The sequence below is a fragment of the Nelumbo lutea genome, chromosome 6 (genome assembly GCF_056320005.1).
Source record: "Nelumbo lutea isolate HS-2025 chromosome 6, American lotus-T2T, whole genome shotgun sequence".
Taxonomy (NCBI): domain Eukaryota; kingdom Viridiplantae; phylum Streptophyta; class Magnoliopsida; order Proteales; family Nelumbonaceae; genus Nelumbo; species Nelumbo lutea.
The window spans coordinates 60796362-60857309 of NC_142689.1; the positions used below are offsets into that span (position 1 = coordinate 60796362).

The 60948-nt window shown below is 37.9% G+C and overlaps 1 protein-coding gene and 3 non-coding genes across 4 annotated transcripts; 1 reads left to right on the forward strand and 3 right to left on the reverse strand.

The window, feature by feature from the left end:
- The first annotated feature begins 37802 nt into the window (after window positions 1-37802).
- LOC148849144 (aldehyde dehydrogenase family 3 member F1-like) lies at window positions 37803-45396 on the forward strand. The gene is made up of 10 exons (XM_088952462.1): window positions 37803-38178; window positions 40561-40629; window positions 40896-40992; window positions 42171-42377; window positions 42602-42726; window positions 43163-43267; window positions 43377-43549; window positions 44119-44209; window positions 44310-44459; window positions 45028-45396. The coding sequence occupies exons 1-10, from the start codon at window positions 37969-37971 to the stop codon at window positions 45262-45264; spliced, it is 1464 nt and encodes a 487-aa protein (XP_088808588.1). The 5' UTR covers window positions 37803-37968; the 3' UTR covers window positions 45265-45396.
- On the reverse strand, window positions 38543-38624 carry TRNAS-AGA (transfer RNA serine (anticodon AGA)). The gene has a single exon. It is a non-coding gene; the product is annotated as a tRNA-Ser (tRNA).
- TRNAS-AGA (transfer RNA serine (anticodon AGA)) lies at window positions 38765-38846 on the reverse strand. The gene has a single exon. It is a non-coding gene; the product is annotated as a tRNA-Ser (tRNA).
- Window positions 38987-39068, reverse strand: TRNAS-AGA (transfer RNA serine (anticodon AGA)). The gene has a single exon. It is a non-coding gene; the product is annotated as a tRNA-Ser (tRNA).
- Window positions 45397-60948: the final 15552 nt, after the last annotated feature.

Here is a 60948-nt window from a genome sequence, read left to right on the forward strand (position 1 = left end):
GGATCTCTGACAGTTGGCAGTTGGCACAAGGTTGGGGAGGTTAAGGTCATGGGAGATGGGCTACGCCCATTGTAACCCTTTGAAAAAAAAACAAAACAAACAACTGTAACGATGGTTGGCATTTGGCAAATACTAAGGCTGGATCCCACAAGGCCACAACTTTTATTCTCAGTTATTTTTCAGAGGAACCTAAAAACGTAAATTTTTTGGTTAAATTTAACAAAAAAAAGAATCACCAAGTAATTCAAAATTTAACAAATTTGAAGATTTTACACTGTACATATTTGTATTCGTACTCCTTCCAAACTGAGCTGACGAAAAAAGGGGGAGGGGTGGGGGGGACTTGCATAAATGAACGATGAAATGGTAGGGATTCCGAGACTTGTCAATGTTCTTATCAATTCCACTCAACTGATCCTTTATAAAAGTACCAATTATTAATTAGGCCAGTTCTCTATCTCCATTATAAAAGGAGAGTGATTTACTTTACATATTTCCACCCCAATTAAGAGGGTGTTCTTAAATGTGAATTGTTTTTCAAAAAAAAAAAGTGTAAAGTGTTCTTGGTTATGTGTATATGCTTTGTTTTCAAAACTGAAACCAAAAGCATATTCATGAATTTTTTAGAGAAGAACATGATTTTGTTTCCATAAACAAATACAACTGCCATGTCAACAAAAACAATACAATTTTACTGATGTGACACTTTGTTTTTGTTTTGGGCAAATTCCGGATTAGTATCCTGTAATTTGGGCCTGGTGCTACTTTGGTCCCCAAACTTGAAAACATGACAATTCAGTACCCAAACTTTCAAATCAAGTCAATTTAGTACCTACTGTTAACCAGCTAGTTAATCAGTTGTTAAGTGGTATTTGAAAAGACACAAATGCCCTTCGAGTGTCTTCTAATTTTCTTTATCAACCATCCAAACATTGATAAGAAATGAACAATCTCAAATCCTTGCCTCTTCTATTCAAGAAAGTTAGGGTCACGTCTCACTGGGCATTCCGGTAATCCTAACTTTCTTGAATAGAAGAGGTAAGGATTTGGCACTGTTCATTTTTTTATCAATGTTTGGATGGTTGATAAAGAAAATTAAATGACGCTCAAAGGGTATTTGTGTCTTTTCAAATACTTAACAATTGATTAACAGGTTGGTTAACAGCAGGTACTAAATTGGTACGTTTTGAAAGTTCGGGTACTGAATTATTGCATTTTAAAGTTTGGGGACCAAAGTGACACTGAGCTCAAAGTACAGAGTATTAATCAGGAATTTTCTCTTTTGTTTTCAAAAACAAAATCAATTATCTTGTGGAACACCCTCTTAATTCATAAAACCCTCTTAATTTATAAACCATCACTTTTATGGTTTCAAAAACATGTATTATTTTTATTTTTGAAATAAATTCAATTTCTTTTTTAAAACAGAAAATGCGGTACATAACATGTTCTTGCTTTTTGCTGATGTGGCAATTTTAAAAACTAATAAAAACAAAGATATTCATGAACACCCACAGACTCGGTACATAATTTTATTGGTGGTTGGTTTGTGTATCGAATGAAAGGGAGGATTCGATCCCATGTCTCCACTACAACCACATAGAGATCTTACCACTAATCCAATGGCTCTATTACACTATATATGTTTTCTCATAATTAATATAGGTGTAAGGTGGGCAGCATTTTTTTTATGAAAAAACACTTTTTTTAATAGATAATCAAACTTGATTCGTTACCACAAGATCATGCTGAAAGATAATAGAGAAATTGAAATTGTTCCAATGCATAGGAAAGCCTAGAGATTATTAGCTGATCGAGCACAGTGGTGGAAACTGATCTCTCCAAAATTTTGGGCAAGGGAGGTGATATCCTTGATGATGTGGCCAAATAGAGACATTGGGTAGAACTTTGCTTGAAGGATCCTATGAATCACATTTACTGCATCCACTTCTACGACAAGCTTTTGGATTCCCATTTGAGTAGCTAGTTGGAGGCCCATTCTCACTGCAATGATCTCTACAGCATGAGCTGAAAAACACCAAGATTGGGTTCCATGGAATCTTACTATAGCACCTATAGATGATCTTAGGACTGCTCCTAGCCTAGCTTTTAGAGAAGAGGCTATGAAGGATGCATCGGTATTCAACTTATACCAATCGAGGGGAGGGGGATTCCACCTTTGAGGAGTTCTATGACTTGTTTGCATGGTTGGTTGAGATTGTGAGATTTGATCCCACCAATAGAACTCCTTCCTAATCTTGCAAAGTATTTGGCCTGGCGATTAATTTTCATTAGAGAATATGAATATGTTCCTAATTGTCCAGATGTTCCAAAAAATTGTTGCCATCAATCATTGAGTTTGCTTTTTTAGATTCATCCTCTTCTATTTTAGTCCACTGCAATAACCAACCTAATAATGTTTCCCCCTGGCTTGCCTTTGTGCTAAGTGTAGAACCAAACCACACTGCCCTACTAAAGTCATAGTGAATGAAAAGGTGGCCTATGGTTTCCTCACTTCTTTTACAACAAGGACATAAATCCTCCAAAATAATCTTCCTTTTCTTCAACTCTGATCTTATCAGTAGGGCCCCATGATTCACTCTCCAGAGATAATTTTTTATTTTCAGCAAGACGTTAAGACTCCATATACCTTTCCAGTATGATTTGGATCGAGGGGGCATGTAGCTCACAGTCTAAGATTTCTCTTCTATCATTTCTTTTGCAACATAATAAGCCCTTTTCATTGTGCATTCTCCTAAATTGTGAAAATTCTAGATTACGGTATCCTCTTGGTTCCCCAACTGATAGGGATGCTTTGGATGGCATTGGCTTCTTGGGGATGGAAGCATTGGCGAACAGTCTCCATATTCCACCTTCTAAAATGTTGGGTTAGCAAGTCCTGTACTCGTTAAAGAGGGCAATTCTCCCTATTTTGGTCATAAGTCTAGCAATTGCCTTGATTTGAGATCCACTTGTCCTCCCATGTTATCACTAAACTCCCATTCCCTATACGCCATATATATCCTTTTTTAAGAACATCTCTCCCCTACAGTAGGCTTCACCAGGTCCATGATGCTTTATGACCTATTGTAGCCTTCCGAAAAGTAGAATAAGGGAAGTATCTCCCCTTGATCAGTTTACTCCATAAGGAATCTAGGTTTTTGATAAGTCTCCAAGCCATCTGGCAAAAAGAGCCCAATTAAACACCTAAATATGCTTGTAATCCATTCCTCCACTTTTCGAGTTATACAATTTTCACCCGCTTAGTGAATGAATTCTTCGTTCATGTTGTTTTTGTCCCCAAAAGAAACTCACCACCCTTTGATTTATCATTTTACAGATCCATTCTTCCACGGCTTTTAGGAGCACCTCTTTCCCCGCCTGAGAAAGGAGCCTCCTCTTCCATTCAGCAGTCTTCTTCTCAACCTTTTCACACATCTCTAGGAAGAGGGTTCTTTTATTTCTATCCATCCCTGTTGGAAGGCCTAAATATTTCCTTGTGCCCGCAATTGGTATATGGAGCAACATAGAAATCTATCTTCGGATTCTAGGAGGGGTGTTAGAGCTAAAAAAGATACTTGATTTGTGAAAGTTAATTTTCTGACTTGATAGCTCACAGAAACTCTGAAGAAGAATATGGACACCTATGCAATTTCCAGTATCTACTTTTGAAAAGACCATACAGTTGTCTACAAAAAGTAGGTGAGATTACAAGGTGCTGATCTGGCTATCTTCACCCCCCAAAAGTCTCTATTCTCATTAACTTGTTTGTAGTAGGAAGAAAAACTTTGCATGATTAGGAGCATATATGGGGAAAGTGGGTCTAACTAGCGGATACCTCTAGTAGGTTGGATTCTGCCCGTTGGGGTCTCATTGATCGAGATGCTGTAAGAAACTAACTGGGTGCATTTGGCAATTTACTTTATCCACCTATTGTCAAATCCCATTCTCGCCATGATTGCATTCAGGAAATCCCAACTAACATGATCATAAGCTTGTTTGGGATTCAGTTTGATTCTCATTTCCATTAGTCTTCCCTTTCTTTGATTCTATTGGTGATGAAACAGTTCATGAGCCATGAAGATGCTTTCTGAGATCATTCTATTGAGGATGAAGGCATTTTGCTTTGGATCAATAAGCCCTTGAATAAGGGGCTTCATGCGATTTGTCAATACCTTGGAGAAGATTTAATATATTACATTATAGAGAGATGTTGGTCTATAGTCAGTTATTTTGCAAGGATTTTTAACTTTAGGGACAAGGCAAATGAATTTATGATTTAGGTCGGATGGGATTACCTCAGAGTTGTAGATTTACTAGATCAGGGAGGTGATATCAGCATTGATGTCACTCTAGAAGTGTTGGTATACTCTCACCTAGATGCCATCTGGGCCAAGGGCTTTGTAGGCACCCATTTAGAAAAGAGCCATATGAACTTCCTCATCTAATATGGGCCTAAAGAGCGCTTCATTTTGGTTGTCTAAGATTCTAGTAAAGTGAGGTGTCTTAAATCAATGGTTTGGTCTTGAGTGCTTGACTTACTAAATAAATTTTGGAAATGCCACACTATTAGATGATCTAGCTCCTCCTTCTCTTCAACCCATCTTCCTTCTCCATCCTTCAATCTCTCAATATTATTCACCCGTCTCGTTTAAAAAGTTACCTGGTGGGAATATCTTGTGTTTTTATCCCCTAACTATAGCCAGTTAACCCTGAATTTTTGAAACCAAAGAGTTGAAGGAATCAAAGATCCATCATATAGATGGCCGAATCCTACAAATAGGTTGGGCGAAATTTCAAAAATTTCCTCTCCCCTCATCTGGGAATTACATTTCCTATTTAAGAAAATCAGCATTTTCAATGATCAATCTTGAACCATAAACCGAATCATATCTGAAACCAGAAGCAGGAGAGGGATATACCTAATACGGAGAAACAATATCTCCCAACGAAGGTGCTCACGCCCAAAGAAAGACTCCAAAGACTGCTCCCACTGAAGATGACACAGTGAATATTGGAGCAGAATTAATAGTGTTCATCCAACGAACCGAACCCTTTGCAAGAATTCGCTAGAGGCTGTGAGCACAACTTCAAATCAGCCTTTCCCCAAAGGTTAATATCAAGATCTGATCTTGATCGCTCCTGCTTGAAGAGGAGATCGAACTAGCAGTTATGGCAGCGGCAGGAAGGAGGCAACAAAGAGAATATAGCGCAGTCTCACTGGATGCTATGTTCTCATGTCTGTAACTCTTGCTCTTAGATTGAGGATGTGTGTAAAGGCTGCTGCCCCCTCCTTTTATAATTTCAAAGGGATCAACTCCTAATTCCATTAGGGGTTACTGATCCAAATCTTATTTAGATCTGAATTCCCTTTAAGTGATAAAGGTAGACCCTTATCTTATCTACAGATTAGATCAGCCCTCTCCTAATCTTATTAGGAGGTTTCTAGATCTAAATCTCATTTAGATCTAGACTCTCTAAGTTGATAGGGTTAAGACCCTATCCTATCTGCTAATCTAATCTCAGATCCACCCCTTAATTTAACTGATCAAATCAGCCCAGTTCAAAATGGTCTTTAGGCCCATGAAGCCTTACTGCTCAGTATGCTTCCAAACTGCTGCCCAGTTGGGCTTCTTTGTATGGCGTGGGACCCAAACATTGATATACACATCAGCCACATGGGTTCAGCCCAGCCTTTGTTACAAGGCTTGGCCAAATACACTGTTATGGACAGTGCACCCCTTGAGCCCATCACATGGACTCCTAATGGGACCAACACTTACACTAAGTGGTCCCTGGGCCAAGCCACCTTATAAAAACCCAAGGCCTATGGGCAGATGCAAGATTAGCCCATCAGGTATTACCCTTAATAGTCTTACACTTAACCTCTCAGCCCATAATGATCAAACACGACCCGACAAGAGAGGACCTCTCCCTCGGCTGCAAGGAACAGTGCTGCACTCTCTACTCACATGGATCCTGGGAATTAAAACATTTTGCAAACAATTTGAAACCATAACATATATGTATATCCGTATATAAATATATTTTGCAAAACAAATTTCAACGGTTGAAATCAACTACCGGCAGTTTGGTTTCCATCAGAGAGAGTGCATCCCCAATCATTACCTTTGTCCGACAAAGGGGCTGATCCTGTCACTATGATCATTCACTCACATGAATTCTCAGACTGTCCCAACATACCCAGGTTTTGACCCCCTCTAAGGATCTCACTGATTGACATATCAAAGACAGCCCAATTCGACACCTACTGCAGTATCACACTCGAGTCTAGGGGTCAGGTGTAACTTTACAGTTTTGCCCATCAATCTCCAAGGTCCAGGGCAATACTGGAAATCTGGTCCGGTTCAGGGTTTCAAGTAAACCTACACTGCATGTGCCTTGGGTCTCACCCTGGTGGCTGAGACAGGCCACCCCAACATTTGGCAGCACACCAGTGTCAGCCTTGGTAGGATAAATCTCCCCAGACTTATCCAATGGCTGTGAACATTCTAAACTAGTACGAGTTTCATCAGTGTCCAGTTTAAGGGTATTACACAGAAACACACTACAAGAATATGAATCAAATATGTACTTTTACAATAAATGTCATAATGTACATGATTCTGATTGGAGCTAAGGGCATACAACTGTCTAACAAGAGTTTCTTCATTTAGAAGAATTTCTTAAAGTTTTTTTTTTCTTCTGCATTAATTCATTGTTATCTGAGCTCCATCTCTTGGCTTGAAGCAAAACTAATTTGTGATCTGATTTGCTTCTTCTTCTCAAAAATATTTCTAAAAACTCTCTAATTCCAGTCCTTCGTTTCCTAAACTAACTCCTTTGTTTTGTTGTTTAAAAACTTATGCAAAGAGCGGCTTGTCCCCTTTCCTCCATGTCTGGTTAAAAATTTGGCTACACTCTGGGTGGTTTAACCACATCATCTCAAATCTGAAAGGTTCTTTCTTTGGGGGGGAGTAAGGTGGGCAGTGTTAGGAAAACACAGAATGATTTTGTCATGCTACCCACATTGTACTAGGTTGTGCCAGCATAGTCTGAATGACCAGGGAAGAGCCCAACATACATCCACACGCCATGGGCCTAAGCCTATTTTGGGCCATTCCCTAGTCTATTAGGATGTGCTAGCATGACCTACTATAGTGCGGGTGGCATGACAAAACCATTCTGTGCCAACCTAGCACTCCCACCTTACACCTATATTAATTACTAGAAGAAGCCCGTGCGATGCACGGGATGGGGCATCTCTCCTTGTCCCTCACCCTCGTAAGTCAAGGCAATCAACTCCATTCCTACCTTAACTCTAGTGGCGGGGTGGGTTTGGGGCGAGGCACCCATTCCCCATCGGGGACAAGGAATCCCCAAATTTTCCTCACATTGAGGCAATCACCTAAAGAAATCTAAATTATGGATATTTTAAAAATAGGATTATGGGAATTTGGGGGTATTTTAGGAATTGGACTATGACAATTTAAGGGTACTTTATAAATGAAATTATGGGATCCTATTATAAGAATATGAGGAAAACTTAAAGATATTTTAAAATTCAATATTAAATCAATGGATATTTTACTAATTTACCATAGAGTTTGGGGAATTATATGCAAACCCCATCTCTAATTTGGGACAAATATTTTCCCTATCCCCCACCCCATCCCCATTTAAGATTTAAGAAAACTTGTCCTGTTTGGGGTGGGGCAGGGTAGGGCCCCAATTTGATAGGTAAAATTGCCATCCCTATAATTCTAATAAATTTTTATAACTAATTAACTAACAATAAATTAAATAACAATAGATTACAATATTTTATGATAATTTCCAAAAAAAATATTGAAATTGCTATTGATTAGTAGTAATGTATAGTAAATTAATTATTTTCAATAACAATAAATTAATGTAAATTATTTACTTTTTAAGCCTAAATTGTTTACTATTTAATCAAAGTAAATGTAATTATAATAAATTTATGTAATTATTGTATATCACATTATTTTTAATTAAAAGTAAACCATTTGTTGTTAATTAATGTACAACCAGGTATGATCTAAGTCAACCAAGTGGTCTAGATTGGTGTGGATAGGCTTAATAATTTTCCTAAGTTATTTAATAATTATTTATTGAAATAATAGTAATATTGGATTGTTATTTAAATAATTATAGGACAATTTCTAATCAATTAATTTCCTAAATATTTTAATAATTTTTTTTGAATAATAATAATTGATCATTATTTAAATAGTTTTGGAGAATATTTTTCTGGATTAATTTCTTAATTTTTAATTACCTATTTAAAAAATAATTATGAATTATTAGTTAAAGAGTTCCCCTAAATTATTTGATAATTGTTAACTATAATTGTTGATTTTATAGAAATTATTAAATTATGCTAATTAGTAATATCTTTTATCAATAAATTACTATTGTAAAAATTTAATGAATTTTTATTAAATTACAATGGTTAATGTAAATTATGCTAAACGTTGAAATTTTGAACATTTATTAATAACCAAAAATTATTAAATAGTGGATTGTTTACTAATTTTTTGTATATTACTAAATTATTTAATATTTGTTAAATAATGGATTCTTTAACAATAGTGGAAGATGCCATGAATATATAATTAGAAACATCGAATTCCCCTATTTCTCTCTCTTTGTTTGAAATCATGTCTATAGATATAAATATTGTTTGAATTGGAAAACCAAATATTAATAAATTATGGCCCTATTTTTATGGGAAAGTAGAAAGAATAGAGTGGAATTAGAGATAAAAGTGAAGGAGAGGATAAAACATGTATTAAGATAATTAAAGAGAGAAGTTAGGTTTTTATAGCAAGTGGGAGACGTGAGTTGTGGGGGGAGAGAGAAAACCCAATGGGAAGGGAGAGGAATGAAGAGAGAGAGAGAGAGAGAGAGAGAGATAGAGAGAGATAGAGAGAGAGAGATTTATAATAAATATTAAAATTACATGAAATTAGTTAGTAAATAGTGTAATCTCAAATAATAGTTTATTCTTTAAAAAAATATTAATTAATAAATTATAAATAAAATACATAATTAATACAAATAAATTTATAACAAAACTACAATAAATTAAATTTAAAAAGTTAAATAGTAGTATTTTAATCTCCAACAATTATTGAAATTTTCTTTTAAATAACATAACAAAAATAAATTTATACATAATTATTGAAAATATGTTTATCACCAAGTTTCAAAGTATCGGAAACACCAAGCGTATCGGAAAGACAATTTTAAGATATGTATCAGGATACGCATGTGTATCGGAGAAAAAAATAAGATATGCATAGATACGCTTGGAAACACTATAAATACTTTAATAAATCATAAAAATACATCAAGAACACTAAATATAAGACCTCAATGAGGTGTATATAAATTAAATTAATATATTTTAATGGTTTTATGAAGAAATATATTATAGCTAATTATAATTTCATTAAAAATCCTATGCTTAACTATAATTTATAAATTATAATTTTTAAGTTTTAATGTTTTATGGGATGAGAAAAACCCAACTCTCCTATCCAACCATAAAAAATGCGTTGGCACAACCTCTATGTGAAAATATAATTATTATTATTCAATCATTGTGATTGAATAATTATTATTATTAATAATTATTAATTATTATTCATTTTCAAAAATTATAAAAATAAATAAACATTATTTAATATATTCAAAAATAGTTATTAAAGAAGAAATTTCAATTGTGGATATGATAGATCATCCATAGAATTATAATATATTCAATCATTGTGATCAAATGATAAAATTTAATTAATTAATTAAATAATTATTTTTTAATTCTCAAAAAATAAAAAATAATTATTAAAAGAAGAAATTTCAATTGGTCTATAGATATGATAGATGATCCATAGAATTATAATATATTCAATTGTTATGATTAAATGATAAAATATAATTAAATATTATTTATTTTTTAAATTCTAACAATATAAAAAATAAAAAAAATAAAGAATAAATTTCAATTGCTCTATGGATATGATAGATAAATCCACAGATCTAAAACATATTTAGTCTTTATAGGCAAAGAAAAAACTTACATTTTCAAATTTTTTGTTAATTTATATTTTCCCCAAATATCTTCATGAAATTTCCATAAATATATTGATAGCACAAAAACTTGTGATTTTGAATGTAAGAAATGTAGATCAACATAAATTTAAGCATTCAAGAAAAAAAAAGAAATCACAAAATATTATAAAAGATTGAAAATGTTACCTATTTTTGCCATATTTTTTCAAATTTTGAAAAACCTTTAAAAAAATTAACAATTCACACTTGTTTCTTACAAAATTTTGCAAATCTAGCACTCTAGGAATGAAGTTTGGAGTTTTAGAGTCATTTGGGGGTGAAAAAAGGCTTATTTCGGGGAAAAGAAGTTTGTTTTCCCCTTTTAATTTTTTTTTCAGTTTTTGGCCATATCTTTTTCATCAATACGCTACCAATACACCCCGATACGCCTCAATAAACCCCCGATATGCCCCGATATGCCCACAATACGCCCTCGATACACATGAAAAAAGATGAGACATCCAATTTCCATGCGTATCCTGTATCAGTTTTTAAAAGATATGATACCAGACACCCCGTATCGGGTGTATCGTATCAAAATTTTAAACCTTGTTTCTCACAAAAAACAATAAATAATTACTAAAAATATAATAAATATTAATTTTAAAATATATAAGTATAAAACAAATATAGATTCACATTTCAAAATTATTATTAATAAATATTAATCTTTTGAAATTTATTTTCTAGAATTATTAATTAATAAAAGTGAAATTAGTTTACAATATTATTTTTTATTTAAATAATATCACTTTTTAAAATATTATTTATTTATTGAATTTAATAATCCATAAAATTATAGTTTATACAATTATTACATAATTTTGTTATTAATTTTGTAAAATAGTATTAAAATATTAATAACTTATTTATGAAATTTATTATAACTATTTTCTACTTTTAAAAATTTTATTAAATTCATTACATAATTTCCTTATTTTAGCTATTTAAAATTTAGTTATGTTAAATATTTTGTAATTTAAAATATTTATTTATTTGAATATTTAATTTTTTTTGTTATTTGATTTTTGTTTATTTTAAAGTTATTACATAATTCTAAATATTTTTTATATAATTATTTAGTTAGTTTAATACGTTGCTATTTAAGATATATAGTTATTAAAATATTTAAATAATATTGTGTTTTTCATGTTAAATTTTTATCATTTGAATAACATTTTGGTAAAATTTTCATTTATATTGTTAGTACATAATTTAGTGATGAAATTTGTAAAAATGAAAATTATTAATTATGTGAATATTATTAAATCTATTATAATTATTTTTGGTGTTTTAAATAAATATTTTAAAGTTATTATATAATTTAATTATAACATTTAAATACATTTTAAATTTGTTAATTCAAAGTTTCTTTAGATATATATATAGATAAAAAGTGGGGAGAGGATAAATAGGAATTAGAGATAATTTAGGGGAAAGTGGGGGATAATGGTGCCACTTGGCAAAGTAGGGGAAAAGATAAATAGGAATTAGAGATAATTTAGGAGAAAGTGGGGGATAATGGTGCCAATTGGCTAAACATGAGAAAATCAAATCCCTCTTTCTTTATCTATTGGTTGTTAGAGATAATTTAGCCTATGTTGTTTTCTTACTGGTTTAATGGGAAATTATGTGGAATTAAAAAAAAAATCAAAGAAAATAAGAAATTAGGAAGGGGGTTTGGAGCAAGAAGAGTCATGATGACATGGACCGTCTTGCTATATATATATATATAGATAGATAGATAGATAGATAGCTGAGAAACATATATTGACAAACTATATGTCCATTGGCTCAATGGAGATAGACAAACTATATGTAACATGGCCTATGCTATGGGCCTCAAACCCTTAGCACAGCCTAGCGTAGGAGTGTGTGCAAGCCGTGCCAAGCACGACCCACATTATTTTGCCAGGCCGATTACACATATAATTTTATATAAAATGTCTAAACTTGTCATTTTGTAGTAAATTAGGGTCTATTTGGTTTCCAGGAATAGGTGCCTAGAATAGGAATTAGAATGGCCCATTCCAATTCATACAGTTTGTTTGACAGGAATGAGATTCCGATTCCCATTCTTGGCGAAATGGGATTCTCATTCCAAAGTCTATCTAGAAGTAAAGAACTCATGACAAAACCCCCAAAACCCAAAAATTAATAAAATAATAAAATATAACAAAATACTAATAAAACAATAATAAAATACTAGTACTATAATAAAATATTCATAAATTAATAATAAAAAAAGATATGAATTATGAACTATAATAATAATAATAATAATAATAAATATTAATATAATATAATTAAAATAATAATAGTAAAATATCAATAAACGATTCATGAAATAATAATAAGACACTAATAGCAATAAAATAAGCATATATTAATAATTAAAATAATAACAAAATATTACTAAAATATTAATAATAGTACTATAAAATATTAATAAATTAATAATAAAAAGCAAACATACTATTTGTTAAATAATAAATAAAAATGATAGAATACTAATAAAATAATAAAAATATTAGTAAAGTAATAATGTATTGATATATTAATAAAATAATCATAATTTAATGATAAATACAAAGATATTAATTAATAAATATTAATAAAATAATAATAACTATGTAATAATAAAAAGAAAAAATATTATTTATTAAATAAGAATAATAATTGATGAAGGAAGATTTGGCCCGACCTCGTAATTACGCAACACGTGGCAAAGGCAACAACTCGGCAAAAACAGTGCGCCTAAGGCAAGTGCACTAAAGGAACTAGGAGCCCGAACCCACTACTGGGAACCCGAATTCTCCCTTAGGCCCCAAGCAAAACCCGAACTGGCCTGCCCTATAGCAGTTTGGGACACACCTCACCAAACTGGCCTGGCTTATAGCAGTTTGGGACACGCCTCATCGAACTGGCCTGCCTTAAAATAGTTTGGGACACACCTCACCAAACTGGCCTGCCCTATGGCAGTTTAGAACGTACCTCTGAACTCGAGACTTCACCTCGCTCACCACTCCAACACTTCGCCTCCAGGACACCAAACTGAACAAACCGTACCATGCCTGACACCGAGGAAGTTCATACCCAGAGGCGGCACACCTGACTGACTTGAGATCTGACGCTTGACGGCCGCACTTCAAACGGCCACCTACCACCACCACCTAACACCGCCATCTCCAGTTATAGAGACGGCTCCGACAAGGAGCAGTGGCTGTTCTGTCCCAGCAGAAAGGGTGGCACCCAAACTGGCAGAAACAGAGATAATCATACCCGACCTTGATAGAGGCCTCGGAGTGAGTGCACGAAGTGATTAAAGAAGGCCCCCTATCCCCAACAACAAGGTATGTGAACTTTGCACCATCTGGTCTTTACTTTGCCTTTGAGAGAATACTAACTTGAGCTTCGGAGTTATCTCCTCGGGTTCCCCCGGAGTTCCCTCATCTTCTCTATTTCAGGCTCCCCATTGCTCTAGTCAGAGGCAAAATCGTTGACAGATAAGACTGGTCGGATTGCGCTCCATCAATTGGCGTCGTCTGTGGGAACGCTTCTAAAAGCCTAAAAGCCTCCCTCTAAATCTCTCTTACCTACTCTTCCAAAAAACTCCAACACCCATGGCTTCCTCCAACAATGCCGGACATGGCATAGAAACGGCCACCACCGGAGAGCAACTCCAAGTTCCCGTGGTGTGCATTGGGCAGTTCACCATCCCTCTTTCAGTGGATGGGATCCAAAGTTTGAATGTGCCACAAGCAGTGGCGCCCCTGAACCTTCCTTCGTTGAACACCCCTCTTCCACTCCCTATTGAAACAAACTTCGCTGAACCAACTGCTGTCCCACTGGCAACCCACCAGAACTAGCTGGACGACCTAATGCAATGCATGCGGGCAATGCAAGCCCAAATGCAACAATTCCAGCAGCACCAACTCCAGCAACACCAGGTACTACACCACCTCTCCCAACACCATTATTAGCAGCAGGTCCCTCAGCTACCACTAAACCAGTCACTGCTTCCCCCCCCAACACCCTGTTTCGAAGCCGGTTAAGGCCTCCCCTCAAGGTGGACGCCCTCACCGAGGAGAAGGTTCCCAACTCCAGAACCCCCTAATAGCTAGGCCTCATCCCGAGGCCGAAAGAAAAGAAAAATTACCCCCGCCTCGCAGCTCGCAGGTGGGTCGGGAACCTCGCCCACAAAGTCACCTCGGTGCTCTATGCCCGAGTTCCCACTCATGGAGGCCAGCAGCGCTAGCACCAGGCCCGCTTAAAGAAGGTGCCGGCGAAGTCGCCTAACTGCTACCTGTGTCCTACCCAAGCTCAGAGGCAAGGAAGAGACGAGCTCAGACGAGGTAAAAACTGTCCCAATTCTCTCAGTTCCTTCCCCCCTTTCATCAGAACTTCTGGCAGTCCCCATGCACAGAGACTTCAAACTTCCATCTCTAGACAAGTATGATGGGTCCTTTGACCCCAACGACCACGTCGACGCTTTCCAGTCACAAATGCACCTCGCTAGGGCCAGTGAGTCATGCATGTGCGTGGCCTTCACCACCACCTTCAGGGGGGTGGCTCGCACCTGGTACTGGAACCTAGCTCCCGGGTCAATAAGAAGTTGGGCCCAGTTCGTGCAGATCTTCACCGCACACTTTGTTACCAGCAAGCGGTGTCCCAGAACCGAGAAAAGTATCTTCGGGGTAATCCAGAGGGAAGGAGAATCCATCCGGAGCTACATCAAGTAGTTTAACGAAGCATGCTTGCAGATACTGCGATTAGACCTCGCGGTACATCTCACAGCGGCCAAAAGAGGGGTAACACACAAGGAGTTCAAATGGCACATGGTGGCCAGCCAGCCAGCAACCGTGCCCGATTTCCTCAAGCTCGCGGATAAGTTCATGAGAACAGAGGAAGAAATCAACCAAAGAACGGAAGGCGGGGTCGAGAAAAGAAAAAGAGAAGGTGAGCCCTCCAACCCAGATGACAGAAGAAGCCAGACCCGAGAGGCGAAGCCAAGCCAGCCGTCCCGAGCTCCCTTAGCAGATTAGACGGATTACACGCCGTTGAACACAAGGTGGACCGAGATCTTAATGACGATCAAGGACGCCCCCTACATAAAGTGGCCACCTCGCCTAAAGAGTAATCAAAATGAAAGAAATAAAAATCTATATTGTAGTTTTCATAAAGATCACGGTCATAGTACCGAACAATGTAATAATCTCCGGGACGAGATAGAGAGACTCATCCATCACGGATAATTGAAAAATTTTGTACATAATGACAATAATAATAAAGCAGGTCAGCAAGGGGAGCACAAAAAAGATGCCCCCAAGTCCAGTAGCAGACTGGCCGAAGCCTTGCAGTGACCTCCCCCAGAAGAGAGGCCAGTTCGGGGAACCATCCACATGATAGTGGGCGGTTCGGTGGTAGCAGGTTGCACTTCGGCAGTAGCACGGACGTCAGTTCGCGAGGCAGCCTGAGAAGAGCAGAACCCTCCAAAGAGGCCGAAGATGGAAGAACCGATCCTTTTCACAGAAGACGATGCGCAAGGTGTTCACTATCCCCACGATGATGCGCTCGTCATAAAACTAAGGATCAGCAACTTCGAAGTCTAGCGCGTACTTGTGGACTCAGGCAGTTCGACGGACATTGTCTTCAAATCGGCATACGACCAACTACAGTTGCAGAGAAGCGAGTTGAAGCCTGGGCACACTCCTCTAGTGGGCTTCAACGGAGAGGAAGTCAGGCCCCTGGGTTAGATAACAGTACATGTGGAAGTCGGCACATGGCCTTGTGCAGTAAGACTCAACCACTATTTCCTAGTGGCCGCGACCCCCTCCCCATACAACGCCATAATAGGACGGCCGATTACGCATATTTTGCGGGCAGTGGTCTCCACCTACTATTTGGCAATGAAGTTCCCCATGGACTTCGGTGTGGGGGTAGCGCGGGGTGACCAGCTTGAGTCCCGCAAATGTTATGTTGCCGCCCTAAAGGGAAAAAACCAAGGTAGCCGACGACCTCGAACTGGAGCAGCCTACGGAGCAGGGTGGCGAACGAGCTTCGCCCACTGAGGAAACGGTCACGATCCCGACCTTGGCTACAGATCCGGCACGAACGCTACAGATTGGTGCTTTCGTCAAGGAGCCTCTACGAACTGAATTGGTGAGTTTCTTACTTCAAAATTTAGATATTTTTGCATGATCCACGGCGGATATGCCCGGTCTTGACCCTGGCCTTATAACTCACAAACTTAACACTGACCCTGTAGTCTGACCCATTAGACAGAAGAAACGCAACTTAGCCCCGGAGCGCTAGAGGGCGGTCGACGAAGAAGTTGAAAAGCTCCTCGCAGCGGACTTCATAAGGGAATTTCATTACCCGAGCTGGGTAGCCAACCCAGTGCTGGTGAAAAAAGCAAACGGCAAGTGGCGCATGTGTGTCGACTACATTGACTTGAACCGAGCTTGCCCAAAATATTGCTTCCCTTGCCCCAAATTGACCGCCTAGTGGATGCGACCTCGGAACATGAGCTGCTAAGCTTCCTGGATGCCTACTCAGGCTACAACCAAATCAAGATGGACCAGTCTGACGAGGAAAAAACCAGCTTCATAACCGAGTTCGGCTTGTACTGTTAAAAGGTCATGCCCTTCGGACTAAAGAATGCTGGGGTAACCCTCCAAAGACTTGTAAATAAGCTTTTTTGGCCCTTAATTGGCATGAAAATAGAATGTTATGTAGACGACATGGTCGTCAAAACACAGTTCTTGCAGGAATTAATAAAAGACTTAGATTCTATCTTCCAAATTCTGCATCAATATAGAATGAGACTGAACCCAAACAAGTGTGTCTTCGGTGTCACCTCGGGTAAGTTTCTAGGGTACATTGTCAACCAGCGTGGTATTGAGGCCAACTCGGACAAGATAAAGGCCATCCTAGATATGAGACCACCCTGAAAAGTAAAAGAGGTTCAGAGGCTAAATGGCCGCATAGCTACTCTGAGCCGCTTCATGTCCAAATCGGCAAACCACTGTCTGCCTTTCTTTAAGGCAATCAAAGGTAAAGGGTTCGAATGGACCCGAGATTGCCAGCTCGCGTTCAACAAGCTAAAGACCTACCTCGCCACTGTGCCAACCTTAGCCAGACCTGAGGAGGGTGAGATCTTAGAACTGTACCTCTCGGCGAGCGACGAGGTAGTCAGATCGGTACTAATAAAGGAAGTAGATCGGGTCCAGCGGCCCGTTTATTATGTTAGTAAAATTCTGCAGGGAGTAGAGATGAGATACCCGCAAATAGAAAAAATAGCGTACACACTAGTGATTTCAGCTCGAAAACTCCGCCCGTATTTCCAAGTTCACACCGTCATCATCTTGACTGACAAACCTCTGAGACAAGTCTTGCTCAAGCCCAAGGTTTCCGGTTGGCTGACGAAGTGGGCCATCGAGATCAGCGAGTATGACCTCCAGTACAAACCACAGACTGCCATTAAGGCCCAAGCCTTGGCAAATTTTATCGCCAAATGCACATTCAGCCTTGAAGCCCCTGAGCAAGTTGAGCCCGAGATCCCAAGTTTGGGTGAACCCGGAGCTCCCAAGCCAATAGAGTCTGAACCCCGTGAAGTAGTAGCCAGTGTGGCATCTCTCTTGGTTAGGCCGAGCGCGAACTGGGATGAGGAGCCCTAGATCCTTCACGTAGATGGATCCTCGAACCAGCAGGGCAGCGGGGCTGGAATAGTCTTATGCGGCCCGGGTGGCACAAAATTGGAATGTGCACTACGCTTTGAGTTCGCGGCATCCAACAACGAGGCAGAGTACGAGGCACTGATAGCTGGGCTGAACCTAGTGCAAAAGGTAAGAGCAAAGCACATAGTCATCTGCAGTGATTCCCAGCTCGTGGTTAACCAGGTTACGGGCGAGTACGAAGCACGCGAGCTCTCCATGATCGCATACTTAGCGAAACTAAAAGAGGCCCTGCTCAACTTCCAGTCACACTTCATCAGGCAAATCCTGAGGTCAGAGAACACTGAGGCCGACGCTCTGTCTCGGTTAGCCAGCACGAGTCACAACACCATGAGAACCGTGTACATAGAAGACTTACCTCGGCCTAGCATTCTCGGTGGGGCAGAGAAGGTCGCTCCCGTCCTTGAAGCAGAGTCGAGCTGGATTGACCCACTCGCGAGCTTCTTGCTAGATGAAACCCTCCCTGCGGACCGCAATGCAGTTAAGAGGGTGCAGCGTCGGGCAGCCAAATACGTCATAATAGACGAACGGTTGTACTGATGGTCCTACACACTCCCCTACTTGTGTTGCCTGTGACCTACCGAAGCCGAGCTCGTACTCCGTGACACTCATGAAGGTCTGTGCGGCGGACACCTGGGGGTAGAGCCCTCGCCCAAAAGGCACTTCGACAAGGATACTACTGGCCAACGATGAAGGCAGAAGCCGTCGAGCTCGTCAGAAAATGCGACAAGTGTCAGAAGCACGCCAATATCCACCATCAGCCTGCTTCCAACCTCAAATACATCACCAGTCCATGGCCCTTTGCGCAATGGGGCATCGGCCTCCTGGGGCCATTACCGCCAGCAACAGGTGGGAAAAAGTTCCTAGTAGTGGCAGTAGATTACTTCACAAAGTGGACAAAAACTGAACCTCTGGCAATAGTTACAGCCCGAAACATACAGAACTTCTTTTGGAAGAACATAGTATGTCGCTTCGGGCTACCTCGGGTACTGATCTCTGACAACGGCAAGCAGTTTGAGGATATCAAGAAGAATGGTGCCAGAATATGGGAATTCGTCAGAACTTCACATCAGTCGCGCACCTACAGGCAAACGGTTAGATAGAAGTAATGAACAGAGCCATCCTACACGGACTGAAAGCACGTCTAGACCGAGCTAAAGGGTTATGGGCGGATGAGCTACCAAGTGTTTTATGGGCTCACCGGACTACAAAAAAAACCGCCATGGGATAGACCCCCTTCAACCTCACCTACGACACTGAAGCGGTAATCCCAACGGAAATCAAAGTACCTACACTGCGACTAGAAATATATGACGATCAGACAAACGGAGACGAGTTACGAACCAACCTCGACCTACTGGACGAGGTAAGAGACCTCACGCACATCCGGCCAGTGGCCTATCAGCAGTAGGTAGCTCGGTACTACAACGCCAGAGTAAAAAAGCGAAGCTTGATGTGTGGCTCATTGTGACACTAGCAAGTGCACTAGCCGTTCAAGTAATAAAGTAGTGAGTGAAGTATCGTTCCCACGAGGATTTAGGAAACAATTACCAATACTAAATTGAACATTTCTTATCTGATCAACAAATAAATCAAAACTCTAATGAAAGCTAAGAAATCCTAAATTAAAATCTATCTAAATCATTGGTCCAATTGCCTTCAATTCAGGTTAGAAGAGTAAGCAGTAAATGTCAATCTCAGAATTCAGCAATCTATCAATTTGGATCATTCGAATGAATCATGATTGAGCCTTGGTTTGATGAAACCCCAAGGTCATGAACAGCCTCTCTCAAGCGCATGTTCATCCTATGCATGAGTGACGGTTCTTCTATCTCTAGCAAGAATCTAATCCCCATGCATGCATTTCTTCAAACACTTCCAAGGCATCAATTCAAATCTGAATTGATCACCAACTGAATTGTGCAAGTTATCTCTAACCTTGCACTCAATTCAGTTCTTGAATAGTAGATCTGAATTCCTAGAGTCTCTCTCAAGCACTCTAGGAATTCCAAGCTGTAGATTAATTCGCCCAATCTGAAATTTGCAGATCTGAATTCTCTTTCAAGCAATTCAGATCTTGCAATCTCAGATCTGAGAATTCAGATCTGAGTTTTGAAGGTTAGTTGGCCGAATTGATCTGCAATCACACCCTTATTCAAGAAACTTCAAGTACAATGCATGATCATTTGAATGAATCAAAAAGAATTAGATTGCTGAACTGAAATTTTACAAGCTGAAATACATCAAGGAAGAATGGAAACAAGGAGAAAGAAGAAAGAACATATAACTAAGAAACTGAATTCAAATCAAAAGAGAATGAAACTACAAATGATTTATTACAAAAAATCTTTGAATCACAATCCCTCAATTCGAACTCACCTTCTTCTTCTAGCTTGCTTGTCTTGAACTTCCTTCAGCCCTTCTTCTTCTTCTTCCTTGCGCCTAGCCTTCTTCTCTTCTCTTCTCTCAAGGTGGCTGAACCTCTAAGAGTGGGAGAGCCTTTCTCTCAAGCAATTGAACAACTTTCTCCCCTCCTAGAGGCCTCCTTATATAGTTTTTCAAGGGGGCTCTTGCCCCTTCTTGAAGCCTCTAGAATGGGGTGTATTACACCCCTCATGAACCTTCTAGAGTGCTCCCTCCTTCTCTTCAAGAAACTCCTAGAAGTTGCCGCCCCTAGCTCCCTTTGGGCTGCTATTTGGGCTACAACTTAGCTTGCTTTTGAGCTCATGTGGGCTACACTCTAGGCTGTTATTTGGGCTAAAAATGGGCCTTCCTTGCTGGGCCGAATTCTCCTCATAGCTAGGCTTTATTTTCTGGGGTTTTCTCAAGGAATTCACTTGCTCTTTTTGGGCCGAAGTGCTCTCTCTTGCTTCCACGACCGGGCTGGACTGAAATTGGTCTTTTTGAACCTTCTTTTCTTGCCTTTTTCCTTCATTCTCTTGGATTGATTATCCCTGAACCTATTCTTAGCATTAAGCTAAATTAAGGCAAAAATTAATAAAACCGGCATAAAAATCCATGCTAAAGTCCTCAAAAATTATAGATAAATTGTAAGTTCATCAAATACCCCCACACTTAAGCTTTTGCTTGTCCTCAAGCAAAGACATCAGCCATAAACTTAACATTCCCCCCTTCTGTTCTCACCATTTACCTGGTGAACTTTTTAAGATAGAAATGCATTGAGTAGTCGGGGAACTTTTGTAAGTGCTCAACTCTTATTCTTGTAAATTACCAATTAAGATATGTATCAGATCCAAGGAAAGGAGAATATGAATTTCATCATAGTCTACCCTTCACTCCTAATTCATATATAAATCAGCTCCTTAATTGTCAAGGTTAATAATCAAATTTCACTAAGTTTCACATCTGTAACTAAATCTCAATGAGAGTTCAACTTTAGAGTGCCCCTTTGAACCTCGGTTGTCACCACAATTACTTATTTCTAAGGGTGAGTGCATTTTATGCTCCATCTCACCTTTTTTTTTCTTTTCGGTGTGAGTGCATTTTATGCTCCATCTCACACTTTTCTCTTTTTTTTTTTTTTTTTTTTTTTTTTTTTTTTTTTTTCGGTGTGAGTGCATCTTATGCTCCATCTCACACTGGTCACTTGTTTGAGGTAGGTAAATAAGACTCATGTTCTAAGCTGCTAGTTTTACTATTTAGCTCAGAATAGCAGAGTCAATTTGGGCTTTTGTCCTTCTTTTGCAATTATTGAACCTCAAGAATCAACATTTCAGATGTGCACTTAGCTTTCTTGACCATTAACAATGAAATCAAGGGCTTCCATACTCATGAAGGAAGTTAGGGCAAGTCATGCTGAAAAGCATATTCAGCTCCCCTTTTCTCATGCATATATCAAATTGGGTCATTCACAAGAATAAAAACTTAACAAGTACATCAGTCTCCCTCAACTCATTGAGTTCCTTCTTAAAAAAAAATCATCAAATAAATAGTAATGAACTTGAGGGGTTCCAATCTTTTTTTTTTTTGTGATGTCATTGCCTGCATATGTGTGTTGGGGTGAATGAGGTGCATGGTTTCAGCCCCCATACCCTAGTCTCAGGCTCACTCCCCCACACTTAAGATGAACATTGTCCTCAATGTTCCTAGTGTTAGGGAGTCACAATAAAACCAACAAGAGAAATTCCAAGTAAAGAGAAGGGTGTATAGAGGACTTCCTGAAGATTAATTTCCAGATATGCAAGAGTTCTTTTGGTGGGAGCCTCTTCTGCTAGAATTTACTTGCAAGAGAGATCAAGAGTTTTGTTCTAACTAAAAATAATTTAAACCAAATAATAAAAAGACTACTATACACAATTCCAAACAATGTAAATAATTTAACCAGTCTATAATACACAACAGAAACTTACAAGGCCAAGAAGTTTGAATTCTATCTAACAAAATAAATAAATAAATAAATTTTAAAAAAAAACAAGATCAAAAGCCAATATAAATATCTCTTGGAATCTGATATGCAAGTGATAAACAAGTGATTTACAAGATTGAAACTAGCCTAGAAGTCTAAGAGTTCTTGAAATCAGCACACTACCAAAGTTATTTGATTTTTTTTTTTTTTTTTTTTTTTTTTTTTTTTTTGGTTAGAACTTGACTTTTGAGAACAGTCACTTACAAAAACTCCAAACCTAATATCAATAAGTAGGTCTAAAATCTGTTGCAGTTAGGTCTGAAATAAGTTTGATCCCAAGAGCTTAAGACTTCTCTTTCAAGTCCCAACTTAAATGTCTTGTATGCCTCAGACCTGAAATCAGATCTGCAATTTTATAATGAAAGCAGCCTTGATTTAGATCTGAATACCATTACATCAAAAATATGAAGCTCTTTTTGGACTTTTCAGGCCTCACAAACATCAGTCCTAATCCAATCCAAACATCAATCCACAGCCAATTCAGATCGGGTGCAAGTGATTTAAAAGATAACAAAACATCAAGTTCACAAAAATTTCAGATCATGTACTTATACTGCCTCAAATTCTCATGCACTTCAGAACTGATTTTACCATTCATGGCTTAAATTTTCATCAATGAGGCAAGTCTGATGCATCAAATTATGAATTGGGTGCTGTCACTACCCAAATTCACATCAAAATAGAGTGGGTTCAGGTCTGAGTTCAGATGAACTCAAATCTGAACCAAGCAGAATGCAGTCCTGCAACCGGCTGAACTCAGATCTGAACTTCAAATCTGAGTTTCAGATTTGAAAACTCACATGCTATTTTTTCATTGTTTTCTTTTTATTTTCTTTATCTTTTTTTTTCTTTTTTTTTTTATAAATCTAAAACAAAATACAGCAATGCAACCAAAATCTTTTTGGATGAGTGCAGGTCTGATTGATGAATGCAATTCAGATCTGAACTCATTTTAAAATTTTTTTTTTTTCGGTTGAGTGCTGCAGTTCTGCTATAGTAGATCTGAGTGCCGAATGCAACTCAGATCTGCAACACTCATGATTTTGTGATTTTTTTTTTTTTTAGAGGGTAATAACTTCAAGATAGAAAGCAAAACAGGTCTCCTTTTATTAAAATTAAACTGAAACAAGGAAAATAAAGTAATCTACTAAAGAGATAAGAAGCATAACTACAGTAATACAGCAGTTGCATTCAAAGCAAAAATGAAAAATTAAGCAAATTAAACCAACTATGAATGCAATGCTGAAGAACTACATCTACCAGCTACACTAAATCAACAATCAAATATGAAGTAGGTCAACAATGGGAAAGAGAGCTAACTAGATCAGCAGTGGAGTTTCATGCTAATTGCTGTACTGTAGCAGCCCTGCTACAGCTCTGAATGCTAGTGGAATGCACTGCTGCTTTTATTGAATATGTGAGGCATCACAATTATTCAATCCAAACACACATCCTCACCAAATTTAGATTGGGTACAAGTGGGTAAAGCCAAGAATTCAGTCCACCCAGAATTCATAGAATGCTCTGTATCAGTTCAGTCCTCACATTATATCAACTGCATTTCAGATTTGAATTTCTCTCATTCCTTGCTATCCATTCACCCTTGAGGCAGGTTGGATGTATCATAGGGTGGATTGGGGTAGTGATGGCACCCAATTCACCTCAAACTTGCATCGGTTCAGATCTGAGTTCAGAGGAATTCAGATCTGAACTGAGCAGATCTGTAACAGCAGAATTCAGATCTGAACTCAAGTCTGAGTTTGGATCTGAATTCTCAATTGCCTTACCTTCAGTTATTGCTACCAAATTGTTTTTGGGGAATAGCAGAAGTGCCCTAGGGTGAATTGGGGTGGTGATGACACCCAATTCCCCTCAAAATTGCATCAGTTCAGGTCTGAGTTCAGAGGAACTCAGATCTGAACTGTTGCAGATCTGCTGTAGCAGAATTCAGATCTGAACTCAGATCTGAGTTCTGATCCGAATTCTCAATTGCTCCTCTTATTGTTCAAAAGATCTCCCCTTTGTTTTTTTTAATTTGTTTTTTTCTTTTTGTAATGAAAGAAAGAAAAAAAAAATAAAGTCTGAAACACAAGCAACTCTTTTCGGCTGAGTGCTGCAGATCTGAAATCTGCTGATCTGAGTGCCGAATGCAACTCAGATCTGCAACACTCATGTTTTTTGTGAAATTTTTTTTCTTTTTTTTTTTTTATTTTTGAAGGGAACAACATCAAGATTGAATAGAAATCAAATATGCCTTTATTAAAATGAAACTGAAACCAGAAAAAGAGAGTAATCTACTTAAGAAAGAAGAAACATAACTACATGAGTACAGCAGTTGCAGTCCAAGCTGAAATGAAAAAGTTAGCAAATTAACCCAACTATGAATGCAATGCTGAATGAGATCAGATTAAGAATGCTCAATGTTTCCTAATATTGCTTCTCTAAATCCTCGGCAACGGCGCCAAAAACTTGATGTGTGGCTCATTGTGACACTAGCAAGTGCACTAGCCGTTCAAGTAATAAAGTAGTGAGTGAAGTATCGTTCCCACGAGGATTTAGGAAACAATTACCAATACTAAATTGAACATTTCTTATCTGATCAACAAATAAATCAAAACTCTAATGAAAGCTAAGAAATCCTAAATTAAAATCTATCTAAATCATTGGTCCAATTGCCTTCAATTCAGGTTAGAAGAGTAAGCAGTAAATGTCAATCTCAGAATTCAGCAATCTATCAATTTGGATCATTCGAATGAATCATGATTGAGCCTTGGTTTGATGAAACCCCAAGGTCATGAACAGCCTCTCTCAAGCGCATGTTCATCCTATGCATGAGTGACGGTTCTTCTATCTCTAGCAAGAATCTAATCCCCATGCATGCATTTCTTCAAACACTTCTAAGGCATCAATTCAAATCTGAATTGATCACCAACTGAATTGTGCAAGTTATCTCTAACCTTGCACTCAATTCAGTTCTTGAATAGTAGATCTGAATTCCTAGAGTCTCTCTCAAGCACTCTAGGAATTCCAAGCTGTAGATTAATTCGCCCAATCTGAAATTTGCAGATCTGAATTCTCTTTCAAGCAATTCAGATCTTGCAATCTCAGATCTGAGAATTCAGATCTGAGTTTTGAAGGTTAGTTGGCCGAATTGATCTGCAATCACACCCTTATTCAAGAAACTTCAAGTACAATGCATGATCATTTGAATGAATCAAAAAGAATTAGATTGCTGAACTGAAATTTTACAAGCTGAAATACATCAAGGAAGAATGGAAACAAGGAGAAAGAAGAAAGAACATATAACTAAGAAACTGAATTCAAATCAAAAGAGAATGAAACTACAAATGATTTATTACAAAAAATCTTTGAATCACAATCCCTCAATTCGAACTCACCTTCTTCTTCTAGCTTGCTTGTCTTGAACTTCCTTCAGCCCTTCTTCTTCTTCTTCCTTGCGCCTAGCCTTCTTCTCTTCTCTTCTCTCAAGGTGGCTGAACCTCTAAGAGTGGGAGAGCCTTTCTCTCAAGCAATTGAACAACTTTCTCCCCTTCTAGAGGCCTCCTTATATAGTTTTTCAAGGGGGCTCTTGCCCCTTCTTGAAGCCTCTAGAATGGGGTGTATTACACCCCTCATGAACCTTCTAGAGTGCTCCCTCCTTCTCTTCACGAAACTCCTAGAAGTTGCCGCCCCTAGCTCCCTTTGGGCTGCTATTTGGGCTACAACTTAGCTTGCTTTTGAGCTCATGTGGGCTACACTCTAGGCTGTTATTTGGGCTAAAAATGGGCCTTCCTTGCTGGGCCGAATTCTCCTCATAGCTAGGCTTTATTTTCTGGGGTTTTCTCAAGGAATTCACTTGCTCTTTTTGGGCCGAAGTGCTCTCTCTTGCTTCCACGACCGGGCTGGACTGAAATTGGTCTTTTTGAACCTTCTTTTCTTGCCTTTTTCCTTCATTCTCTTGGATTGATTATCCCTGAACCTATTCTTAGCATTAAGCTAAATTAAGGCAAAAATTAATAAAACCGGCATAAAAATCCATGCTCCCAAGCAAGAAACAAATTGGGCATATTATCAGTTCGGCAAAATATTAGTTTGAGAAAAAGAACAACACTTAACCAAAAAGATTGTCTATTCCATTGCAAGAAAAGGAAGAGTACATTAAAAAAAAAAAAGAACTTTTTTTTACAAGCCCGGAGCTACTTCTTCCTCATCAGAAGGCACTTCAATGACACTCGAAGGTCCTGCCTCGCCCTCGAAATCCGGCTCACCATCAGCAGCATTGGCCATCTCCTGAGTTATATGCGAAGTGGATATGGCATTAATATCGAGATCGGGGTACGTGTTCTGGATCATCCACCGGCTCAGTTTGAATCCCCTTCTGTAAGAATCCACCATCAAGTTGTCAAAGCGCGGCGAGGCGATGTAGTCATCAACGGCCTTCTTCTTGGCATCTTCGATACCTTGAGAAAAGATCTGCATTTTCTCCCTTATGTCCTCCTGAAGATATTCGACCTGATGCTGCAGGTCCAGCCTCAGATCCGCCATATGCTTCACGACCACCCCCATGGCCTCGGCATCCCTCTAAGACATCGCCTGCCTGGCCATAGCAACGCGAGCAGCCTCTTCGGCAACATGAGCGGCTGCCTCAGCAGCTCGGGTATTCACCTCGACTGCACGAAAAGCCTCTTCAGCAGCTCACGCCTGCCTTGAGCTCCTCTCCACCTGGGCCGCTAAGGCGTGAATAGAAGAGTTCACCTACCAAAAGGAACAAGTGATTAACGACAGCAAGAAATATGAAAACAAAGAGGACCAACAAGAAATTTGACTCACCACCATAGCATGAGTTATAGCACGACAGGCGATCTGGTTCAAGGGAAGATCGGTCCACGCCACGATCTCCTTAGGGAAAGTGTCCTCCCTACTCTTCTGAAGAGCGTAGTTCGGCGACAGCACGCTCCTGAACTCCCCTTGAGCTCCCGAGCCCGAGGGCCCAGCTCGCGTATGAGCGGACCCAGAGTAAGCAGGAGCACTAGAGTAGGCAGGAGCACCCGTGTGAGTGGTCTCGGTGTAAGGGGCCCCTACCACTTCCTGCATTGAAGGAGACACCTCGGGCTCCCTGGGCAGATCCTCTGACGTGTGGTTTGGAACTTGAGGCTCCTCATCCTAGGGCAGCTCGGCACGAGTTCTTGGCGACCCGCTTCCTCCTCTTCATGCCTTGGAACAGGCGCCCCCGCGAGTCCTCTCTGAGTCCATCACACCTGCAAAAAAGAGTTCGGCATCAGAAAAAATGAAGGAACAAAGCGAGCAAGAAACCTCTGAGCAAGGAACCTACCCGAACTCAGGCCGGTTGCAATAAGCTTGGCCTCCGTTAGGTACTGATGGCATTTTAACTCTTGTCGTGCCCATTGCCGGAGGCCCTTCACCGTCTCTTTATGGAGAGTGACACCAGAATCAGGGGCGGCCTCCCCCCACCCGGTCTGAAAAGGCCACCCTTGTGCACTTCGCACCCCGAAGTAGTCCTGCTTCCACGCCGGAACCTTGTTGGAAAGTTCGTGCAGAAGCTTAAAACCTGGGCAAAGAGACAGGTAATATGCCCGCCTACCCCTAGGAAGAGAACCCGCTTGTTTCTTGAGTATTAAAATAGAGGAAAATTTCTCAAAGTCTAAAGGGAAGCCCTATTCGCAAAAAAGGGAGGCTGTCCCCACCAAGTTCCAAATAGAGTTCGGATGAAGCTGGCCAACGGTAACGCCAAAGTGGTTTATGACATCAACGAGAAGAGGGTGGAAAGGCAACCGCAGCCCCGCAGTGAGCTGCTCCTGAAATATCACGATCTCATCAGGACCGTGTTCCCAAGGAAAGCTACCTGAAGGAATGAAATAGGCGTACCCCCCAGGAAAATTGTAAGAGATAATAAGAGATTGGAGCCCCTCGGGCATCATGGTCGAAGGACCAAACCTATCTAGCATCCGACCTCGATGAGAGGTAGACGCCAAATTGCCCGAAGCGGCTCGGCCTACGGGTTCAAAGTCGCCCTCAAGTTTCACCTTAAGATCACTAAGGCCATCGGGGGATGAGACTCGGTTCGTAGAACCTACATCAGACCTACTTGAAGAATCGTATGAGCTATCCAAGCTAGACATCGGGGAGGAAAAGTGAATTCAGGAAAGTACTCACCCGAAAAATATTTTGAAGGCTCCGGAAACTGGAACAAGCAAAAACCTTGAAGGCAAAATAACAAGCCTAGACACGAACTGAAAGGCCTGGACGCGAGCTGAAAAGTTGGACGCAAGCTCAAGAAGCAAATCGCAGAAGTGACAAATCGACTGGGGTCCCCTACTATTTATAGCCACAGTAACCGAGAACCAACAGTGCAGATCAGAGCCAATCCGACGGCCCACATTCGCACTGACCGCACGTCCCCTGAGACCGAGACGTGATTGACGTACGTCTTTCTGAATTTGACAAAATGTCGGTGCACTTCTTTCTAAAACTGACGATGCACCGGTGCACGTCTTTCTGAAACTGACGATGTGTCGCGCATGTCTTTCGGTAACTGACAACTGCCAGCGCACGTCTCCTCACCTTTCAAACAGCAACGATGCACTTTTTTCAAAACTCAAAAGACCCGCTGTCACGTCTCCCAACGGCGTGCTTTTTTGAAATTTGAAATAAGCGTGCGCCGCCACATTTGTTAGCATTTATAAGAAGGTAGGCACACCTCCCACCTTTTGGGACACTCGAGAAAACCGAAGAACCCTGACAACACACCTCACGCTATCAAGATCCGAAGTACGGGACAAATCCACCTCCCACCTTTCAAAACTCCCTGCACCAGGACATGACCCTTGGCACGAGGAGTAGGGGCAATTGATGAAGGAAGATTTGGCCCGACCTCGTAATTATGCAAAACGTGGCAAAGGCAACAGCTCAGCACAAACAGTGCGCCTAAGGCAAGTGCACTAAAGGAACTAGGAGCCCGAACTCACTACTGGGAACCCGAATTCTCCCTTAGGCCCCAAGCAAAACCCGAACTGGCCTACCCTATAGCAGTTCAGGACACACCTCACCGAACTAGCCTGCCTTATAGCAATTCGGGACACGCCTCACCGAACTGGCCTACCTTAAAACAGTTCGGGACACACCTCACCGAACTGGTCTACCCTATGGTAGTTTAGAACATACCTTCGAACTCGAGACTTCACCTCTCTCACCACTCTAGCACTTCGCCTCCAGGACGCCAAACTGAACAAACCGTACCATGCCTGACACCGAGGAAGTTTGTACCCAGAGGCGATGCACCTGACTGACTTGGGATCTGACGCTTGACGGTAGCACTTCAAACGGCCACCTGCCACTGCCACCTGACACCGAATCTCCAATTACAGAGACGGCTCCGACAAGGAGTAGTGGCGGTTCTATCCCAGCAGAAAGGGTGACACCCGAACTGGCAGAAACAGAGATAATCATACCCGACCTTGACAAAGGCCTCTGAGTGAATGCGCGAAGTGATTATAAAAGGCCCCCTATCCCCAACAACAAGGTATACGAACTTTGCGCCATCTGGTCTTTACTTTGCCTTTGAGAGAATACTAACTTGAGCTTCAGAGTTATCTCACCGGGTTCCCCCTGGAGTTCCCTCATCTTCTCCGTTTCAGGCCCCCCGTTGCTCTAGTCAGAGGCAAAATCATTGACAGCTAAGACCGGCTGGATTGCGCTCCATCAATAATAATTAAGTATAAATAAAATTTTATTATAATATAATTAAAGTAATGATAAAATACTAACATATTAATAAACTAATAATAAAATAATAAACTATTAATAGAATATAATAATAAAAATATTATTAAAGCAATAATTAGATAATAATATATTAATAAAATATTAATAAAATATGAATAAATTAATGATTAAATAATAAAAAAAATAATACTAACAAAGTATTAATAGAATAATAATTATATATTCATAAAATATTAATAAAGTAATAATAAAAAGAATAATATAAAATTGAAAATTTTCAGTTGATTCTTATTCCAACTCCAAATGAATGAAACAACAATCAAAATCCAATTATGATTCATGATTCAACCAAACAGGCATCAAAATATAGGTGATTCCAATTCCAATTCCTAGGGATTTCAATTCTGATTCCAATTCCAATTCCAATCCTATCTACGAACCAAACATACCCTTAATGTTTATGATATTTAAAAAAGAGAAAGAATAAGCAAGATAAATAGACAAGTTTATTGTCAAACTACTAGGATAAAGCCTCTTAAATATAGGTGGTAGGCCCCATATAATAAGGGTTAATTCTCGTTGTATTACTTTAACAGTTCAGTGGTACTTTGTATCTATACCACGTAAAGTAGATATTTGCCTTGCAATGGGTTCTGTATAGGTCATAAAAGTTAAATTCAACTACCATATTTCATATAAGGTTAATACTAGTAACATGCATAGAATGCACTCTTACACTAATAGTAAATTGAGACAATTTAGGTACTAAATTCTTCTCATCCCATTCCACGAATTACATTTTATGCTCACTGAAGAATGTATTTATAATTGTTTCAATGGTATGATATCAATATACTAAATTCGTTGTAGGTTGATCTCAAGCAAAAACTGTGGTGGTGTTTGGAATCGATGTCAATTCCTCACCCCTGATTTGTCAATTGTCAGAAATTGGTGAGTATGGAAGCGGTGATTTTCCACCCATAAATTATCGTTCTCGGTATGTTATATGTAATATAGAGTATTGGAATGAATGTTTGCTTAGTTTATTTTCACACTAATTCCAATTAAACTTCAAAAGAAGTGTAAGGTTAGTGGTTTTTTGCTATGATAGTATTAAAAATGGTGTGTCCTAAGAATATCTTCACACAGGTTATTCTTACAAAAAACGTGCCTCATTGTGTAATGTTATTTGTAAAAGAATTTGAATACTTGCTTGCGTTGAACAGTGCAACAAAAAAACAATAGTTTTTAAGCAATATATTGAAGAAAAAGCATTCCACCATCGCTGAATAGGGGAGCCACCAGTGGATGATTTTGAGATCGAAGAAGAAAAGCATACCTTCGGTGCTAGGCTTGATGGTTGAGCTTCCAAACTTGTATCAAATAGAACCGAGGTTTTAAAAGGCTAAAGGCGGAGGCAAGGCGTAAGCCTTGAGGCGGTTTGGCCTCAAACTAAAAACATAAAAGTTATGAAAAAATAAATAATTGAAGTTTTATATAATTATTTGTCACTTAATGTATCATTGGTTTAACAATTGTTGGTTATTCAAATCTTTTCAAGATTACTTGTATGAACTATAAATTAGATCTTTTTAAGATTATTCAACATTTGCTGACTGTTCAAATCTTTTTGAAAGTTTCAGACAAATTTTGAAATGAATTAGACTCATTTCCATGGCTGTCATGATAAAACTTCATTAACGGTTGTGACAAGAGTTGTTCATGGAAGATGACAAAATGGATCCATATTCAATATATATTATGAGTTTATGACAACACGGCAACATGCATCCAAGCATCTCATCAGTTATCGGTTATCACAACACTTACTATCCAAAAGCGAAACTAAAAGAAAGTAGTATGTTGACACCTCTAAGTCTCTAACCTCCCACTGTGAGTGAGGTGGTTAGGCTACATACGGGGGTCTCCTTGAAGGACAAAGGAAAGCCGAGTGCAGAAAGTAGGCTAAAGGCAAGGGCGAATGAAGTGGTAGAATGATTCCCTCATTATGAGCCGGGCCCCCATTTATAGGGAGAGATCTTGGGGTTGCGAAATGAAGGATCCAAAAGTGTTTGATTCCCATTAGGGAAGGGAATCTTGGATTTGGTGTCATTTGTACTTCAAGGAACACTGCTAGGGTTTTGCCACGTGTCTCACAAGATATCTCAAGCACGAACTTTCCTCTCGTTTGAGGAATCTCATAATACATGCGTTACTTTCTTTTGTAACCCTTTTAAACCAATGTGGCGCATGTGATGTCACTATTTAGCTTGTGTGTCCTCATTAGGCCCACGGGGGCATCCTGTCACGTGCGTTATTTAACAATGCACATGCTTCTATTATTTCTTTCTGATCTGCGATGAGTTTGTGCTCGTCGCTGTTCTGCGATGGACTTCAACTCATCGCATGTCCTCATGAGTCCAAAGCTCATCACAGTTTTGCGATGGCTTTAAGCTCATCACAACTCTCCACAGGTCCAAAGCTCATCACAACCTGACTCAGGTGTGAGTTCATCACATATGAACTCATTGCAGGCATTCACATAGTATTAGTTTGACACATCCTGTGTTCTGATGGTTTGAGTGACTATCATGTACCTACACCCACAAATCTGCCACCCCACCTAGATAGTAGTTTGAAACAAAAAGAAAAAGAAAAAAGTGAAAAGGAGGAGGAGGAGAACCAGTATGCAATATTCAAGAAGAAGAAGAAGAAGAAGAAGAAGAAGAAGAAATAAGGAGGAGGAGGACCTGTATGCAGTCGCACGATTTGATTTCATCCAACATTCTTGTCTTCTTGAATCGTGATTTCGGCCTGAGAATTAGAATATAGAAGATAAAATAGAGAATAGTAGAAGAGAAATGACTTCAGTCTTCTTGAGTTTGATTGAAAAACGAAAATAGAGAAATTAGATTTTGGTCACACGAAACCCTACATTTTGGGGTTTTTACTTTTTCTTTTTTCCAAAATTTCCCACACTAAAATCCAATTTCCCCACCCAAAACCCCTTTAACTTAAGGTTATTGCCTCATGTAAATTGAGGCAAAAGGCCAAAGGCTTATGCCTCACTAAAACTGAGGCTTGCGCCCTTGCTTTGAGATTGAGGCTATTGAGGCCAGGTAAAATTTTTCTGCCTCGCGGCGTACACTTTTCGCCTCGCCTCAATCGCCTTTTAAAACCATGAATAGAACAAATAAAACCTACAATAAAAAGAAAAACATTAGATGCCCTCCATCTCTGAAATAGGGGAGCCGCTATCCATGGCGGTGGCGGTTAACCCCTTTTGAAAATGAAAACAATATAGTGTAAATCATAATGTAACCACCTGCCAACGGTCATTTTCAGTGGTGGGTGGTTGCTACTCCATGAGAAAAGAGTCGAGGCGCCAATATACCTCGAGTAGCAGTGTTTCTCTTGTACTTCAAAGCCTCTTTGTAAGAAATCTGCAAATAGGATTCACGATGAGACAGTGAAGCACTGGATCATTTTTTTCCCTTGACCACATCGGATACCACATCATAAGAAAAATAATTGGAACCGATGAGAAATCCAGAAATAGGGCTGCAAGTCAGGCTGGGTTAGGTCGGGTTGAGACCAACCCAAAGTTCTAAACCCCTAACCCTAATCCTAACCCCAACTAAATTTCTTCAATCTAACCCAACCCAAACTTCAGGTTAGGCCCAACCCAACCTCCTTTTCATCTCTTAAAATCTCATAGAACTTCTTAATCTTAGATCTTAACTCAACTTTCATTACATATACTAATCCTATTTTTTATTATTATTTGTTTGTTGGTGTTTTTATTGGTTCTTTAGGCTGCCTTTGGTTGCAGTGCAATTTTATTTGCACTAGTACAAATGCATGGGAATGCAAATGAAAAAAATGCAAATTCTCATTTAATTTTGTTTAGGGTTTTACTTCATGTCTTAATTTAGTTCATTTATATTGCAATCAAACAAAATAAGCTAAATTTTGAAACAAAAATATATCAAAATTTACATTCAAATCATTTGCGCTTCCGGCTGCATTTGGAAACGAAGCAAATAAGTGTGAATGCAAATATGTAGAGTGTAAAACGGTTTATATAAATTGCAAAGCTGGGTTAGTTTTGCACTAACAAATTTACCTTCTTACCAAATAAACTTTTAGCTATAATGAATGCAAACATGAATTTCAATAAAGCATATGCTTTTTTTTTATCAAAAGCCCACTTGAATGCAAATTTACTTCTTTTTCATTAATGTGCTTTTACATCTTATTGTCAATGTAAATATGCATTGGTCTGTCATTTGTCAATGCATAAATATAAAGTTGCCAAACACAAGCAAATGAACCAAAGTGCAAACTTACTGGGATTTACACCCTATTTGCATCGTTTCCAAATGTAGTATCCATGATTTTGCATTAATGCAAATTTATTTGCATTGCAACCAAACACATCATTAAGTACACAATTTAGAAAAAAAATATATGTTTGAAATGACTATAGTTTATTATGAGTTATGACTTATAATAGATCTTTTATGGGCAGCAAGCTATGAGTGGCAAATAATAGAGAGGAGATAAAGAAATCAATATATGATATAGTCATTATATATATATATATATCAAGTTTTTAAAAACTGACCCAAAAATGAAACCGTGTTAGCTACCGGTTTCTGGGTCAATTGTTCGACTATCCGGGTCGAACATTTCATATTAGGAAAGGCCAAATAGTATATGAGTCATGAGAAATAGAGAAAGGAGGACTGGAGGAGTGAAGAGTATTTTGTCGACTGAGAAAGAAGAGAAGAAGGAAAGAAAGAAAGGAGAAAGGAAAAAAAAAAGGAAAAGAAGAGAAAGAAAAGGAAGGAAAGAAAGAGGGAGGGAGGGAAACAGAAGGAAGAGGAGGAGAATGATTTGATGCTCACCGGCAATGGTGACGACGAGATGGTGACGGCAACGGCGGGGTAACACAACGCAGATGACATATCTCATACGAGTTCTCAAATCTCATATCTGAGATTGATTTTTCATTTTTTCTTAGATCTAGATATGAGATCGTCTTCTTCTTCTCTTCTTCTTCTAAGATCTAGATCTGAGATCTGCAACTTTTTCTTCTTCTTCTTGGATATCAGATCTGAATTCGTGTATCAAATCTGCAATTTCTCAAACCGCGAACCGCTGTTTGGGTCAAACGAATCGATGGTTCGACTGCCCGGGTCAGTAGTTTTCTGACCAAGTCAACAATTTTTGATCCAAGAGCAGGTCAGGGGTGAAACGGAACCGGTTGCTTGAACGGTTTCCGAGCCAAACGATCCAGTCCGAGTCAACTATATATATATATATATGATGTATACTATAAAGTCGGGTTCGGGTTGGGTTAGGTTGCCCGAGAGATCAACCCTAACTCAACCAAAAATAAAGTCGGATTCATAAATTTCAACCCTAACCCTAACCCGAGCATCAACCCAGCCCAACCTTTTTGGGTTGGATTAGGGTTGGGTTCAAGTCCACCCAACCCAAGTTGCAACCTTACTAGGTATCACTCAAAATGGTGATCCCTCACTTAGGCCGATTTAAGGGAACAATTATTCGCCAATTTCCTAGAAATCGGAAAAATCAGCCAACCAACGAATTTTGCAACAGTGATTCTTCTGCAGCTAACACGGATCCAATATGGCACCGATTTCCGAAAAATCGGCATCGATGCCAAGCATCACCTTTGTCAAACAGTAACGGAGCAAAGGATTTTTCTTTACTAGAATAAAGAACTAATAAATATGAATGTCTTGGTGACAAGCTAATAATGGAGCTAAAAATATAAGTGGGATATAAATGAATTTTATTTTTTAAGGCTCAGAGGGAGCCATGACTCCCCTCTGCTCCCTGGCTATCCCCCGTTGTTGAAACTGACCTGAGGTTGATTGGATCAAGACGAGTTTACCCAGCCAGGGACATGACACATCTCTCTACTCAAGAGGAGATTTTCATGTGATTCCACACTCATCCATGGTTAGGTGGGTTGGAAATAAGGACGCATTAAAGTTTGCCAACCATATTTTTTATTTGGTTGGAGAGGTAGGAGGGATCGATGACGTGAGGGGGCGTTGCCAAATTTAACTTGTTTCGCTTTATGGAATCTATGTATTACAACAAAATATAAAATTTTGTATCGAATACAAATGGGGACTGTTATGGAGAGTTTATTTCTCTTTCTCTCACGCTTAATTAAGAGTTCAAAAATCAAAATTTGAATTCGAGATTCAATATAATTGAATTGGATTCGGATAATTTAAATATCTAATTGATCAAATTCAGATATTCTATTTATGTCGAATAGTTAATTGGATTCAATTTCAAATATGATCTGATTCAATTCGATAAGTTTCTAAATTTGACTAATTATTTATTCTTATATATAATATATAAAATATTTAAATGTCTAATATAATATATATATAATGATTAAAATATATAAGTAATTTATATATTTATATAAATAAACTATTTATTTTATATATTTATTAATTACTTAAAATAATTAATTAATTGAATTTGAATACCGAATTTTTTAATCGGATTCGAATTCGAATATTGCTTGATCCAATTCAAATTTGATCCGTTTACACCCGTACACCTAATTGATGAACAATTTACTTTGTCATTCAAGATTTATTTGCAAGTTTATATTTTATGATGGGTGACTATACCTACTTTTTCATTCAAAATTTATTTGCAGATGTCTATTTTAGGGTTTTTATTTATTTGTACAGTTGTAATAGTGGCAAAAGGAAGAATCCATCAACATTGAGAATTTGCATGAACACCCCATATGTGTCTCATAATCCACTCCAACCATGTGTTGAGAATATCTCTAGAAGATGTTTCTAATACAAGCTGAAAGGTGAACGTTGAAAATGCTGTGTGAGGGGTCAATCTGAAATCCAAAATTCAAGGAGCTCATTATAGTGGCCTTGGATCTACTGCCCACCAAGAAGTCACTTCATCTAATTCAAGGTATCAAATCAAAGGTTTTGATTTAATTGTTCGGAGAAGTACAGTCTGGCCCAATACAGATTTTTTATTTTTACAACAAAACTATAAACATTCAAAAGATCAAAAACAACACGCCCATGAGTTAGTATCAATTTGTAACTGTCATTCTCCTAGCGCCTACGTGTTGTAGCAAATGTAGATTGAAATTGAAAGGAAAGTGAATGTGATAGGTAACCCAATTGGAGTTGTTGGTGAGGGCAGTTAGTATTTAGTAGACAAATGCTTTTGATTATTGTATAATTTGCACTATGATTGTTCTCTCTCACAATCACGCTGCATGAATCTACTATTATAGAAAAGTAATGATAGGTTCAGTGCAGATTTCTGAATTCTACTATAAAGTTATAAATATTCAAAATATCAAACCCCCCCCCCCCCGCTTTATACACCATAACTCCAATACTGTTCATAAATTAACATCAATACCGAATTGATACTTGTCCCAATTATACTTTCGGCCTATAAATTCTGACCCTGGGCTGAACCGTCATTCCGAGTTCCGAACTCAACGTGACAACCTCGTCAATCTGAACCGGCACCTACCACTATTACTTTCACTCTGTGTTCAAATCAAAATCATCCCCACTTATACTGAATTGCATTAATTCAAACAATAAGGCTTTTACTCTTTGGTTTGTTTAATTAATGCTTGAAATTAGGACTGAGCATAAAAAGTGAAAATACTTCTGTAAATGCCACCTGGAAATGAATAAAGGGGTTCAGGTGATGAAAATGATGGAGAGTTGAACTATAAATTTTCCAAAACCCAGGAGCATCTCCTCAACGCATAAAAGCCCACCAAAAGTCGAGCTTTTTTTGATGAGTCTATGCAAGAGATCGACGAGACGAGTGGGTCTGTGGGTGAGGTGATTGGTGAAGCACACAACAATGGCACTAGCAGAATTGGGTCTCGGTCCTCTCGGAGATAGCTTGGAGGAGCTCCGGTGGACATTCGAAAGCGGGAAGACACGAAGCATATCTTGGAGGAAAGCTCAGCTGCAAGCACTCCTCAATTTCCTGCGCGACAACGAAGAACAAATCTTGGAAGCTATCCACGAAGACGTCGGCAAGCACCGAGTCGAAGCTTTTCGTGATGAAGTAAGTCGATCTAACTAGAGAGCACAGACACGTAAAATTCTTTGTTTCCGCCGTTTTCTTGATGGTTCCATGCCTATTGCTAACCATGGAGCTTATTAATTACTTGAAAGCTCAACCATTCAATCATTCAAGATGATCAGCCCCAACATTCAATTCAGTTGTGCAGAAAACTCAGACAAATGGGCCAAGACTTGATATCCTCCACCTCCAATTTCGTCTTTAGATGTCCAGATTTACAACAGGCTATGTATTGGCTACCTCCACCTAATCATGAAAAATCAGGCCTCTCGAATTGTCGTGGATAGGAAATCCAGGTGTGGGTAAAACAGTAATTGCCCCTTTTGAGTTTTGACAAAGGGGAGGGCGTGGGCGGCAGGATTCGAACCTGCGCGGGCAGAGCCCACATGATTTCTAGTCATGCCCGATAACCACTCCGGCACGCCCACATAGATAACTATGTAACGGCTATGTATTGGCTACCTCCACCTAATCATGAAAAATCAGGCCTCCCGAATTGTCGTGTATAGGAAATCCAGGTGTGGGTAAAACAGTAATTGCCCCTTTTGAGTTTTGACAAAAGGGAGGGCGTGGGCGGCAGGATTCGAACCTGCGCGGGCAGAGCCCACATGATTTCTAGTCATGCCCGATAACCACTCCGGCACGCCCACATAGATAACTATGTAACGGCTATGTATTAGCTACCTCCACCTAATCATGAAAAATCAGGCCTCTCGAATTGTCGTGGATAGGAAATCTAGGTGCGAGTAAAACAGTAATTGCCCCTTTTGAGTTTTGACAAAAGGAAGGGCGTGGGCGGCAGGATTCGAACCTGCGCGGGCAGAGCCCACATGATTTCTAGTCATGCCCGATAACCACTCCGGCACGCCCACATAGATAACTATGTAACGACTCCTTAACAACTAAAGTTCTTTTGTTTATTTTTTTTTCTTCGCTGTAAGATATTCTAATCAGGTTAGACTTGGATTAAGTTGGCTGAAGTACCCCTTCGCTTCAGAATTCAGATTGGGCTTGAGCTGACCTCAACGGCTCAACCCAACCAAACTGCCCCATTTTGTACCCTTATTTATCTTTTAATTTTGGCCCAGTTCACGGTGGGTCGTACTCTGGGGTCAAATTTTCACTTACCCATATATGGGGTGGAGTTCAGATCAGTGCCCCACAACATAGTATAGCACATCCCAGCCGTGTATTGGAAATATCTTCCGATGATGATATTATCATTTTTGTTATTATCATTGAAAGATATTCCCAATACATAACAGAAATATGCTGCGGGATGTTGTGGGGCATGCACAGATATAAACTCTACGGGGTGTTATGCAGTACACAAGAACGGCTAGTGCAGAAAACAGGTCAAATCTGGCGTATTATCTTTGAACAGGGAGCAGATAAAGGGTGGATTTCAGTTGAACCGAATTGAATATCTGGTTATTTGAGCTTGGATTCAATTTAAGTTGGAATTAGAGAATTTGAGCTCTAAATTGATTAAGCTCAAAAGCTCATATATTCAAGTTCAGCTTAACTCTGTTCGAATTTGACTGTAGTCCAAATTTAATATAAAAATTAAAAAATATATTTTGATTTTACAAATAAAATTTATTTATTATTATATAAAAAATAAAAATATTATATAAAATATAATCTTGATTAAACTCACAAGTCTCACAAGCCATCAAATTGATTAATAAACAAACCTATAAATTATAAATTAGGCTCGAACTCAACCTGAAACTCAATATAAACCAATCCGAATCAAACATCATGAAATGCACAAGAGTGCGATCCCATCTGATCTGGACCTTATACCCAAAACCTTAAAATCAGATTCCCAAAATTTGATTTCAGGTTGGGTTTGGACGGCCTTTAGTCCAGTTTAAAACCTTGCTCCTTCCTGCTGGCCATTAGTTAAACTGTTAAAGATATGCGCATACATAGAGTACATACATGATTTATAATTACTTATATGTGCTCCTGCCTCCCGCCAACCAACAACAATTACCATCCTTTTTCTCCTAGAGGTGTCTTGTGAAGCTGGTTGTCTTTTGTTCTCCTTTTCCTAATTGGATTGTTAATCTTGTAAATCAGGACTCTATGATTTCTGTTGTTTCCAAGGTTTTTAAAATCGGACTGAACAGGGAATTGTTGTGGGTTGGTTTTCAGTCTGAATGAATATTCGTTCTGACAAAAAAAATATATATATAAAATAAAAAACAGAAAGCAATCTGTCCAAATTGATGATTTGATCGCCTAAGTCAATAATTTGCTAACCAAAAAGCGGTTTTGGGATAAAACATGACCGATTCCTGGTTTTCTTTGTCTTTGAGGTTAATATTTTAGTTTGCATGTACCTTTACCTTTTAGGTCGGAGTCCTAATAAAATCACTGACGCTCAATTTGGATTGCTTGGAGAAATGGGTTGCACCAAAAAAGGTACGTTAATTTTTTTCTGGTTATTCATTTACACATTTGTTTCATCACCATAAAAGATAAAAATTATAACATACGGCAAAAAATGGTGGAAGAAAGTAAGAGAAACAGATACTTCTTACCTTATTTTCTATTAAACCCAAAAACAGCCTTATCATTAATGGATGGAACCTATAGCATTAATGTACATTGTGGCATTGTCAATGTACTTCTTTTGGTAAAATTCTGTTAATATAATTCTGCAACGGAAATTTTATATGAATTTGCAGACTAAACTACCTCTGGCTTTCTTCCCTGCAACTGCTGAATTGCTGCCCGAACCTCTTGGCCTTGTTCTCATATTCTCCTCTTGGAACTTTCCCATAAGTGAGTTATGTTTTTGCTTTTTTTTTCTTTGTTACTATTTTGGCTAGCTTGATATCAATTTATGTTCTCCTTAGGCTCAGTTTGGAAGGAGTACAAATGTAAATATGCAGAGTGCAAAACCTTATGTTCTTTGCTTTTTTTTTCTTTGTTACTATTTTGGCTAGCTTGATATCAATTTATGTTCTCCTTAGGCTCAGTTTGGAAGGAGTACAAATGTAAATATGCAGAGTGCAAAACCTTATATTTTAATTTCAATTTCTGTATATATTTGCATTTGTACTCTTTCCAAACTGAGCAGTATATATAATGCGAGGGTGCAAGACTTTGAGAAACCAATTGAATTGTATTCTCTCTCTCTCTCCTTATGGTTTTCGCTGAAAGGTATAGTTGGACTTTGCTTATCCACACTTCAATCCCAACAGGCTTTTGCGTGAGCGGGCATGTTAAATAATAAAAGCCTATCCAAGCCAAGAACATCGCCTAACAGCTTGAGCTTTTAAGTTGAATGATTCTTTGAGATGATAACAAAGCCAGTTTGACCAAGTCGTATAGTGTTCGATCCACACCACCCCATTACAATGGGCTTTTGTGTGAGGGGGCATGTCAGAGAATAAAAACCTACTTAGGGACCTCATTTAACAACTTAAGCTTTTAAGTTTAATGGTTCTTTGAGATTGTAATGGAGCCTGTTTGACCAAATGGTCTAGTTTTCGATCCACATCACCCCATTATAATTAATTAAATTTTAGTAAAAGGTATGGATGGGCCTATGTTTGTCTACACTTCAAGCCCAATGGGCTTTCGTGTGAGGGGGTGTGTTAGAGAATAAAAACCTATTCAGAAACTTCATCTAACACCTTAAGCTTTTAAGTTAAATGGTCCTTTGAGATGGCATCGAACCTGAACCTGTTTGACAAAGTGGTCTACTGTTTGATCTTCATCCCCCATTATAACTAATTAAATTTAAACATAAGGTATGGGTGGGCATGTTATTCAAGGACCTTAAGCTTTTATTTCATGTCCCTAAATGGGTTTTTATTCTCTAACAATGGCAATAATCTCTAATTCCGGTTCTTTTGGTGTTCTAAATAACTGTTAATATTTGGCTACAGCTCTGGCTAATTACATTTATATGATCTCTCACATACTTGTCCAGCTAATGAGATGTTTGGTTTCAGGCCTGGCATTGGAACCACTGATCGGAGCCATATCTGCAGGCAACACAGCAGTTATCAAACCTTCTGAAGTTTCTCCTACATGCTCCTCTTTTCTTGCCACTGTCATTCCACGCTACCTGGACAATAAAGCAATTAAGGTTATTGAAGGTGGAGCAGCTATTGCAGCACAACTCTTAGAAGAGAAATGGGACAAGATATTCTTCACTGGTAGTAATCAATACTTGACCATTTACATTCCACCACAAATAGAAATCCATAGGCTTTTTGTTTTGAAATATGGATATAGCTAGAGAGACCCATACCCATTAAATCACATATCTTCTATCTTGTATAAGCTTATTGGATGGTCTTAAGTCTTAACCATGCAAAGTATCATATGGCATTTGCCTCCAACTTATGTTTTTGCTACTCCTATCTCTACATGTTATCAGGGAGTCCACGTGTAGGGCGTATCGTTATGTCTGCGGCTGCGAAGCATCTGACACCTGTAACTTTAGAGTTAGGTGGAAAATGCCCTGTTGTCTTAGACACCCGATTTAGCTCCTCAGAAATGGAGGTAATTGCTGTATTGCTATTCCTTTTACTGTTCTGGCACATTAAGATCTGGTATGGAGATCACCTTTGAGCAGCGATAGATAAATTACTAACATAAAGAAAGGTGAAATAGATCATATTACATTCTTTTGATGTTAATAATCATTATATATAGATGGTGTCATTAGCTGTTTTGGTTGAGTTTTGTTCTGTTCCATTCACATAAGTTAGAGATGGATACCTGTATGGTCTATCCATATACTGCATCCATACATGATGTAGGCTGGTGGGCATTAGATCATTTTCTGCAGATAGTACTCCATGTTCTAAACTAAATTTCTGAAGCAAATGTAGCAGTAGTTGACATTTCATTTTGCATGGACAATGGCCTAAACCTTTCCTTTTCCTTTATTCTTTATTCTCTCTCTTTTTCTTAATTATGTTTTGATTAATTCAAGGTGGTTGTCAAAAGAATAGCATGGGGGAAATGGGGGCTCTGCAATGGCCAATCATGTATAGGAGTTGACTATGTCCTTGTAGAAGAAAAGTCTGCATGTACTCTGGTATTCTATAAATAACCTCATTTCTCCTTCCTTCTGACTTGATTTAAGATCTGGAAGTTAGTAACAATTTCACAATATGATATTATTCTTCGACTTTTGCTCTTCACAGATTGGTTTATTAAAAAAGGCAATCAACAAATTCTATGGTAACGACACAAAGGAATGCAACGACTATGTCAGGATTATCAATGAGCACCATTTTGAGAGATTGCATAAGCTTATAAGAGATCCAGCAGTTGCAAATTCAATAGTTCATGGTGGTTCAGTAGATAAAGAGAAATTGTAATTTCTATGGCCCTTCATATAACAGTACTCTTTCCAATCATGGATAAGGAAATGACAGTGGAATGCTATGCCTTCATACATAACTTTATGTTGGAAAAGAAATGGTTAGAATCATCCAGGCAGATCTAAGAGCCAGTTTGGTTTGTGGGGGAATAGGGGTCTGAACTCGAAATCGGAATGGAACGTTCTGATTCCAACTGTTTGGTAGGGCAGATTTGGAATCCCATTCCCCCATTTGAGGGAATGAGCATTCTCTCCCCCTCCCTTGGGAATGAAACCCCATTCCAGATTAATTTCAATTCCCATTCTGATTCATGTCTGAACAAACAAACAGTGGGAATAAAACATTCGGATTCCAATTCCAACTGCAAACCAAATGGATCCTAACTTCACTAAGATCGACACATTGATCAAGATGGTCTACATCATTGTATATGCAATTCCTGTTTGGTATAGAGACACCCTAATAGTAAATTATATATTAGCAATACAGTGTCACATCCTTCCTCTTAGATTATATGATGAGTACTGGTTTTTTTCTTATCATCTTCTTTTCTCTTGTCAAGGTTCATTGAGCCAATAATTTTATTGAATCCTCCACTTGAATCTGATATCATGACTGAGGAAATCTTTGGTCCATTTCTTCCAATAATCACGGTGAGAATTCTTTCACCGAGGTGTTTTCTGAAAAATGCTGCAATTTCGTGCATGTATTGAAGACAACTCAACTATTCACATCATAATTGTCCTTTTGCAGTTGAAGAATATTCAACAGAGTGCTGGATTTATAAAATCCAGAACGAAGCCTCTCGCCCTATATGTCTTCACCAAAGATGAGACACTGAAGAAACTGATGATATCACAAACATCTTCGGGAAGCATAACTTTTAATGATGTTGCATTTCAAGTACTTCAGCACTTAAAATTCTTGTTGTGTTTGACATTTTATTTCACTTTGTTGTTACCCCCCGCACCCACCTACATACACACACATAAGAGTGTCAATGCACCAGTTTTGGATTGAACCCCGTCTAGTCCAAAATCAATTTAGATGGATTGGATGGACCAATAAGACATATTGGATTGGACCAATCTGATCCAAAATATTTATTAGATTGGATTGGACCTGGTCCATCCGTAATAAATTTATATTGGATTGGATAGAATTAAGTCAATATCTGATCCATTGATATAAGATAAGAATATAGGTGTCAATGGAATAGGTTTGATTTGAAACCAATCTAAATCAAAACAAATTTGAACAGATTGGATGGTCCAGACATTGAATTGGATCCGTCCGGAATGGTCCAAAATATTCATTGGACTGAATTGGACCTGGTCCATTTATAATGAGCTCACATTGGACTGGACCGGATTGGACCAAATCCAGTCCAATTGACACTCCTACCCCCACACACACATACACTTCTATATATTGTTTGGTGAACTAAAGCATTTTCCTTTTATATTTGTAGTTCTTATCAGACAGCTTACCATTTGGAGGTGTTGGTCAGAGTGGTATGGGAAGGTACCATGGGAAGTTCTCTTTTGATGAATTCACCCATGAAAAGGCAGTTCTTCGAAGAACCTTATTATTAGACCTGGAGCCAAGATACCCTCCGTGGAATGATTTCAAGTTGAAATTCATCAGATTGCTTTATAAATATGATTATTTTGGGTTGCTTCTCCTCCTGCTGGGGTTGAAGAGATAATAATCAGACCTTCTCTGTCAAAATTAGTAGGGACACTTTGTGCAGTAAATAGATGCGCATGTATTATGTATGTACTTAATGTCAAGCAATTCTCAAAGATTCGTAATAAGAATTTGTTGAATTGAGTATCAAGCAATTTCCATACTGGGTTTACATCATTAAATAATGACAGCTTGAACAATCATATAGACCTTGGATGATCAAAGTCCAAGGAAAAAAACCCATAGCTATTCAGTTCTGTTGATCTTCTTGAGCAACACTCTTTTCCATTCTCAGGACATTGTATTTCTAACTTCAGTTTTAATGAATCTTATACATTTTTTTTTTTAGTATGAGGTTTGGGACGGGGTTTGAAAACTGAAATAAGGATAGTAATTCCATTAAAGGCAAATTAAAGATAAGAATCCCTACAGAGTTAATCCTAAGCAGATGATGCTTAGGAGAGTCCGATTTTCTACCCGTGACAATTCTACCCACTTCTACCCATATAATATCGCAATCAAATATGACAACATCTCATCCTCTTACATATTATTATGCACGAGAAAATATTCTCAAGGAGTTAATAAAATTATTGTGGGTAGGAAATCCGGAGTCACGTTAGGGCATTTCACAGTGGATAGCCTTCAAGACTAATCCTCGTTGCTATGCAAAACTGTACTCTGATGTTGGTACTTTGCATAAATGATATGACCTACTCCCTCCTTCCAATGAAGAAAATATAGGATGTGGAAATACAGGGTCCCCTTATGATTAATGTTATTATGCACATAATGTCTGATGTCTAAATTCTAAAATGCATAAAACCAGGCCAGGTTTGATGTACATCTCCCAAGATTATAAGACCCTTCACCCTCCACTCCATATCTCAATATTAATTCAACGTGTGTCGTGCTTAATTGATGGGTTCAGTTCAGTACTTCATTATAGTCCTGGTCAACGTAGACCTGGCCCGAGCTGATAAACAAATGCGTATGACCAGCTCTGAACCAGGCCCTACAGGGTCTGAATAGCAAAACCAGAACTGGCCCAATTAGTAATTGGGACTATCAGGTGTATAACCTGTTAAGACCAGACTATAATTGACGTATTTAATTTGACAAGAAGCCCACTCATTTGTTAAATTAACACATATGGACATGATAATACACTCACAACAACCAAGATTCATCCTGATCCAGAAAGGCAGAAGCATAATGCATAACATAATTGGATTGGCTCTAGGGGTATCCATGGACCGATTTTGGGTTGGATCTCATGCAAATCAAAATCAATTTGGATGGGCCAATAAAACATATTAAATTGGATCAATTCAGAGTTGATGGTCCAAAATATTTATTAGATTAGATTGGACCTGGTCCATCTGTAATGAATTTATATTGTATTGGGTTGGATTGGCGATCCATTGGTAAAAGATAAGAATACAGGCATAAATGGACCAAATTTGAGTTGGAACCAATCTAAACTAAAACAAATTTGAGTAGATTGGACGGTCCAGACATTGAATTGGACTAGTCCAAAATATTCCAAAGTATTCATCAGATTGGATTAGACTTGGTCCATCTGTAATAAATTCATATTGAACCAGACCTGATTGGACCAAATCGATTCCAATTGACACCCCTAGTACCGGACACTGTTTGTTTCTGTCAAATGTAAGTATCCCATTAACAACCCAACGGCTTATGTCTAACCATTTAAATTTTTAAAGTGAGTCCTAATTGGCTATGCGTAGGACTGTCAGCAGTTGAGTTGAAAAGTCTAAGAATCAAGCCTGATTAGTTATGTAACTTTATTTTATATGTATAAAAGCCTGATTAGTTGTCACTTTTATGATACTGGTTGATTGGTTATCATTTTCTAGGTATCATTGCTTTTATCAGTAAGTTGAATTCTAAAGTTAAAAATTGTAAATTTCTATGTCATTTATTTTTTGTTTATTTAAAAAATAAGAATAAATTACTTAAGCTTCCTCTATGTTTTACTATAATGGATAGTAAAAAACTCCTTCCAATTTTCAGGGGATAATAGCACCCGTACCTTTTAGATTAATGTGAGTGGGGATGGCAATTTCCACCCTACTCAACGGGCACCTATGCATTCTCTCTCATGAGGTGCTTTTTTTTTGAGAATGAATTTTTAGGATGGGGATAGGTTTTAGGATTTTATAACCCATACATGTATGGATATGATATTAGGCTAAACACTACTCTCCCTGACCTGTAAATTAAATTTACTAAAAAGCCCTTAATGCTTATAATATTTGAATTTGTTGTTATAAGGCATATGAAATTATGTATTATTTGTTGAATTTAATCATGTTTTGAATCTTATGTATATGTGTTTTCTACATATAATTAGAAATTTTGATATTTGCTCATTTTATTGCTTATAAATAATAGGAATAATAGGAGATTAGATGTTGTAGTGGACCAACCCACTCCACCCTCAAATGTGGAGAGGGTAGGGGTCAAGGATGGTGTTTCATTTTCATGTATGGGGAAGGTTTGGATTCTAAAAATCCAACTCTTTATGGATTTTGGAGATGATAGAGTTGGACGGTTTGGGGAGGTTGGGAAGGTCTATAATCTACAAAACTTTCCCCGAATCACCTTGGTGCCATCCCTAACTGGGATAGGCTCATATATCCATTACAATATTATAAATCAGGAAATGCATAAAATCATCAATTTTAGATCATAACATCATTGTTAGTCATATGCTCTAAACCAGTTTTCAAAAAATTGGACCAATTGAGCCATGATTCAAACCCCTAACCGGTTTGGTCACACTAGGGGTGTAATCAAGCCGAATTGAGCAAAACTTATGTATGTTTTGTTTTCGGTGGCATTTGATAAATCTGAAAGTTAAAAAGATATTAATGGCATCTGAAATCTAAAAAGATATTTTCACTTTTAGAGGCTTTGAATAGAGAAGGTTGTTTGTGTTGGATCAAACCTTCAGCATCTGGAATTCCTTAATTTTACTATTTTACCCCTAGAACATACTATTTGGTAATTTCAAGTTCAACTTGTACTATTTTATAAAATATAATTTATTAAATTCAAAATAATATTGAAAAATATGAATAAATTATGATAAATTATAAAAAAAAGTATTAAAATAAGAATAAAATTGAATATATATATATATATATAAATTAAAAATAAATTATTAAAAGTTAAAATAACAACGACAATAGTAATAATGTCCATGAAGCAATGAAAAAAATATTTAATATCAAATTATTAAACTAAACCTATTAAACTATTTAATAATTAAAAATTCAAATAACTAATAATTAATACAAATAAAAATTGTAAAAAATAATTTATTAAGATAAGAATATAATTGGAAGTATGTATAAATTTATAAATTAAAAAATTATTAATAATAAAATTCGAACGCCACTATTGAGAGTTGCAACGGCGATGGTGGGAAGACAAGGAGAGAAAGAGAGGGAGAGAGGGTGAGGAAACACGAATGCCGCTGCTGAGAGTTGTAGTGACGGTGATGGGAAGATAGGAGAGAGAGAGAGAGGGTGAGGGAAATCGAATTTCATTGCAACTTTTTGCAACACCGGTGGTGAGAAGAGAGAGAGAGAGAGAGAGAGAGAGAGAGAGAGAGAGAGGGAGGGAGGGAGGAAGGGAGAAGGAGAGAGAGAGGGAAATGTTGTTGTTAAGAGTTGCAGTAGCGATGGCAAGAAGACAAGGGGGGAGAGAGAGAGAGTGGGAAACTAAACGCCACTACAACTCTTTGCAATGGCGTTGGCGAGAATACAGGGGGAGAGAGAGAGAGAGAGAGAGGGAGAGGGAAATACCACTGTTGAGAGTTTCAGCGGTGGTGGCTGGAAGACAAGGAAAGAGAGAGGGAGAGGGTGAGGGAAATCGAGGATGGGCATTTTTGTCTTTTAGTGTAGTCTAAAAAATTTCTAAGCACATTAGTTATTGGCCTACCTCTTACAAATTCAGATCTAAAAATGCATTTCAGATCTGAATTTTCTGACTCAACCCAAACATAGGTGGCGTCTGAAAAGCAACATTTTTAGACTTCAGAGGTCTGAAAAGTGTTATCAAACGCCACCTTTTAGTTTGATTAAAATACTATAAGCTCCAGTTTAGATAGAAAGGTTGAAAATGAATATTTTTATATTGGGTAAATTACAAAGCCCCCCCCCATACTATGGGGTCTGTGACAAAGGCCCTCCTATACTTTGTTTTGCGACAAAGACCCCCCTATACTATGGCCATGAGACAAAGACCCCCTTGACCGTTAAGTGAGATGACTAAATGCGTTAAATTACCAAAATACCCCACTAAACTTTTTTTAATTTCCTTTTTTTGCCCTTTTTCTCTTAAAACCTATTTAGCCTATTGTTTTCCCTTTCTCTCTTCTTTTTCCCTCCCTCACCGTCCTCTCTCATTCATTCTCTCTCCCAACTCTTCAAAATGAAAGGACAGAGGAAACCCACTTCTCATCTTCCCTTTCTCTCTTCTCCATCTTTAATCTCGTCTCTATAGTTGTTGTCGACTATGCCACGATCATGGGAAACTGCAATGCTTGATATCCCAACAACATATGTCTGCCCATATCTCCATCTTCTCCATCTTCAATCTTTTACTCATCATCATTGTCAACTTCTTCTGCTTCCATGGCAACCAGGAGAGGGAGAAAAAAAGGACAGAAGGACTTGTGGTCGATGAAGCTGGAGACTCTCCTCCTACAACACTTGCGGAGCTGGAGCCGGAGCCGCCTCCCCTGCAACACTTAGAGCCGGAGCCGGCGTCACATCCTGACCTAAAGACCCTGTCGTCGATGCTAATCCTTCCTTTGCCATCCACGAGTCCTGCAATAATGGTAGCCACCGACTTGATCTCAAGGTCTTGTTTTCTCCACCACTTGACAAGGGTAGATTCATCAAAGAACATATCCTTACTTAACTGCTTATTTTTTTCTGCAACTGAAACTAATGTCTCCAATTCCACCACCATGGTTTTCACTTCCGATCCACTTCTACTTCTGATTTTCTTCTCTGGTACTTAACTCCTTCGCTCGCTCTTGACTGTAGTCATTTTTTTTAGAAAGCTCTCGACTTCAGTTCGACCATGAAAGATCCAAACAAACCAGTAACAAGCTACCCACAAGGCTACCACCAGGGGCAAGCTAGCTACAATTCCAACAGCTACCCTCCGGCGCAGTCTAGCTACTCCGCTGCATCCACCGCCACCGGTACATCCTACCCATACACCGCACCACCACCAGTAGCTTACTACAACACCAATCCATACTATACCCCGCATTACGACCAACAGTGCACTACCTTCTTTCGTCGCTTCATCGCTACAATTGTTGCCGTTGCCAATATTCTAAGAGGAATGAAAAGTTGCAAGAAGAAGAAGAACAAGAAGAAAAGTAATAGCCCATCTAAGAATTCTTAGAGGAGCCATTGCCAATAATTTCATCTCCATGGCGGAAGATCTTGAGCTCAGTTTGAGTTGGATTCATTCCTTGAAAATGCTTTCGGCCAAGCATTTGAAGATTTGTGTTGACTTTATTGAATTCCACTCTATGGATTTTCAGACTGTCGGACTGTGACCTCATTGATCTTATTCCGAACTTTGACTTGGATTTGGCACTAAAGAATTCTAAGATAGAATCGATTGATGAACCCGTAAATACTGCCTGCCCATAAGTTTTCTAGTTAGGGGTTTGAACTATTTGTCAATAGTTATGAACAACGTTTTTTTTCTTTCTTTTTAGATTTTAAGGAGCTTGAAGGAATAAGCTTGATGATCAAATAGAGTTTTTGTCATTGAGTTCATTTATCTCTTTATACAAAGATGTTTTCAAAGTGGAGGGAGTTTTGTCATTGAGTACCTGGGATTTCTACTTCCCTCAACGAGAGTGATCAGTTATGTTGAACCGATTGAAGTTTTTTTTTTTTTCTTTTTTTTATGACATCTCTCTCACACTTTTCCCTCTGTATGTGAACTATGTGTTTGGTTGAGTAGATATGCTTTATTCCTATTTAAAATGATAGAGTAAATTCTTTCTTTTTAGATTTTAAGGAGCTTGAAGGAATAAGCTTGATGATCAAATAGAGTTTTTGTCATTGAGTTCATTTATCTCTTTATACAAAGATGGGTTCAAAGTGGAGGGAGTTTTGTCATTGAGTACCTGGGATTTCTACTTCCCTCAACGAGAGTGATCAGTTATGTTGAACCGATTGAAGTTTTTTTTTTTTTTCTTTTTTTTATGACATCTCTCTCACACTTTTCCCTCTGTATGTGAACTATGTGTTTGGTTGAGTAGATATGCTTTATTCCTATTTAAAATGATAGAGTAAAATATGTTTATGGGTTTAATATTTAGGCCATGTTCGCTTTTCGGTAAGTTATTTACCCAGGTAAATGCAGTTACCTGGGTAAGTTTTTCCTGGGAAACACTTACCCGGGTAAGCGCATTTATCCATGTTCTTTTATTTCTCATGTAAATAAGGCAATGACCATTTTAGCCATAAAATCCATTATTAAAAAGGGCATTTTTGTTCCATTCAAGTGTTGAAAACTTTTCCCCTAGGTGGGAAAGTTATTTATTCACCTAGGAGATGAGTATCACTTATCCTGGTAAGTGATACCCAAGAAAATAAACTTTCCTTGATCCCCACTTAAATTTGAGAAAAAGAACATGAGATTCTTGGTCAATGGGACCAAAATCCCATTGACCAACTTTCCCCCTCTCAAAATCCGAAAAAAGAATACTCCCTTAATGTCAAATTTTACTTTATTTGTTTGATGATTTGTAGCAAATTGACTTTGGAGGAATATGGCGGAGTGGTGAAGATGTTTTAACATTTTTTCTTTTTATTTAGATTATGAATAAGCTTTTGGTTCCCATGGCTTGAATGGGTGTGTTTATTACTTTTGATTTTTTTTCCCTTTCAAATTCCAGTTTTGTGAATGGTTTCTTTTTTTTTTTATTGCTCACTTTGTGGTCATAATAGATTATAATAAACTAAATATGTGCCTTATATGATGTAGGATTTTAAATTTTCAATCTTTAATGTTGTGTATGTACAAGATGTAATGCTGGTTGCTTAAAGCTATTTTGTAGGCATTGCAATTCGAGTATTAAATGCTAATTTTAAACTTTAAAAATTTTTTGTAGCCTAAAAAAGTTTTTTGGATATATTCAAATCCTGTAAAGTTGCTTTCCATTTAATGGCTTAGAGGGCAAAACAATGGGACACCAAAAAAAGTTCAAATCCTGTAACGTGTTCCAAAGGTGACATGTACATGTTGGAATCTTAGGACTTGGACCTCTCTTGAATACAAAAAAAAAAAAGGACCTCCTCTCTTGAGATTGACATCTAGAAAATTGCATATGTGGGAGGTCGGAATACTTTGCGGTTGGTTTTTTTGAGTAATAGCTTTAGCGGTGGAACTCTTTTTTTTTTTTTTCCGACAGTTGATGGGCTTTACTAATAAAACTAATTTTATAAAAATCCATCCCATTTAATAACATCAAAACTAAAAATTTTAAGTTCCACTCAAAATTAAATTTAAAAATATTACTTTTAAATTCTAAAATACTAATATTTAATAAATTGTTAAAGCATTATTAATTTGAGTTAATATTTATTAATTTAAATCCATTAAAGTTCCAGTTAAAGTAATAAACATTAACCCAAAAAAATAATGAACCTATCAATCAATGATGCCATAGGCTCCTTTTGTTTCAATCTCTCTTAATAAATCCCATGCATTGCATAATATTTATATATAATATAAATACGTTATTTTTAATACCATGTTTATAGAATTTCTAATAATTATAGTATTTTAATAATTACAACATTATTAATTGATTAATAGTATTTATTACTAAAATTAGTTATTCTATTTATTAATTAATAGTATTTATTAGTATATAATTAGCAATATTATTAATTAATTAACAATGTTTATTAATTAACAGTATTTGTTAAAATACTGTATTTATTAATCATCGGTGTTTTAATAATTTAACCATATTTATTAAATAAAGTTAATTTTAATAAATACTGATAATTAATTCTAATTACCAATATTTTACTTAATTTTGGTATTTTAACAAATACAATATTTTGAGTAATTATAGCAGTATTAATTAATCAGCAGTATTTTATTAAAGTATTGTATTTATTCAAAATAGTATTTTTAATAATTACAGAATTTTAACAAATACCATATTTTTAATAAATACAGTATTTTTAGTAATTATAATATTATTAATTAATTAAAATTATTTATTAAAATACTGTACTTAATAATAAAACTAGATAAAATAGAGTATTATTCCAAAAGTACCCTAACACTTTTTTGTATAGAAAAAAAAGTTGACCAAATAGAAAAAAAATAGAGTGGGCATTGCTTGGCTCATGAATAGGTCTAATTGTATATATCAAAAATCATATGAAATAAAAATTTAAACATCTTTTTCAACTTTTTTAAAAAATGGACCTCTCATAGCTTGGCCTGACCTGCGGCCTAGCCTGGCCCAAGGCCATCGACTAGCCCGGCCCACAGCACGGCATGGGCCCATGCTGCCAAACCGACCCCCCAAATTATCCTAGGGAGGGAGGCACAACCTGAGACACCCTACGGACTAGCACGACAAAGTGCGGGCTGCATGCGGGTTGTGCCGTGCCGGCCCAACATGACTCGATTTACACCTCTACCTAAACCCACCCAATACTGGGGACGGGGCGGGGATTCCCCATCCTTGATGAGAAGTGGGGTGCCTTGCCCCTAAACTCGCCCGACATTGAGTGATTGCCTTGCCCAGAACCTGCCTAACACAAGGGATGGGGCGGGGATGGAGTAGAGTGTCTTGACTATAGTGTAGGAAGAGGGATGGGGTGCCCCGCATTGAACTCTCTCCATTGTCATTCCTATATAATTGTTAGTTATTAGTGATAATAATAAAAACGACAGCTTTTATAATTATTTTTATTTATTTAAAGTTAACCAAATTTTCATTTAAAAATAATAAAAATAATAATTATTAAAATCACTACAAATTAAATTTATTATAAAATATTTATTCATATTAATTAATAATAATTATTTTCTATAATACAACACTAAATGAAAAATATAATTATTAAAATTTTAGATATTAACAATAATTTTGAATACTTTTAGTTAATTAACAACAAATTTTGCCTATTAATTTAATATTAATTAATAATAAATAAAAAATATTAAATCTTTCAAATTTTCCTGTGGATCGCACGGGTCCCGCTAGTATATATATAAAGCAATTCATTCCATGTGGACTTCTGTCTCTCCCTCAAAACTCACCCCAAAATCCCCTTTCTAGTTTTCTAAATTCTTTTATTTTTGAAATTTTTAATTCCATGTAATTAGATCTTCATGTCTCCTTTCTTCAGCGCAACAACGTCAAAATCATGAGAAGTTAGGAAGTTCTTCGTTGATATAACACAAAGAACTTCAAGCTTCTTGGACTCTTCCCTTTGATCTGACGTCTCTTTCCCTTTCCCATTTCATCTCATACACCTCTTTCCTCTTCAAAATTTTCTTCCTCCCCTACCAAATGAATCAAGATCCTAAGTAAAGCAGTCATTCAGTCCTAGTAGATCGTGGAGATTCAGAAACTCGATTCTTGGAAATTTAGAGACCCAAAGAAGCCTGGTTGGGCATTCCTAGATCAGGGCAGAGCACTCAGACACCAGGTTGATCGTAAAAGGTTCCTCTCTCATCCTAGGCATGTGAATCATTCTCTTCCAACATCATTTGGATATTTTTCGGCGTCCAATGTAGCTTTAATGTCTCCCGGGCGTCTAAAACCAAAACAGGGGATGAAACCAATGAAAAATCTTACCTAAATTGATGAAAAATCTCATTTCCTAGTGTGAATAATGCCTGCCAGTGTTATTCCCGCTTAAATACAGTGTTTAGGGGTGAAAATCCATGGAAGTTGGCCCCTTGCATGTGCTATAGTGGTTGCTACATCGAGCGACAACTGTAGCTATATGCGGGTGAAGAAGAAAGATATTGCGGGTCAGGTCTTGCATATCTGACCCATATCAACAATTATATAATGAAATGATTAAGTAATAATTACTCATAATTATTACTTAAAAATAAATAATTAGTAATAAGTTATTAAAATTAAATAATAATTGGGGCAGCGCCATAGAAAACTGCAATTGGTAGTTTTAGGATTAGATTTAGTCCACACGTGTTTGATGCTCACCATTTTCCAAAATTGAGTTTGATTATGGGAAAAAAAATAGATGATAAATGGTGTGTTCAAAAGCTTGTCGTTAAGCACTTCTGAACACCAATTTAATATTTATAAATTTTTTTCCGATTCTCAAACAATTAAAGCACAGTAAAAGGGTGAGAACAGATCATATCCATAAGAAAACGAGGGAAAAATTAATACGTACTCAAATCCGGACAAGAGAACACAAGTGAGAGTTGCAAAAATATAGAAATTAATTAATTAAATTGGAAAATTAGAATCCGAACACTGCTAAAAGTTAAAAGTGCAGAAAAATAAATAAATATAGAAACAAATAAATGACGGAAACGAAATAAAAAATGTTGTAATCCGATCAGAGGTAGCAGTCTCCGAATCTCTCCTTCAACCCTCGAACTTCTCGAGCTAGGCCTTCCGTCTTACTTGGCCAAATTCCAAATCTACAGAAAAAAAAAACGAAGATCAAACATAATGAAAATAAATTGCAAAAAGGAAATAAATAACAAAAATTAAAAATAAAGCTAATGGTTGGGATCTGAATCTAGAGGTGGTAGCAATGTCTTTGGGGAACTGCAAGTAGGAATCCCTCCTCTTGCTTGGGCATCCTCCTCTTCCTCTACCCTTGAACTTCTCAAGATCAGCCTTTCGCTTTACCTCGGGGCAGAATCCAACCCTTTGTCAGGAGCCCTTAGGTCCTTTTTGTAGAGAAGGGTGGATAAAACTGGGACTAGAGAGAAAGATGGAGACGATAGTTGGGTTTTAGCAATGATATAGGCACCCTAGGGTTTCTAATGAAGGGTTACGATGGTTCTGGGTTGATCCTAAGGTTGAGAAGAAAAGGAGAGGGCACCCAATATTATGTAGGGCTAAGATTTGGGCGCCTAGAAATGGAGGGTGGAGGTTAAGGCACCTAGGGTTGAAAGGTGGAGATTAAAAGGAATGGGTGGCGCCCTAAAGTTGATGGTTGACATAGAAAATGGAATAGAGGGCTGAGATCTAATGACTAGGGGTTGAATGGTGAGGATTAGAAGTTAGGTGGTGCCCTAGGGTTAGAAAGCTAAAAAGGGAGTGCTCTAGAATGTATGGTGGAGATTAGAAGGGATGGAAGGTGGAGATTTACCAGCTAAGGGCGGATAAAGTTTGTTAAGGATGAAAAGAATGAGTTAGAAGGCGCCCTAGGGTTTGTTAAGGATGAAAATAATGAGTTAGAAGGCGCCCTAGGGTTTGTTAAGGATAAAAAGAAATGAGTTAGAAGGCGCCCTAGGGTTTGCTAAGGAGAGGGGAGCATGCTAATACAGTAGGAGGAGCGCCATTCTGGGTTTAACAGATAGGAGGCGTCCTCATGTTTTCAGTTTTTCACAAAAACACCCCATCTCTCAACTGGACTTCACACCAGCTTCCAAAAAACTGCATTTCAGCCATTTAACTTCCCCAGTTTTCCACAAAAGTTGCATAGAGACCCTTAAAGGTCACAACATTGAATTTAAGTGGGAAAATGGCACACTTTGACGCCGAAAATACCCCTGAAATGATGCCTTTAAGGCATCAAAATACAGATTTATCACACCCCCAACTTAACCATACTAGTCCCTTAGCAATGCAGCCTTAAAATTACACTAAGTAATGAGATCATTCCCATTGCAAGATCATCCCTAATAAAATTAGCCAAGTATCCTGATTCCAGAATTTTCAAACTTTGTATAGATCGTATTGGGCTTAAGGGATAAAACTGTCATACTTTGAATATTACAGAAACTTGGCTTAAAAATTTTATAACCCTTCCATTTGTAGATTGTCTTGATAAGCTGATATTGATCTTTAAAATTAGGCGAGTATTCTTCTTATCATTTCTAACAAAGGATTTCTACCCTTGAACTTGATATGCACACTTATTTTTATTTGTTACCTTCCACCATTTTACACGAATCTCAACACTTGCCTTAGGTGAAGAGACCCAGTTACTAAGTGTTGTTAGACAGTTTTGTACGCCCTTAGCTTCAATCAGAATGATGTACTTTATGAGTTTATTTTAAATGAATAAAATAGCATATTTGATTCATGTTCCCTTGGTATGTTTCTGTGTAATACCCTTAAACTGGACATTTAATGAGACCCGTGTTAGTTTAGAATGTTCACAGCCAATGGGTCAATCTGGGGAGACCTATCCTGTTAAGGCTGACACTGTTGTGCCACCAAGTTGGTTAGGGTGGTCTGTCTCAGCTGCCAGGGTGAGACCCTAGGCACATACAATGTAGGATTAATCGAATCTTTGACCTGGACCAGATTTTCAGTATTGCCCTAGACCTTGGAGATTAATGGGCAAAACTGGAAACTTACACCCAACCCCTAGACTTAATTATGATACTGCACTAGGTGTCGGATTGGACTATCTTTGATGTACCAATCAGTGAGATCCTTAGTGGGGGTCAAAACCTGGGTATGTTGGGACAGTCTGAGAATTTATCTGAGTGGGTGATCATAGTGACAGGATCAGCCCCTTTGTCGGACAAAGGTAATGATCGGGGATGCACTCTTTCTCTGATGGAAACCAAGACTGCCGGCAGTCGATTTCAATCGCTGAGATTTGTTTTGCAAAGTATATTTTATATGAGATATAAACGTATATATATTATGGTTTCTGAAATATTTGCAAAAGGTTTTAATTCTCGGGATCCATATAAATAGAGGGTGCAACACTATTCTTTACAGCCGAGGGAGAGGTCCTCTCTTGTCGGGCAGTGTTTGATCATTATGGGCTGAGAGGTAGAGTGTAAGACCATTGAGGGTAATGCCTGATGGGCTAATCTTGCACCTGCCCACAGTCCCTGGGTGTTACAAGGTGGTTTGGCCCAGGGACCACTTAGGGTAAGTGTTGGGCCCATAGAGCTCATTTGATGGGTTTCAGGGGGTGCACTGTCCACAACAGTGTATTCGACTGGGCCTTGTAATAAAGGCTAGGCTGAGAGACCACTTTGGGGTTACAAATAAGGAAGGGGGCGACAGCCTTTAGAAAGAGATAATTACATCCTCTTTAGAGCTGAAAACATAGAAGAAAGATTTCTTCAATACTTGCAAAGATCTTTCTTGCCGCCTCCTTCCTACAGTCGCTAAACATCCAGTTTGATCTCCAACTTTGTGGGAGAAGTCAAGATTTGATCTTGACATCAGTTCTTTGTGAAAGAATTGAAAGGAAGATGTGCTCACGTGCCATCCTGTTGTTTCTTGCGAAGGTCAGAGTTCTTGGAGAAGAACACTGTTAATTCTACTCCATCCTACACTGTGCCATTTTTAGTGGGAACAGTCTTTGGATCCTTCCTTGGGCGTGAACACCTTCGTTGGGAGATATTATTTCTCCGTATTAGGTATAATCCTCTCATACTCTTTTTGGTTTAGATGTGGTTCAGTTTATGGTTCAAGATTGATCATTGAAAATATGATTTTCTAAATAGGGAATGCGATTCCCAGTTGAAGGGAGAGAAAAATTTTTGAAATTTGCCCCTTTATTCTGCAAGATTTGTAAATCCATACGATGAATCTCTCATCCCTTCAAGTGTTAGGTAAGTGCCTTTGGCATTCCCTTTTCCGTTTGATGCGAATCTCGACACTTGACTTAGGTGAAGAGACCTAGTTACTAAGTCTAGGGTGTCCATTGACCTTTTCTTTTCTTTTTTCTTTTCTTTTTTGCAAACACTGTTCAGGATAGTCCACTATCTCTAACAATTTTGAAGAATTTTTGTCTAATTTTTCAATCTTTCTCTTTTTACCTTTACAGGGGCAAACTTGGGAGTATTTTCTAATTTCTAAATGGTTTCGACAATATTCAAATGAAACCAATTTTGACTCCTATCACTTGCTACCAATTTTGACTCCTATCACTTGCTACCAATTTCTACAAATTCAATATTATTTTATCAGTTTCCTTAACTTTTTCTATTTGGGAATCTCTTTTAATGGAAAAAAATTAGTGAAATTTTAATTCTATATATTTAAAGGCTTAGCTTCTCATTTTTTTTTTCTCTCTCTCTCTCTCTCTTTCCTCACCCCCAACTTAAATGCCATTGTCCTCAACGACATAACTAGACTGATGCACAAAGGATTTGGGCCAAAGGGAACAATGAATAGGGTTTTCCTGAGGTGTTCAAGGTCTACCACCTGGTCTCGAATCAAAAGAAAAACTCAACTCCTAAAAGCAGAAACACTAAAAACTATGTTGGGTTGCCAAGGGGTAGAGTTTTTCTTTTGAATGGGATTGCAGAGGTTGTGGGTAACCCTGATACGGTTGGGCCAATTGGTTCCTAGGGTTTACCTGCTCGAATTGACTTTGTACTAGTGGCCTCTGAAACTATTGTGCCATAGAATTAGATGGATGATGATATTGTTGGGATTATAGATTGGATTGATGTGTCCTCCAAGAAAAGTTAGGGTGATTTCTCCACCCAGGGTTGTAAGTATTTGAATATGGATCATTGTTGGGCCTTGAGAAACTCTAGGCTGCCTGAACTTGTTATTGAATAAAGGGTGGAAACTGGGCCACCATGGGGCAGTCATCAACCTGGTGGATCGGGCTAGCACAGATGGAGCACACTTCGGGATAGGGTGTAGATGGGCCTGATTGCTGGTTAAAGGTGAAATTTGATCAAGCTCTGGGCTAGAAGATCTACCCTGTCCAACTTTCTAGAAATGGCATTCAAGTCCATTTTTGCCTCAGGCTCTACAACTAGATGTCCTTGTCTTAAAATTCACCACTACCCTTTTATGAAAGAAGTCAACTTTAAAGTTTGAACCACTAGCATAAATAAGGAAACAATCACGAACAAGTTCACATAATTACTCTATTCTCTTTCGGTTATTTGGAAAAATAGGACCCTTGTCCTTTGAGAACTTCTCATATCACATTTGAATTATCTTTATCAATTGTCTTCTGATTCTATCCACCATGGTAATAATGAGCTTGTCCCTAACACCCATTATCCACTTATTAACTAATTCAGAGAAGTTATTACATATGTCATCACTCCGTGCCCTAGGTCAAAATGTTAATATAGACCATAAGTTTGGTAGAACCCTCTTCACCCACTCAAATGCATCTTTGTCCAATTCCTTTAATACCCTCATATGTCACTAGGGTTGGCCACGAGTCAAGTTTCTCACGAGCTATTCGAGCTTGGCTTAGTTTGTTTTAAACCAAGCTTTGAGTCAAGCTTGAGCCTAATATAAAGGCTCGTTTGTTAATCAAGCCTAGTGAAGCTTGACTCATGAGGCTTGCGAGCCTAGTATAATAAATAATTTTTTTTATTATATACATACAACATATACACATAAATATATAAATACATATAATAAATAATTTTTATTATATAATAATATTTTATATATAATATTTTTATTTTTATGTATAATGGTAAATAATATTTA

Excerpts from the sequence above, each read along its gene's own strand:
- LOC148849144 (XM_088952462.1), top strand. The coding sequence starts at position 37,969 with ATGGCACTAGCAGAATTGGGTCTCGGTCCTCTCGGAGATAGCTTGGAG. Across the intron at positions 40,630-40,895 it reads AATGGGTTGCACCAAAAAAG|ACTAAACTACCTCTGGCTTT; the intron begins GTACGTTAATTT and ends ATGAATTTGCAG. Across the intron at positions 42,378-42,601 it reads GGACAAGATATTCTTCACTG|GGAGTCCACGTGTAGGGCGT; the intron begins GTAGTAATCAAT and ends ACATGTTATCAG.